This window comes from Elgaria multicarinata, chromosome 6 (genome assembly GCF_023053635.1).
Source record: "Elgaria multicarinata webbii isolate HBS135686 ecotype San Diego chromosome 6, rElgMul1.1.pri, whole genome shotgun sequence".
NCBI classification, from domain to species: Eukaryota; Metazoa; Chordata; class Lepidosauria; order Squamata; family Anguidae; genus Elgaria; species Elgaria multicarinata.
In genome coordinates, this window is record NC_086176.1 from 7500070 (window position 1) to 7572158 (window position 72089).

Below are 72089 nucleotides of genomic sequence, written 5' to 3' on the forward strand. Positions count from 1 at the left end.
TCTTCCAGAGGCGCAGAGCTGCTCCAAGGCCGCCTCGCGCCGGGTTTGCCCCTACCTAACGTGCAGCCCGGGCCTGGGCTTCAAGGCCTGGGCCTGCTCGGGGGCAGGGGGCGGAAGGGCGGTCTCTTGCGCCCCGCCCTCCTCGCGGCCCTCGCGTATTCGCGTACGTCCCCTGCACCGCACCTCGCGCTGGCCTTTGCCCACCCCCGCCCCCCGGGAGGGGTCTGGCTCCCCTGCTCGCCTGGAGGGACGGAGACCCAGCATCCGCAGAGGCTCGAGGCTTAGAAGCCCCCTCCCGGAGGTCTCCCCTCTCCGCGCCCCCTCCCCCCCCCGGCACCCCAGGGACCTCATCACTTGCACAGTTGCCGTTGGACACTCCGCTCCGCAGCCATCTCTCCTCCCCCCAGTTAAATGAAAACGAATCGCTGTTTTCTGAGATCAAAGCCGTGATGTCTCTCCGGGCATCTGGAGACCCAAGTGGGGCCGGGCTGAATGGGAGTTGCAACAGTCGCGGAACTTCAAAGCGGTTTCCACAATGACGGCCTCCCCGCCCCCGCCCCCAGCATCCTTCGCCGAGCATGGACTCGGTGGCTGCCCTCCGAGGGAAGGACCTGCCCCCCAGAGAAAGGAAGGGCCTGCGGGGGGCGGGCGGGGCAGGCTTGCCTTTCGGCTTTGCACCGGAGCTGCTCGACAGCGGTATGGAAGCAGGATCTAAGAGGCAGGAGCCGCACGGCCGCTCCGTCGCGGTGTTGCAGGGCACGGGCAGCTGGGCGGGGGGGGGGAGGGGCTGGGCGCAGACCAGAGCTTGCTTTCATGGGGCCATAGCCTGCTTGGTGTAGCTGTGCATGGGCCCCCACAGCCGTCAGTGCGCTTCAAGACCGCTCTCAAGCCGTCGTGTGGCTCCTGCCTCTTACAGCCTGCTTTCTTTCATACCGCTTCCGCAGGGCAGTATCCTGCTTGGTGTAGAGGGCGCTTTGAAGGAGGCGCTGGGGGCGGTGCTCGCGGCGGCGGCGGCGTGTGTTCCGGGCCCGCGCTCCCTTGCATGTCCTCGCGCTCCCTTGCATTTCCAACTCCCCGCCGGTTTTCAAAACGCGCCTGGCTGCTCTCCACCACTTTCTGCTCGACCAGGAACGGGGGTGGGGTGTGTGTGTGTGTGTGGGTGTGTGTGGGTGTGTGTGTGTTGGTGTCCGTTCCAAAAGGCGAGCGGATCCGGTGCGCCAAAGAGGTGTGCGCGCGAGGGAGGCCCGGCCCAGCCCGCAGGACGGCAGCGCCTGTCTTCTGCCGTGGCCGGGGCGAAGGGGGATCGATGGACCCGTCGCCTGGCCTTGGCCTTCCCTCCTGGCTGTGCCAACTGTGCCCGCTCTGCCAACTGCCTGAAGGGCCCTTATGTACAAATTCACCATCTGGAGCCAGGCAGAGCACTGCCAGAGCCGCCAGGAGGCGCCACGAGAGCCCTGGAGGACCTACAGAAGGGAGCTACTGGGGAGGGGGGGGCAGAGAGGGAGTCCCGGTGCAGCGCCAGCTCCTTTAGAGTTCTGGGTGGTTCTGGCTGAAACCAGGAGCAGATTCACAGCCCCACCGAAAACGGAGCCACCAGCCTCCAATGTTCAGTCCCAGCTCCTTTGAACTGGTACAAATGCATGTGAGGGGTGGGGGTGGGGGTGGAGGGGCTTCAGTCCTGGGCGCCCTCACCCACTTTGGATCGCCTGCCAAGGACTGGAAACGGGGGGGGGGGGGGCAAACCCTAAACCACCTGAGCAGCACTGCCCAATGGCTTTCTAGTGTACTCTGTGGACGCAAGCCCAACACACCCTGCAAATCTCCCCAAACTCGACTTAGTTGTCACTCTGATAATCCCAAGGAGTGGTTCAAAAGCAAATCTAACACCTCCACAGCTACTCACAGCATCAACATTGTTCTAGTAACCCAGGGGTGGGCAGGGCACAGACCCACTGCCCTGTTTCTGGTGGACCAGCTGCTGGCTTCTGATAGATGGTGAATGCGCCAAAGAGATGATCTTGCTTTGGAAGCACATGGATGGGCTTTGGGAGAGGACCCTCTAGGCATGCAGCAGGCCCCAGACTCAAGCCCTGGCATTACTAGTTAAACGTGGAGGGGAGGGGAGGGGAGCCGAGGGAGGGCTGGTGGACATCCAGAAGCATCTGGCTGGCCTCTTCTTTTGATTGGATCCAGCCAGGAGCTTGTTAGCCATAACTACATGGAACCTGCAAGTTCAGAAGTCATAGATTCCTGAGAATCAGATGCTGGCAACAGACAACAGAGGCAGGGCCAAGCCAGCCAGCATCACCTTAAATCTGACTTGTGGCTGCTGCTGGTGGTCTATATGTCTCCTTGGTTTGTTTCATCAAGACAAAGATCTCGCCCTGCCTGCTCCCTTTTGCAAAGGCTACAACAGGGGAAGGCCATTGCCTTCTTTACACTCTGCTTCTACACTTCCCAGAGGCATCTGGCTGGCCCTATTGACAACAGGATACTGGATGAGGTGGACATAGGGTTATATGCAGCAAAGGGATCTTGCAGTGTTCTAGTAAGAAAGACAGACGGACCACAAACAGAGCGGAGCCAGTCCACCAACCCTGGCAAGAATTCAGATACCGCCTTCACCCATTTATGGGGTCATTTCCCATCTGCTTGTTCATCACCTGAGGACAGCAACATTTAATGGTGACTTGCATATGTGAATGAGCCATTGTAGATGTAATCAGCCACATATCACACTGGGGAAATTTTACCAAAGATGGAAGGGTTATTATGCTATGGTAGGACATGGGAGAGGGCGTTCTCTGTTGTGGCACCCCGGCTGTGGAATGCCCTCCCACTGGAGGCCTGGCTGGTGCTGGCACTGGCTTTATTTTGGTGCCAGGTTAAGACATGGCCTTTTAACAAAGCCTTTGATGACTAAATCCACCACCCTGCACACTGTCTTGTTTTAATTGGATTTTACCAGTTTAAAATTTCATGTTGGTTTTAACGTATAATGGTTTAATTTGTTTTAGAATGATATGTTCTATTTTATATGTATGATTTTATCTGTACACCACCCTGATATCCTTGTGATATAGAGCGGGATATAAATGTTTTAATAAATAAATAAATAAATTATTATTATTATTATTATTATTATTATTATTATTATTATTATTATTATTATTATACCACTCCCATAGCCAAAGCTCTCTGGGTGGTTTGCAGTGTTCCCTTAAAAGTGCATTGTCATGTCCACCACAAGGCCATGATAACCCCCCAGTCATCATGCCACCACACACACACACCGGTTATCTGGAGCCAAATGATCTGCCTGAACCAGATCTGCAGCAGCTTTGCTTAAGGAGCATCTTTAGGGAGAGCTGCCTTCCCAACTTTTCACTATTCATATGCATTTGATTTATATACACTAAATCACAACCTGATAATCTCTACCCAAATGTAAGTCTGATTGAGTTCATGGGCGTGGGGGGGAGAGGGGGAGCTTACTTCCAGGTAAGTGTGCATAGGATTCCAGCCTCAGAGTTTCTTTGGCCTTGGGATTTGCCCGACTCCAGTCTTCATGTCTCCCATGTGCTTTGCTTGGCAGAATTTTAAAAAGAAAAGAAAAAAGAAACAGATTGTCAGTGCTTTTTTACTTATATACTGATGATGTTAACCAATGTATCAAAACCTCAAATACTGAACAGAGAAACTGCAATGTGGTGAACTTTGCAAAGTGGTGAACTTTGCAAAGTGCTTTATAGCAAACTTGCATTTAAGGGCTTCATTGTTTTGAAGAAATATCAGGTCTCAGTTAGCTAATTTCCCCAAAGGTTCCCTTTGTTTGGGTTCTAGTCTGAAACCGTTCTGGAATCATAGTCAGACAGGCTCTCTTTTGGCTTTCCACTGCCTATGCTTGACCAAGGATGCAGCCCAGGAAAACAGAGTGTCTCTCTTGCATTTGGCTTGACACAGTTCTGCACCAAGAAAATCCTGGAATCTGCAGTTTAGGCAGAGCTGCACAAATGTGCCAATTTAGTAAAATTCTGGTTCTGTTTGTTAGGAGACAGGACAGGGCCTGGCCTGGCTGTCTGCTCCTATCCTTCGGCCACTAGCAATATTCACCCAGCTTCTCAAATGGCCCCAGGCATAAACCCTTCACGTTTCTCCGCTCACTGGAGTCTGTTCATAGAATAGCAGAGTTGGAAGGGGCCTACAAGGCCATCGAGTCCAACCCCCTGCTCAATGCAGGAATCCACCCTAAAGCATCCCCAACAGATGCTTGTCCAGCTGCCTCTTGAAGGCCTCTAGTGTGGGAGAGCCCACAACCTCCCTAGGTAACTGATTCCATTGTCGCACTACTCTAACAGTCAGGAAGTTTTTCCTGATGTCCAGCTGGAATCTGGCTTCCTTTAACTTGAGCCCGTTATTCCGTGTCCTGCACTCTGGGAGGATCGAGAAGAGATCCTGGCCCTCCTCTGTGTGACAACCTTTTAAGTATTTGAAGAGTGCTATCATGTCTCCCCTCAATCTTCTCTTCTCCAGGCTAAACATGCCCAGTTCTCTTAGTCTCTCTTCATAGGGCTTTGTTTCCAGACCCCTGATCATCCTGGTTGCCCTTCTCTGAACACGCCCCAGCTTGTCTGCGTCCTTCTTGAATTGTGGAGCCCAGAACTGGATGCAATACTCTAGATGAGGCCTAACCAGGGCCAAATAGAGAGGAACCAGTACCTCACATGATTTGGAAGCTATACTTCTATTAATGCAGCCCAAAATAGCATTGGCCTTTCTTGCAGCCAAATCGCACTGTTGGCTCATATTCAGCTTGCAATCTACAACAATTCCAAGATCCTTCTCGTTCGTAGTATTGCTGAGCCAAGTATCCCCCATCTTGTAACTGTGCCTTTGGTTTCTATTCCCTAAATGTAGAACTTGGCATTTATCCCTATTAAATTTCATCCTGTGTTTTCAGCCCAGCACTCCAGCCTATCAAGATCACTTTGAAGTTTGTTTCTGTCTTCCAGGGTATTAGCTATCCCACCCAATTTTGTGTCATTTGCAAATTTGATCAGCGTTCCCTGCACCTCCTCGTCCAAATCATTAATAAAAATGTTGAAGAGCACTGGGCCCAGGACTGAGCCCTGCGGTACCCCACTCGTTGCCTCTCCCCAGTTTGAGAAGGTTCTATTGATAAGTACTCTTTGAGTCCGATTCTGTAGCCAACTGTGAATCCACCTAATAGTTGTTCCATCTAGCCCACTTTTAGCTAGTTTGTTAATCAGAATGTCATGTGGTACTTTGTCAAAAGCTTTGCTGAAGTCAAGATATATGACGTCCACAGCATTCCCACAGTCCACAAGGGAGGTTACCCTATCAAAAAATGATTTCAAATTTGTCTGACAGGACTTGTTCTTAACAAATCCATGTTGGCTTCTAGTGATCACCGCATTGATTTCAAGGTGTTTACAGATTGACTTCTTTCTAATCTGCTCCAGAATTTTCCCAGGGATGGATGTCAGACTGACTGGTCTGTAGTTCCCAGGTTCTTCCTTTTTGCCCTTTTTGAAGATAGGGACAACGCTAGCCCTCCTCCAGTCGTCCGGCACCTCACCCGTCTTCCATGATTTTGCAAAGATAATAGACAAAGGTTCTGAGAGTTCTTCCGCTAGCTCCTTCATTACTCTAGGATGCAGTTCATCGGGCCCTGGAGATTTGAACTCATTCAAGGAAATTAGGTGTTCTTTGACCATTTGTTTATCAATCTCAAACTATAATCCTGCCCCCTCAACTTCTGCTTCACTTTTTCCAGGGGGGTCATAGACCCGCTTTTGGGAGAAGACTGAGGCAAAGTAGGAATTGAGCACTTCAGCCTTTTCTTTGTCATCTGTTATCAATTTGCCATCCTCATTAAGCAGTTGAACCACCATTTCTTTCCTCTGTCTTTTACTACTCATATATCTGAAGAAAGCCTTTTTATTGCTTTTAGCATCCCTCGCTAATCTCAGCTCATTCTGAGCTTTAGCCTTCCTGACGCCATTTCGGCACTTCTGTGCCACTTGTCTGTACTCTTCTTTTGTAACCTGGCCTTCCTTCCACTTCCTATATGTATCCCTTTTTGTTTTCAGGTCATCTCTAAGCTTTTTGTGGAGCCACATTGGTTTCCTCTGTTGTCTTCTATCTTTTCTCCTTGTTGGAATTGTGCCTTTAAAATTTCCTTTTTAAAATACTCCCACCCATCCTGCACTCCTTTTCTCATTAGGCTCATTTGCCATGGGACCTTACTTATCATAGTTCTGAGTTTATTAAAATCAGCTTTCCTAAAATCCAGAGTACATGTATGGCTATGCTCGACTTTTGTCTCCTTCATAATCAAGAATTCAAGTATGACGTGGTCACTTTCCCCCAGAGTTCCCGTAACTGCCACTTTATGCACTAAGTCATCCCTATTGGTCAATATCAAGTCAAGGATTGCCGATCCTCTAGTTCCTTCCTCCACTTTCTGTAGGAGAAAGTTATCACCCACGCATGTCAGGAATTTCTTGGAAGGGCCGCTTTTGGCAGTATTGGTCTCCCAACAGATATCAGGGTAATTGATGTCCCCCATCACTACTACATCACACTTCCTTGAAACACTGGCAATTTGTTTCTCAAAAGTTTCATCCTCGTCTTCTCCTTGATTGGGTGGTCAATAGTAGACTCCGATTATCATGTTCTTTTTATTCCTTGCCCCATTTATTTTAATCCAGGTGCTCTCGATGGAGCTCCCAGTCTGATCTGCCTGTATTTCTGTGCAGGAATAGGTATTTTTAACATATAGTGCAACTCCATCTCCCTTTCTATTTCTTCTGTTCTTTTTGAACAAGTTATATCCTTCAATTGCTATATTCCAGTCATGGGAGTCATCCCACCAAGTTACCTATCAAGTCGTATTTGCCTTCATGTAATAAGAGTTCAAGTTCATTCTGTTTGTTTCCCATGCTCTGGGCATTAGTATATAGACATCGAAGACCATGTGTTTTATAGTCTGGCTTTGTTCCTACATTGTTGTGGACACTATTTTGGGGCACTATTGGAGCTGTTCTCTGTACTGTGGTGCCTTGGCCTTCATCCATTGTTACCTCGAGGTTTACGTCTCCCGCCCCTGTAAGATTCAGTTTAAAGCCCTCCTGATCAAGTTCTTCATGCTGTGGCCGAACACATTATTTCCAGCTCTTGTGAGGTGCAACCCATCCCTTGCCAGCAGTCCATGTTCCAAGTAGCGTAGCCCGTGGTCCCAGAATCCAAAATTCTCATGTCGGCACCACTTTTGTAGCCAGTCGTTCATCCGAGTATTTTTTTCCCCTTTCCAATCCTCTTCCAAGAACCGGGAGGATGGATGAGAAAACTACCTGGGCCCCAAAGTTCTTCAGTTTCCTTCCCAGAGCTTCATAGTCTGAAATGATTTCTTTGTAGCTCTGCTTGGCGACATCATTTGTTCCCACATGGATGAGAAGAAAGGGGTATGTGTCCGTGGACTTTATGTGTTTCGGTAACCCTTCAGTCACATCTCTAATCTGTGCTCCAGGGAGACAGCACACGTGGCGAGTCCATGGGTCTTCATGACATACTTGGGTTTCAATCCCACGCAGCAGGGAGTCTCCCACAACGACTACTCTACTCTTCTTCTTGGTTGATCTACCTTCTGCCTCTTGTTCATTGTTGCACAGTGTCTCCTGTACTTCTTCCTCTGCAAACTGTCCTTCAGACTCATCCTCCAGAAGCTGAAAGCGGTTGCTTAACTCTAATGGTTCCACTGGTGCAGAATGCCTTCTAGTTCTTCTGCTCCTAACTGTCACTCTTTTCCAGAGAGTTTCCTCTTCATTGGCTTTCCTCCCTTCAGCATACTCCACTTCTGCTTCAGCTGGCCGTTGCTCTTCAATCTCGTGTGCTTCTTGTTGCTGTTGCAGTTCCACCGTTCGGTCTAAGAACTCCTCGTCTTCTCTTATTGTTTGGAGGGTGGATACTCGCCGCTCAAGTCCTCTCACTTTTTCTTCCAAAAGTGCCACCAGCTTGCACTTGTTGCAGGTATATGCCATGTTGAGCTCAGGCAGAAACACGAACATTGCACACCCTTTGCAGTTCACCACCTCTAGGGGCTCCTTTCCATCCATATTGTCTATTTCTGCTTTGTTTTTTCCTTTCTGATTATAGTGGAATTGCCTTTACTTTGTCCTGTCCTCTCTGAAGGTACACAACTATATGAGTATGTCTTAAGGGAAAATAAGATTTTTTGGTTGGTTTTTGGGTGTGTGTGTGTGTGGGTGGGTTTCTTTCTGTTTTTCTTTGTTTCCCCCCCCCTCTTTTTTTTTCTTAGAGGCCTCCCCCTTGGCCTCCCCTGTCAAACTCCTGTTCGCTCTCTCTCTGGGAACTGGCTTACTTTTGTAGCTTCTACTTGAGCTGGGCCAGCTGCTCTTCCCTGCTTCTGCTCAGCTCCAAGTCAGGAAACAGAATGAGCAATGACTGCCACCTGACTGTTCACACAGTCAGGTGGCAGTCATCAAAGATACAGCAATCAGGAGTGGAGGACACAAGTGACCTATGTGAAACCGGGCTGCAAATATTCACACTTGCCTTTACAAGCATCCTATGGAAAACTGGGGGTGGGGGTTGCTCCCCTTCTTCAAACCTGTGTAAGTAGCACCGAAGGCAGGTGACCCTGCTCCCTAAAGCAGTACAGAATACCATTAGAGAGGCAGTGTGATGAGTCAAGTGTCAGGCTTGCAGGGAGACCTGGGTTCGAAACTCCACTTGGCCATGAAGACTTTGGCTCAGCCACCAGCTCTTAGCCTCGCCTACCACCCAGGGTTGCTCAGAGGGCAACTCATGGGCACAACGACCCTGGCCTTGCTGAACACAGGGCCAGCTCCAGTTTAATTCTTTGGGTTTGTTTTTTTTAGAGGGGTGACATATGAAGCATCCCCACTGCCACCACAGGGAATGGCAGCCTCCCCCCACCCCCACCCCATCAAGCAGCCATCTAAGGAAGAGTGCTGACAACAGCTCTTCCACGGGTTGCTGCATTTCTTCCCAGCCTGGGCAAGTGAGCCAGCGGCAAGGGCAATGGCAGGTGCTACCACGGCCTTCCTGGTGCACCTGCCCACCTGTCAGGACGGCTACTGCAGCTCCTACTGCCCGTTCGGCAAGCAGATGGAGGCAGTGCACTGCACACATACTGAGGGATGGATTGCATGGATCCTGACCACCGTGAAGGGTGGCGGTGGCAGCCGCATCACCACTAGAGAAAAGAGCAAGGCGCAGTGGCGGCTGCCTCACAAGGGATCGGAGGGCAGTGGCGGACTCTCCTAGGAGTGTAGCAGCTGGCCAGCCTCAGACCAATGATGTCGACCCAAGGCCACCCTAGTCAAGAGATTCACATCAGTTACCTGCATTAATCAAGCGGATGAGCTGGGTGGCATAAACCTGCTCCAAACCATGTTTTAAAAATCGTTAAGAAGGCCGCAGGCTGACTCTTGTCAAAAGCGACCAGCTACAGTCACAAACTCAGAGCCCACCTGCTTCCCTTAAGCCCGGAACGTCAAGTAGAAAGAGAAGTTGACTCCAACTGAGAAGTTGACACTCAGGCGCACACCCTCAGACTAAACCCCTCCCATACAAATTCCCTGAAACTGTCTGGGAATGCCCTGCGGCAATTTCAATGGCAGGGGAGACATTGGCGTTGGAGAACACCAAAGCATGTATCCTCAGAGAATCATCTCCCCACACAGGACACTTCCTGCCTGAAGCAGAGCTGTCTCCAGAGCCCACCCCGGCCCCATGGAGTCATCCTTACAATTTTGTATGTTTGAATTGTTCTATTTGATATAATTATATAAAATAGAAGACTGCAGCAGTGGCAGAGCCAGGTAAGCCCCCCCCCCCCACTTACCTGTGTCCATCGCGGTCCGTCGCAGGCTTCAACTGAGGCCTAGGCCTCAGTTGAAGCCTGTGACGGACCATGACGGACACAGGTAAGCCCCCCTCCCCCCTTATCTTGCTCCACCGCCGTACGGACTGCGGCGGCAGTGGCACCAGGTGAGCCCCCTCCCCCCTTACCTGCGTTCGGAGCTCCGGATGGAGGTGAACTGCTTCACCTCAATCCATGAGTCACACATTAGGGGCTCAGTCACACATTGCCATTTCAGTATGTACACCTTAAAGCGGAAAGTGTCAATGTGACAAGCAGGTGCTTTGAAAATATGCACATCATCCATACTTGAGAAAACCAGGAGTTGGTCGCAGCTCTCTGTTGATCATACACTCAGTGGCAACCCTGTGTTTGCGGTTATGTAATGTGGGAAGCAGTGCTGAGTTCTGAGCAATCGTGAGCAATTCTACAGCTAGTAGTGGTTCCTCTGCTGTGGGGGTGAGCTTCAGGGTTGCTGGACCTATTTGTTTGTTTTTTACTAGAACCCCCAAATCCACCAACCAGAGATCTACTAGTAGATCCTAACTGGCCTTCTGCCCATCCACTTTCCCGTTTTATCAGAAAGCTCTGCATTTCAGACTATACCGCCACCTGGTGGTCACTGCAAGCAAAAGTTCACCTCTCCTGCAGTGCAACCAATGCATTCTGACCAAACACATAAGGCTAACATTACAGAAGATCAGGGGCTGTAGCCTGAGGGAACAGTCCCTTAGTATAAGAGAAACTTCTAGAAGGTGGGGAAAAGAGGAAATTTCCCCTCATCTTTGTATCAACATGCAGCATGAGAGAGTTCCAAATGCAATGCTAGAAAGCTGGTGTGTGTAATTTGGGATATGTGTTTAGAGTTTCAGTATATGAAAAAGGTGGTATCCTATTATAATACAAGAGGCAGCTGAACAACCATCTGTCAGGGATGCTTTAGGGTGGATTCCTGCATTGAGCAGGGGGTTGGACTCGATGTCCTTATAGCCCCCTTCCAACTCTACTATGATTCTATGATAATGGTAGGCAGGTGAACACAGCTGCAGAGAGCATGCAGGGCTTCCACCAATACATCAGCACAACATATACAAAGACTAGCCACTGTTCATTACATGGACAAGGCCTTAAGTAGGGCAAATGGGTAGGCTGCAACTCCATAGAAGCACAGAATAAGGCAGTGGATTCAGAAGTCAGGGTCCTGAGAACCAGAGCAGTCATCAAAACAACAAAGACAAGAACTTCTTTGTGCTTATGGATGCAAGATATGCTTCTCAGTATGTGGGTATTGAGCCTGTTGAAATCTCAGAAGATGGTAGTTGAGCTCCACTGTTTTTGACCACATATGAATACCAGAACTAGTAGTATCCCAAAATTGCCAAAACAGGAGCATTATGCAAAAAGAAATTATGCACATTTATATAATGCAATTATAAGGAATGCCAACAGGCACACAACTGCATAACAAGTTTAACAGTTAAATCAGACAGTAGTAGTATAGAGTCAAAATAATGACTTCTATTTTATATAATTATATCAAATAGAACAATTCAAACATACAAAATTGTAAGGATGACAAGACATAGGCAAATAGTTGCTTTTTTATGATGCCTTGACAATAAAATTATAACAACACCCTGTTCAGTTATGTGTCCACCTGCTGGTGGAAATCATAAGTTTCACAGGAAGCTATACTGATTCCCAGCAGCCCCACTGCCGTGGACCATCACAGCAATGCCGTCCGTACATTTTATGCCATCGCCTTCCACAGTTATGTTGCTTTGAAAGTCTGCAATAAATATTTCCTTCCATCACACACGTATCAATCCATTATTTATTCAATTTTCACCCTACCCTCTTCCAAAGTATAGAACAGGATACAACATCTGCTCTTCTCAATTCCAAGCAATGCAAATCTACACTAGTATACCCTGCACTATTCCCCCATTCAGCCACAGTTTGGCTTGCCCAACTAGTGCTTCAAATAGTCAGGCACAACCTTCAATGCTCCTATGTCAAGGTGACAACCCTATTTGGGTGGAGGGTGGTTGGGGAATCCTTTGACAGCTGCACATTGGTGGTTGGGGAATCCTTTGACAGCTGCACAGGTAGGCAAGGGCAGGATGGGGGTGGCACACATATTCCCTCTCTATATACATACACACACAGATCTTGCAGAGTAATTTTTCTCATAAGTCACCACTGTGCCCCTCCTTTACCCACTAGGATGTTGCCACAGTTTGCTGAGCAGTCTGCACTGCAGCTGGCCCATCCCTTTGGGCAGGACCTCTTTGCACTTCAACTACGGACACTCAACAGTCTGCTCTCCCTCCAGGACAAGGCTGCTCTCTTGGCAGAAACATGCAGCAGTGGAATGATTGAAGACATAGGCTGTTGACTGCCTAAAGCAAGGTTAAACTAAGAGGGATGCATGTCAGTAGAAGGGGATGAGATGCAGCACGCTCAGCCAGTATCTGTGCCACAGGTGTGGAAGAAGAGTTCTCTATTGGGGGAAAGGAGGCTACAGGATGTTCTGCACTTTGCATCACCATTGCAGAATGGAGAAGCACAGCCTTTGGCATACGCTCCACAGCACTGCTAGGAGTTATAGAGGTATCTAAGCAGAATACTCGTGCCCCAATGGTAACCACCTACTGTTGAACTCCAATATTTGACACCATCTCTGCACAATTAGCAATGGTGAGGTTTGCCTGCAGAATACTCGCCTCCCAAGTACTCTGTCATTGAGTATTTACATATTATATCTTCAGCTGGTCTTACGATACCAGTTATGTTTTAAAATGATTACTTTCAAACTTATTTCCCTGCTCCAATTTTGCTCCTCTGCTTCTTTAGATTCTTGCCAAATGTCAATTGAATGTTTCCAAACTAATACCTTCCTTCCACTTGTTATTTGTAGCTAATTTGTTCTTACGGAGTTGTATCTCTTCACTCCAAATCTCGGATTGTCTATCAATCAGTTATCACAAAATTATTAGAGAATATGCAAATACACATTCTTATTATGGAAATAATGGGCTACATCACATTACAGCAGAATGTAAGATACATAATTTAAACTCCTACTTCTGTAATTAAATTTGGAGGCAACGAGCACTTACCTTTTTGCCATATGGCAATAAAGGATTTGAACTCATACCTCTTGCTTTCAATCATCACACAAAATTTAAACAATTTTATTAGTTTCTATCGTTTCATCAGTTCAGTGATTGGTTCTGCTGATTGAGCAGCAGAAGGTTGCCACGGTTTCATGATTATTTCCGTTTTCACAGCATCCCTAGAAAGAGGAATCAGGTACACTGGCTCTCCCTCCACTGTGCTCTATAGCTGTCAATCTCTAGCATGACATTTATATGAAAACGCAACAGGTGCAAAGGCAGCGTGTGAAGACCACGCAGTACAGGCAAAGCTCTGATTTGTTTCTAACACATTGCCAACGGACCCTTAGCCTTTCTGCAAGAGCACATCTCATCTGGCTTTCGAGATTTGAGACTGTTGAAGTGAATCTATGGAAGTTGATCATGAGAGGGATCCTCTTTCTACAGAGGATCCCTGACCACAACTGTAGCTCTTGTGTTCAAGTTGGCCAGCCAGCCAGCCAGAAGTATCATTCTATTCTTTGCAGGAAGCTGTGAAAGTTCATCCTCCTCTCACAGAACAAGAGTTCAAACCCCCTGCCCTCCAACACACACTTTAGTGAGCCTGAATAAAGACGCTGCTTATCTTTGGGATGGAGGCAGCCCTATGTGAGTAGGAGTTGCCAGAAGAACCAATGGAGAGCAGATGGGAGGAACTGCAGCTACTTCATTTCCCATTTCATCTGGGATTGTGAAGGTTCACATACATTCCTCAGGTTATGACCTAGCATTGCTAAATGTGAGGATCTGAGTGCAAAGGGTCCCAGGGTTGGTGGGGAAGCGTGCGCACGTGAAGGCTCAGCATTCCTTTGTGAAACATCCAGAGGCATGGAGCTGATCCTTTCCCTGCTGGCACTTCTGTGTATTTCACAGGGAGGAGTTATGGGGCACATCCATGCATTTCCTACATGCCTGTGCTCTCTAGAACACCGAGATGGGATGCATTTTGTTCCCAAGAAACTGCACTTGAGTACAAAATGTAGCGTGAGAAGCTACCTTACACTGCCAGTGGGGGAAGCCAACACCGGTGGTAGGGGATGGCACCTGGACTTCAGACAGCCTGATCAACCGCTCGGGTTCACACAGGAGCTGCTGAGAAGTCTACGCGGCCTTTGACTGGACATGAACTGGTGACTGGTATTTGTATACATTCATTTTAGAGAAAAAAACAGATCCCCAAAGCAGCATATTGGATTAAGCAGAAGTCCTGTTTTTGAGCCAGCTGAGTGGATGGAGAGCACATAGGGTTGGTTCCTTCACTTGGAGTTTCTGCCTTGTTTGGCTCTCTGGAATTTCCCAGCCGTCTCCATCAATTTAATGTATGTGAGTGAATGATTTGGCTACAAACTAGAAGCAAGATAGCAGTCTCAAGCAAACCAAAACGGGACTCAAATAATGAAAGGCGCCAGCTGCTTTTCCTTAGGGCTAAAGCAATCCCACCAGTCTTTTGACTTCCCAGTACACAGGGGCTGCAAGTTCTTTGGCTTTTTCTGCTCCAGTCCACAGAACCTTCTCCAGGTAAGATCTGTCTGCTCTGAGTCTCTTGAATTCATTCCTGATCGGTGCCAGTTTTTCAATTACTGCCTCTGCTACCACTAGCTTGTACCGAGCAGTATCAAGGCCAATACTCTGGTGTACCACTTCCTCTTTGCTGAGCCCCGTTATGGCAGAGTGAATGGCCACAAGGTTGGAGACGCCAGGCCGGTGATCTGGGTCATAGGTCACCTCCGAGGTGAAGTCTGTGACAGCCTTACGAAATTTCAGCTTTATTTCATCAGGGGTATCTGTTATGCCCACTGTGGCTAAGTTCTGAGGATCTGACTTTGACATCTTGGATGTAGGATCTCTGAGGGACCTCACCTTCTTTGTTGCAGCTAAAATCAAGAGAGAAGGGAAATACACCAGTGAGCGGAGCAATGTAGTGGCTAAGAGACAAGCTGATGTAGCAGGAATCCCATGCGCCAAATCTCACCTCTACCATGAATTCACCAGGTGGCCCTTATTCAAGCCACACTCTCGCAACTCCATCCCCACCCTCACGTTGCCATATGGAGATAATATTCCTTCTACTGAACTCCTTTCCACGTGCGTTGTAAGGATCACATGATAATGTGTGAAGCGCTTTGCACACTTGAAAGCACTACACCAATGTTACATATTATGATTATTAATATATTATGGTTCATTAAGCACCTCTCACTTTAATTCACCTTTGCATTCCTGAATATCCAGCTCCTACAGCCTTCAGTCTCTTTTATGAAGGCACCATAGCCATTTCTCCTCCCATGTACAATTACCTACACAGATCGCAAGCCTCACCTTTCCTTTTCTCACTTGACCACAGAGGAGACGTAGTGAGAGACAGGGCTGAGTTTTCTCTAGAACAAAGTATCGGCCAGACCAGCTCCTGCTTGGCAGAACACAGTCTTATCAGGCAGGCCAGGTTTTAAATATAAAAAGCCAGTTTCTTAAGAGTGACTGGAACAGGTGAGCTGATATCTATCTTTAGGGCAGACTCCAATAACTCCCAAATGTTTCCACCACATTTGCTTACTTATATCTGTGCTGCATCTACCAGCTTTGCTTTCTTCAGCAAGAGTTTTAGAACTTATTTTCATATAATTTTTAAATATAAATTACACATAATAAGAGTGATACAATATTATTTACAACTAACAATAATTTACGACTTCTCTGCTTTTCTAGAATACAGTATAAGCATTTTACCAATAAAAAAAGTCTTCCCCTCGTATACATACAATTTATAATAACTAATTCAGGTTACTGAAAAACAAAGTCGAGTATTTTGATATATTGTTTTACTTCAGCAAACACTAACAAAACAGGCTGGGGTTTCTGCAAACGAGTCCCCTCTTTGTTCTTTTTCTGCTGTTCTGTGTTAATTTTGCAATAATAGCAAAATCCCATATTTTATCCAACCATTCGTCCCTTGAAGGTATTAACTTTCTGTACATTTTTTGCATAAAATGTTCTTGCTGCAGCCAACATATAAGATGTTAATGCCTTATGTTGTTGACTAACAAATCCATCCATACAATTAAGATGATGAAGCAAGGGAACTAATAGCATTTTGTAATAGTTTTGTTAATCATTCTCCAATACTTTTTTTTTGCCAAAGGACATTCCCACCATAAATAAGAAAATCTCCTATTTGTTTCTGGCATTATCAATAATTAGATAATTCTTTTTTATTTATTTTAACTGGTCTTATATACTACCTTGCCATTCACCTTGTACAGATTTTCTCTGATTGTCACGTTTAATGAAAAACGGTGACTCCATGTGTTCTCCCATAGCCCAGGTGGGGAACTCATTGTCATCAGCTCTTGAAGAGACCTCCAATGGGCCCGAGAGAAATGTATTCTGATGGGTTTGGGGGGGGGGGGGGTAGTAACATTTTGCCTGTTTCTGTATTTAAAAATTGTAAACTGCCTTGGTAGAAAGGCAACATAGAAATGTATTAAACAAATAAATATTTCCATTGGGAAATATTTTATGCCCACTTAACCATGCAATCTTTAACCTGTTCTGATTCTGTTCCATATTTTAAAAGTTAAATTATAGAGCTCAGATAATAAATGTTCTTTCTGTCTTATTATTAGTCTTTCAAACTGTTATTTACCCTATTTCTTCGATTCTAAGACGCACTTTTTCCCCCATATAAACATCTCTAAAAATGGGGTGCGTCTTAGAATCGCGGGTGTGTCTTAGGGTTTTTTTTGTGTTGGTGGTACTGAAATTAGTGTGCGTCTTACAATCGATGGCGTCTTAAAATCGAAGAAATATGGTAGCAAGATTTTATTTTATCCACAAACACTTATTCCTTAATAAATTTGTTCATCCTTTAGGTGCCACAAGTTTATTAACTATTTTTGAAGATTCTCTCAAAAATGTTAAGTCAGATATCTAAGGCAACATATTCTGCAAGGACATATGTTCTGAGCATAGTTTTGGATCTTAAGGAAATAGACGGTAGAATTGTGTTTCCATCAGCAAAATATATGTTTTCTTTATATAGCTTTCATGTACCATACAAAATTTTCACAACTGGCTCAGTGAAAAACACAGTATTCTTGAAGAGCTGTGAATGCTGATGAAAAGTCTCAAAGAGAGTAGAAGAAGCAGGGGCTATGTCTAATACTAGAAGAGAAAAATATGACGTATCTTTCTAAAATCTCAATTTCATAGAATCATAGAATAGTAGAGTTGGAAGGGGCCCAAAAGGCCATCAAGTCCAACCCCCTGCTCAATGCAGGGATCCCATCCCCCTCCTCCTCATTTACTTGATACTTGGTTAATCCCCTCTGCTCTTCCTTTATCTGCTTTCCAAGCAAGTTCAGTTTATCCAAGTTCCAGCCATTTGTGATGGGTTTTCTTACTCACTCAAAATGGCTTTGGGCACAGGAAAGAATTCCCCATATTTCTTGTTGAAGCGCCGGGCGGCATCCTGGGTCAGCTCCAAGTGAAGGACTTGATCTTCTCCAACAGGAACGTGTGTTGACCTTCCAGTAAAGAACAGAGATAGGTGCGTAGTCACATCTTCCCCACTCAAACTATTTCCAAAGTGAGCGACTGGATTCGATGGTAGTTTACACAATACAAGCTACACTAGCTATGACCATAGCTACGTCGTGCAAGCAGAACCTCAGCAATCCATCCCCTTTTACAAATGAATGAAAAGTGCATCCTTACTTGTAAAGAAGAATATCCGCAGCTTGCAGAACAGGATAGGTGAACAGGCCAACTGATCCTTCATTCATTTGGTTTGCATTCTTTATCTATTTGCAGAGGGAAAAGAAACCATATATACTTGGCTAATTCTTTTCTTTTCTTTTTAATTCTGGACAAAATAATTACAATCAGGCTAAACTATTCTTTTATAAACTCTGATAAGTTGCATGTGGAGTTAAAAAAAAGTCACCCAAGCAAACAGTTCAAACGGCAACATATACAGCATACAAGAAAGGCTCGATACCCCATTCCCAGGCAATATGATTATTAAACAAATGCAGGATGGTTTGTAAATACAGGATAGTGTCATATTGTGTCCATACACCAGTGGGACCCATTACTAGAACAACAGGGAGCAACAAAATGAGAGGGAGTCTGGCAGCTGTATTGGACACTAACCTGATCATTTTACTAGGGATGTGCTCCGCTCCGATTAGAATCGGAGAATCAGAAGCGAATTGGCCTGCTCCGCCTTGTCCAGAGGCGGAGTAGAAGCGGACCGCGGACCCTTAGAAGCACGGTGAAGAGAAGCGGCCATAGGCGGAGCGCTTCTTTTGCAGAGCGCTCCGATTGCCATTTTGGAAAATTTCGCCCATAGGATTGCATTGCGGAAAAGAATAGGGGATAACTGTGTTGTTTTTTAAGCTATCTTTCTGAAACTTCTTGTGCTTAGAGAGTCGCGGCTGGGGGTCATTTTGAGCCTACTCTCAGCTCTCTGCGTGGTGCGGTTCGCTTGCTATAATTTTTGGAAAAATATATGTAAAAAAACCGGGAAAGGGTAAAGCGGCGTTTTTTTGGTTTGTTTTTAGCGATGACAGGCACATTCAGCTCCCAATCCTGATGAGAATTGATCACCTCATGAAGCATCCTCCAATCCCAGCGTTGGAGGGGGGACTAAGGCAGAGCCACCCTGAGACGTTTCTCCTTTCAGCCTCTTTGTGGGTTGTCTTTCGTGGGGAGAGGAGTTAGTTAGTTATAGGTGCTGCTGCTGTGTTTGTTGGAGGAGATAGATTAGGATTTAGCTTGGGCTGTGTGTGTGTTTGTTTGCTTCTTTCTGACTTTTTGCTTAGTTTGCTCTGTGTTTTTCCCTTACTTTGATTTAATATAAACTTTATTTTTAAATTTTGGAGTGTTTGGTTGGTTGGTTGGTTCCCCCCCCTTCCAAAGCCTGACTGTGTTTCATCTTCCTTCTTTCTTCTATATAAAAAATAATTTAAAAAATACACAAAAAAAATTATTCTCTATTTCTTCTCTCTCTGTGTGTGTGTTACTTGGACTATGTGTGTGACTGTGTTATTGTGTGAGTGTGCTGTGTGCACTGCTTGTGAAGTGCAACAGCCACAGATTGAGCATTTCAAATCCTGTTTGGGCAAAGCATACACACTTCTTGTCCCATTTCCCTAAATACATATTATTAGTAGTATTAGTATTATATTATTATACATATTAGTATTAGTATTATATTATTATACATATTAGTATTAGTATATTATTATACACATATTATTAGTAGTATTAGCATTATTTAGTATTATATTATTATCATCATGAGAAGAGGGAGCAGGCGCACATCTGTGGCTGGCGTGCTGAAAACAGTGGTGGTCAAGGGAAGGCTCAGGCTGGCACCAGTAAGCAGGCCGCCTCTCCTGCTGTGAAAATCAAACGGGCAACTCCTTGGCTGGCTGCTCCTCAACTGAAGCAGGACAAGCAGCATGCAGAGGCACTCTCTTCTCCAACTTGCGCCCGGTGTTCTCTTTTTGAGGGTAGGAATGGGAAAAGTGCCCCTTTGCAAGAGGCAGGCGGCAGCAGTGCCATTAGAGGAGAAGGAGGAGTATGCCCACCTCCTTCATTATTGTTTGAAGCCACAAGCCCGCTGATGGACCTGTCTCCAGACCTCATAAACAAGGTCCTCAGCACAGTGGAGGGGCAGAGGCGGTGGTCCTCCAGGATGTGGGTGCTGAGGAGGAGCAGCAGTAGGCCGAGGCTCTCTCCCCAGTCTCATCCCACACCTCTTCCGCTGTAACCCATTTCTGTGGCGACACCAGAGAGCTCAGGCGGGCAATTGGTGTCGCCACGGAAGCGAAAGACCAGCAAAGTGTGGGACCACTATGACGTGGGAGTGGATCCCCGCTTTGCTGTCTGTCGCCACTGCAAAGTCACTCTAAGCAGGGGTTCAGCTACAGGGCATTATGGAACCAGCAGCCTGAAGATGCATCTTTAGAGGCAGCACCAGTCGATCTTGCTGGGGAAAGAGGCGGGCACTTCCAAGGCGACTGGTTCCAGGGGAAAGCCGAAGGCTGCTGCTGCTGCTGCTGGTGGCACTGCCACTCTAAGCTCTCCATCTCCCATCCCCACGAGGGTTAGGCAGGCATCCCTGCAGGACATGGGTAGGGGGAAGTATGGACCCACAAGATGGCGTTTTCCAACGCCCACCCAGATCACCACCTGCATCGGTGAGATGGTGGCGTTGGACGACCAGCCATTCAGCCTCGTCGACAACGCAGGCTTCAAGAGACTGATGGCGCTTGTGGTGCCATACTATAAGCTGCCGTGTCGCACCACCCTGAGCAGGCGGGTGGTGCCTTCCCTGTACCGTTCCTGCAGGGAGTTAGTGCTGGGTCGTCTGTGCCAGGCAGAGGCACGGATGGTGCACTTCACCTCAGACATTTGGTCCAGCGAGGGCAGAGTGCACGCTTACCTGTCCCTGACGGCTCACTGGTGGGCAGGAAGCATCATCCAGCACTAGAGGGACTGGTAAGGAGGGCTACTGCTGGGCCCTCCTCCACGCGCAAGTGATGGACCAGTCCCACACGGCAGGGGAGATTACGGAGGCCATGAACCGCATGGTGGATGGGTGGCTAGCTGGGCAGAAGCTCACCCGCGGTTACATGGTCATGGACGGGGGAGCCAACATGGTGAAGGCGGTGCGCGACGGCGGATTCTAGGGCGTCCGCTGCATCACGCACGTCTTGAACCTGGTGGTGAGGGATGGCCTTGGGACGGGCAGCAAGGCCAACCTCGGTCTCCTGGCCGGTATCTGTAACCTCCTGGAGAGCTGCAGAAAGGTGGCAGGGCATTTCCACCACAACGTCAAGGGCAGTCGCTTGCTGCGGGAGAAGCAGGAGGAGTTGAATCTCCCGCAGCACAGGCTAGTGCAAGACGTGGTGACACGCTGGAACTCCACCTCCCTCATGCTGGAGCGTATGGTGGAGCAACAGCGTGCCATCCACGACTTGTTCAGGATCAGGGACATGGGCGTCCACCCAGCCCTGGGCAAGCAGCAGTGGGACGCCATGTCCCAGCTGGTGGCGGTCCTCAAGCCATTCCTTGAGGCCACCGAGACCCTGAGCACTAGCTCTGCCCTCCTCAGCCAGGTGATCCCTGTATGCAGGCATCTCCAGAAACAGATGGGCGAGTTTCTGGAGTACAAGGATCCCGTCACCGGCAGGCGCTTCGAGCCCGAGGTACGCGAAGCGGTGACTAGGCTGAGGGATGGCCTGACGCGGAGGCTGGAGCCCATCCAAACAGAGAGGGTCTACATGTTGGCAGCCATGTGTGACCCTCGTGTGAAGGATGGGCTTTGTGGGCCAAATACCAGGCAGCAGTGGGTGGAAATGCTGGTGGGTGGAGTGCGGGCAGCACGGGCCAAGAGGGTGGGGCACAGTAAGGCAGAGGAGCAGGCCACCACTCCCTGCAGCAGCAGCACCAGCAGCAGCCTCACCTGCATCCCTCCCAGCAGGAGCACAGGCCAGGGGTTTTGGGCACAGGCTCTGCACGCCGTGGTTGGGCAGAGACCCTCCCCAGCCACCGGCCAGGATGATGCTGCAACCGCCATGCAGCATTACCTGGCAGAGCCCATGGAGGACTGCTCCATGGACCCCCTGGCCTACTGGTTATCCCGCCGCCAGATTTGGCCGGACCTGGCACGGGTGGCCATGGATCGACTCAGCTGCCCACCCACCAGTGTTCCAAGCGAGAGGGTCTTCTCTATGGCGGGCGACATAGTGACCCCTCACCGCTCTCGCTTGGAGCCGGACTTGGTGGAGCAGCTGGTCTTTCTGAAGAGCTATCTGCCCCTGCTGGGATACCCCACCCTCAAGCCCTCGTGGGAGTGACAGGCAGGCTCCCCTCCCTTTAATTCCACCCCTCCTTCGGTTGGCAGGCAGACTACAGTTCAGGCAGGCAGGCTTTTTCTTTTTAAAAGCTGTTGTAATTATTATTATTATTATTAGCATTTCATTATTTAGTGGCTGCGTTTCAGTTCACAAAATCAACTCTGAATCATTCGATTCATCTCTCTCAGTAAAGTCATGCCTTCTTCGTCTTACATACAGGCAGGCAGGCTGTAGTACTTCTACAATTCAGTTCACTAAGTCAAATTCAGGCTATCTTCCTTACTACCACAGTAGACGTAGCAGGCACTGCCAGGCTGAATCTTCCCCTAAAGGAGAATACTTCATGCCTGGTGGGCATCATGAGCCTCTGCAAAAGCTGTAGGCAGAGTTCGTCACTGTGTGTGTGTGTGACTGTGGCTGCCTCTCTCGCTGTGAAAATGAAACGGGCTAGTCCTCGCCTCACTCACCACAATGAGTTAAGTGTTGGCTTTGAGAAGCTACCTCACACTGCAACTCATGGAAGTCATTGACTTCAGCACAGCCACTACTTTGGAGGCGGTGGTCCTCCAGGATGTGGGTGATGAGGAGCAGCAGCAGCTAGCCAAGGCTCTCTCTGCAGTTTCATCCAACCCCTCTTCCTCGGTAACATTCATGGCTTTGAGAAGCAAGCTGACACTTTAATTCATTGACTTCACCTATGTGCGGGAGGTAAACTCCAGCAGTCCACGGGTCGCCCTTTGGAGTGCTCTCTTGAGAGTAGATGAAGTGCACAGGATCCAGAACGATGGTTTTGAGAAGCAACCTTCCCCTATGTGCAGGAGGTAAACTCCAGCAGTCCACGGGTCGCCCTTTGGAGCGCTCTCTTCAGAGTAGATGAAGTGCACGTGATCCAGTAAGATGGTTTTGAGAAGCAACCTGTCACTTCAACTCATTGACTTCCCCTGTGAGAAGAAGCTAAGCTCCAGCAGTGCACTGGTCGCCCTTGGGACAGCTCTCTTAGGAGAAGCTGCAGTGCATACAAACCAGCGCCATGGCTTTGAGAAGCAACCTGACAGTTTAATTCATTGACTTCGCCTATGTGCGGGAGGTAAACTCCAGCAGTGCCCCGGTCGCCCTTGGGACAGCTCTCTTAAGAGAAGCTGCAGTGCATATGAACCAGTGCTATGGCTTTGAGAAGCAACCTGACACTTCAATTCATGCAACCCATTGCCTTCACCTGTGCTTTGGCAGTGGGCTGCATCACCTGTATCCCTCCCAGCAGGAGCACAGGCCAGGGGTATTTTGGGCACAGGCTCTGTCTGTCTGCACGCCATAGTTGGGCAGAGACCCGTCCCAGCCACCGGGAACAGGAGGAAAACTCTAGCAGTCCACTGGTTCCCCTTTGGAAGGTTCTGGCTGAGGATTGGTTTTTCCATGTCATCCGACACTTCCACTTTGCATCCAGCAGCAACGTTAATGCTCCAAGCCTGCATCATCTTCCACACTCAAAGTAACTGCTTCAATAAGTACTAGCTCCTTTGTGCCCACCGGCACATGCCTGCCCGCCTGCCCATGCCCGCCTGCCTGGGAGCCGTCCTTGTGAGGTAGCTGGATCTGCTGGGACTGACTCCCCCAGAGATCTATGGCTTACTTGTGCAAGGTACCAGCTCCTTTGTGCCCACCGGCCCATGCCTGCCTGCCTGCCTGCCTGCCCATGCCCGCCTGCCTGGGAGCCGTCCTTGTGAGGTAGCTGGATCTGCTGGGACTCACTCCCCCAGAGATCTATGGCTTACTTGTGCAAGGTACCAGCTCCTTTGTGCCCACCGGCCCATGCCTACCCGCCTGCCCACCTGCCTGCCCATGCCCACCTGCCTGGGAGCCATCCTTGTGAGGTAGCTGGATCTGCTGGGACTGACTCCCCCAGAGATCTATGGCTTACTTGTGCAAGGTACCAGCTCCTCTGGGCCCGCCAACCCATGCCTGCCTGCCTGCCTTCCCCCACCCATGGTGCTACTGTGGTGGGGCATCTGCCAAGACTGACTCCTCCCCAATACTAGATCTATGACATGTCTCTGCCTGCCTCTCTGCTAACCAGTCCTCCTCCTCGGTGGCCGACTCGCTGGGATGGTTTGCGTTTTGCAATGCGTGACTAACTGCTGGCTTAGAAACCAGCCATCCTTGCCTCACTTCCTTGTGCCCCCAGAAATGCCTGCTGCCTGCCTGCCCTCCCTCCCTCCTCCCCCTGGGAGCTGTACTAGATGATGGGCTTTGTGGTTCAGGCCCAGCAGCCTCGAGCATGCTGGCTGCCAGTCATCCTCCTCTGTGCCCGCCCGGCCCGCCTCAATGTGTTACTGGCTGCTGGCTTAGAAAGAAACAAGCCATTCTTTGCTCACTCCTTGCACCCGCCTCGCAATGCGTTACTGCTGGATTAGAAAGAAACAACCAGCCATCCTTGCCGCACTTCCTTGTGCCCCCAGAAATGTCTGCTGCCTGCCTGCCTTCCCTCCCTCCTCCCCTGCCCGCCTCGCAGGGATGGTTTGTGTGTGTCTTGCTTTGACTCAGGGGATAAGTCCTTCCTGCGCTCACTTAGACTTTTGGAAGTTCCAAATAAATTTTTCAAGTGTGGAAGAAGATTCATATTTAGGTTTATCTACTCCCCAATTCATGGCATGTTGGAATTTCCTTTGAAATGGCCCCATTGAGCTGTCTGCAGCTTTAAATCCCTGAGATACTGGGGTGTCCAATTTTCATAAATTCCCCCAAAATCAGGGGATGATGGGATTGGCTTGAGTCTTGGCATGCATGTGTATACATACATGAGATGTCATGGTGCCTAATTTGAGGTTTCTTACGTGAAAATTGACGTAGTTCTAGCATGGGACTTGATTTGGGGTGAGTTAAAAGGTTAAAGCCCCGCCAAAAATCAGGGGATGATGGGATTTGCTTGAAACTCGGCATGAATGTGGATCTAGATGGCATCTGTGAGGGTGCCCGCTTCAATTTTTTTTATCTGTAAAAATGTCAGAGCAATTACCATGTTTGAAAATGGGGTGTCCGATTTTCATAAATTCCCCAAAAATCAGGGGATGATGGGATTGGCTTGAGTCTTGACATGCATGTGTATCCATGGATAAGCTATCATGGTGCTGAGTTTGAGGTTTCTTACGTGAAAATTGATGGAGATATCGAAAGGGGTGTAAATTGGGGTTATGGGTGGTGCGTTAGAGGTTAAAGCCCCGCCAAAAATTAGGGGATGATGGGATTTGCTTGAAACTTGGCATGATTGTGAATCTAGATGGCATCTGTGAGGGTGCCCACTTCAAATTTTTTTATCTGTCAAAATGTTGGAGAGCAGTTCATGTCTGAAAATGGGGTGTCCGATTTTCAAAAATTCCCCAAAAATCAGGGGAAGCTTGGATTGGCTTTAGGCTTGGCAAGCATGTATGGATAAGCTATTATGGTGCCTAACTTGAGGTTTCTAACATGAAAATTGACGGAGATATAGAAAAGGGGTGTTTGAACTGGGGTTAGGGTTGCTGCGTTGGAGGTTAAAGGCACCCCCCCCAAATCAGGGGATGATGGAATCTGCTTGAAACTTGCCATGAATGTGGATGTGCCTGCTTCCAAGTTTTTATCTGTCAAAATGTCAGAGTAAATCCCATGTCTGAAAATGGGGTGTCCGATTTTCATAAATTCCCCAAAAATCAGGGGATGATAGGATTGGCTTGAGTCTTGGCATGCATGTGTATACATACATGAGGTGTCATGGTGCCTAATTTGAGGTTTCTTATGTGAAAATTGACGTAGTTCTAGCATGGGACTTGATTTGGGGTGAGTTAAAAGGTTAAAGCCCCGCCAAAAATCAGGGGATGATGTGATTTGCTTGAAACTCGGCATGAATGTGGATCTAGATGGCATCTGTGAGGGTGCCCGCTTCAATTTTTTTTATCTGTCAAAATGTCAGAGCAATTCCCATGTTTGAAAATGGGGTGTCCAATTTTCATAAATTCCCCAAAAATCAGGGGATGATGGGATTGGCTCGAGTCTTGGGATGGGATTGGCTTGATCCATGTGTATCCATGGATAAGCTATCATGGTGCTGAGTTTGAGGTTTCTAACGTGAAAATTGACGGAGATATCGAAAGGGGTGTGAATTGGGGTTATGGGTGGTGCGTTAGAGGTTAAAGCCCCGCCAAAAATCAGGGGATGATGGGATTTGCTTGAAACTTGGCATGATTGTGGATCTAGATGGCATCTGTGAGGGTGACCACTTCAATTTTTTTATCTGTCAAAATGTCGGAGAACAGTCCATGTCTGAAAATGGGGTGTCCGATTTTCAAAAATTCCCCCAAAATCAGGGGACGCTTGGATTGGCTTGAGGCTTGGCATGTGTGTGTATACGTCCATGAGGTGTCATGGTGCCAAACTTGAGGTTTCTAACTTTAACAGAAAAAAAGTTGTATACTTTTTTGGATTTCAATGCAAGCCTATGGGGGGAAAAGCAGAGCTCCGATCCGGATCCGGATCTTCGCAGCGAAGCGGAGCAGACCATAGGCGGAGCGGGGTGGAGCGGACCCGATCCGCAATTTGCGGATCTGGAAGAGAAGCGGATCGGGGGGTCCGTGCACACCCCTACATTTTACTCTAGCAGTATTGTATATTATATAACGTTTAGGCTTCGACCCACCCTTGAGCCTAAGCAGATAGGCAGGGGCCCAATTTTTAAAAAATAAAATAAATTCTGACTACAATTGCAGCATGCAAATACTGGCATATGCTTCTGTGTCCTGATTAGAAAGCTCTACATTGGTACTACATCAAGAACTAGGAGCGGGATATGACAGTCAGCTTATGGGAGCCAAGTCCTGCAATGAGGGAGGAAGGGCGAGTAAAGCAAGGCTGCCCTTTAGCTCCCCCAGCTTTTAAGGGCCACCATTTCAGTTCTCTGCGCCGTGGGGAGATTTCCGTGGGTGCCGTGGCCATGTTACCACAGAAGCAGCCAACTCAATCCAGCACCAGAAGGGATGTGCACGTGCAGCCCTCTGAACATTTCACAGAAAGATGCCAAGATTATATTTGGAACTTTGTTTTGGCAAACGATGAGATACTATCTAGTCCTGCACAAGGAACATTTTATGGTTCCATGGAGCCCTGCTCATCCACCCACTCCCCCCATCTTTGCTCACGTATGTGTACAAGCAGCACAGTGGGCCACTGGGGGCAAGGGGAGATCTGGGGACAAGGGGAGCACTCTGGGAGGATCTCTTCTCAATCCTCCCAGAATGCAGGACACGGAATAATGGGCTCAAGTTAAAGGAAGCCCGATTCCGGTTAGACATCAGGAAAAACTTCCTGACTGTTAGAGCAGTCCGACAATGGAATCAGTTACCTAGGGAGGTTGTGGGCTCTCCCACACTAGAGGCCTTCAAGAGGCAGCTGGACAACCATCTGTCAGAGATGCTTTGAGGTGGAGTCGTGCATTGAGCAGGGGGTTGGACTCGATGGTCTTGTAGGTTCCTTCCAACTCTGCTATGCTATGATTCTATGTGTGTCTCCTAACTCTTATCTAGCTCTCTATTTATTGCATTTATATACCGCCCCATAGCCAAAGCTCTCTGGGTGGCTACTCATGCTCTAATCATGAATAAGGAGGGCAAGGCTAGGATGTGAGAAAGACCTCCCTGGACAGTCTAGCTGTGACCTGCTCACTAGAACGTTACCTTCCACTGTGGAAAGTGCTGCAGACGGGGCAAGCTTGTAAAACAACCCAGAATCCAGCTGAGCTCTGTATGTTCAGGCACCTGAAAGAAATAATATATGAAATTATGTGCAGTGTGTTTTCACACAAACACAACACTAGTAGAGAGCCCCAATTCCAAACAAGGCCAAAAAAAAAAAGTGTACGAACATATGAAGTTACCTTATAGGCCTAATTTGGCTATCAGGAACATGCTATGTCTCCACTTCCTGCTTTGTGGTAATCATAGTTTGCTTGATTCAGACATCCCAGCTACTGCAAACCAGAAAGTGAAGGAGGGAATCAGCATGCACAAGGAGGCACGCAAGTCCACAACATGATCCTCACAACCAAACCAGGATTCATCCATGACATCGAAATCAAGCCACCGCTCCATCTAGCCCAGAAGTCTACTCAGACTAAAAGCAGCTCCCCAAGGTCTTTTCTGATCATACTACCCATGAGGCTGTTTAAGTGGAAGTGCCAGGGATTAAATCTTACTGCACTCAAAGCATGAGCTGCACCATTGACCTACGGACCTGTCCCAAGAGTAGTATATGCCATTTGGAACAGGGAAGTCATTTGAAGTTCCAAACTACAGCTTGTCTTATTTTTTCCCAAACTACGCACAGTCCTGCTATTCTGGCTCAAGGTGACAATGATACTTAACCTTCCAGACAACACTTTGAAGCACCCATATGGAGCATCAATTGTTGAAGCACCCGCATGGTGCCAACAAAGCAAGTTTCAGACATGGCAGAAGTCAGGATAGGCATAGGGAGATAAAAAAGCCAGGGCAATTTTACAGCTTAGAAGCCAGACAAGGAACTTAACCAGGGCAAAGGTAACATGTTCAAAAAGAAGGGTCAAGACAAGAGCAGGGATCACACACACCTCTTTCCTGCCGGTGTTCTGAATAGACCCAGGGACTCATGAAGTGAACCATGCATGACTAGTCAGTTAGGTGTCTTGGCCTTTCAATTCACATGTTATATTATTTTGAAACCCGCCCAGTACACCAAATCTTTAAAGCCAAGAAACCCTCCAAACAGTGGAAAGTGAGACACAAGACCATGACATACGCACTCCTGTACTGTAAAGTCAGTTCTTCATTCCCTTTTCCCCAGTCATGGTCTGTCTCATTATTGTAAAAGTCCCTCCTTGCCTTTATCTTAAGAGAAAGGTAAAGGATATGTTTTATGTTTCAAAAGCCACTGTAAAATTGCATTCTAGTCTACCAAACTAACTAGGATGTTGATCTCAAATGCATAAGATTCAAATCTAGTTGGAACAATTGCATCATTTTCTCTCTTAGAACACACACCTCCTAAGAGTTGGTCATGCTGCCCAGAACCACTACTCAATAGATAATCTCCACCAAAAAGAATGCTTCTAGCATCATGCTTCATACAAGCACTGAACACCACTTCCTGACAGCTGGTCCACGTGAAAGATACAACTCAAACTACAGCAGTTTATCACTTAGGCCCACAAAACATGAAGTCATTGGTAGAGGCCAATTGAAGAGATGCTTCACCTTCATTAAGGAGCAGCATTAGTGCCGGAGACTGGTTTTTCCAGACAGTGGGAGGCAGTGGAGTGAGCGCGCATCAGCCTCAGGGGCGCACACTGATCCTACGTGTGTATCAGTTCAGACTTTTTCAGTTTTTTTGTAGAGTGTCAAATACTTGTAAAACCTGTTTGAACGCAGCAGCAATGGGACAGTTTTGCCAAGCAAGACACCCGCTTACTTTCAGAAGGATGGGCACTTTGGCTAGGGAATTATGATGCTTGCAAACCAGTTTCTTTTTAAATATATATACAGCGAAGCCCGGTGGCACTGGAAGAATGGCCATCTCACAGTCCCATCCTCGCCCTCCTCCAAAGCATGGCAATTGGACTCCCTGGTAAAATGTACTCAACGAGTAGAAGGTGGACCTGTCAGTCTCTCAACTTCCCTCCCTACTCCCACACACCATTTTAGAGAAGCAAAACTTAAATACACTGTATGATAAGCAGAAATTTTAAAAATCTCTGCAGCTCTCATGCCATTGCCCCATAAGCCACTAACAACGCCTCGTTCTGGACTGGCTTCCGTTCCACTAGCTTTGGAAGAAGCCCACTTTGCCTCAAAACGCAACAGAACCAGACTGAAGTACCCCGATTCTGCTTAGGTTTTGGGCTTCCTCGGAAACTGACACAAGGCCCTACTGATCAGTCTTTTCAACAGAATGGAAACAAATACGAATACCACATAGCATGGCAACAGTAATAAAAGAGAAGAATTACATTTACAAGTTCACAGCTGGACCTCACTATCATTCTGGTGTGAGAATATCAGGTTTCATACTAGTGGCTCTAATGTTAACCACCAACCAAGTAAACACGGCAGCATTATAGATAACAGACTGGACTTCCTCACTTGATAAAACATAAGACTTAATAAGAATTTCAATGCCTAGTGGTTTTGGTGTTTTCTGGGGAATACAAGTCGGAGGGTGCTATTGCACTCATGTCCTACAGGCATCTGACAGGACACTGTGTGAATAGAGCGCTGGGCGCATATTGGCCTTTGGCTCGATCCAGATGGCTCCTCTTATGTTCTTCAAAACCATGGACATTCATTTTATTTTTTCATCTCATGTAAATGGCTCCATCCAGCCTAACTACTAGCTCTTGTTTCATGACAGTCCCAGGCTTTTGGTTTCTGTTTTTGCGATTATAGTCACATGTGCAAAGAACAGGCCGCTTAGGACGGTTTTCTGTGCGCATGTGGTGGTGGAGCTGGGCCAAGCAAGGCAGAGGATTAGTTAAGACAGAATTGGATATTTTTTTTAAAAAAAAGAAATTCTAAATTTCACTTAAATAATAATTAGTTTAACATTAAATAATCTGAATATAAGCATATTCGTTGTATAGTTATTTTCTGAACTAAATCAATACCTGAACCACATGCACTGAGTTAAAGGAGGCTTTTCTATCCGAATGAAGAAACAATTTGACTATTTTCAAATATGAATATTTATACTCTACCTGAACTTAAGCATTTCACTTTCACCTGAAGAAAATAAACTGAACTAGTCTGCCCAGTAATTATCGAATTTTGCTTCAACCTATCATCATAGCCATTTCATTTTTGTTGTTTCCTACTTATTTATTTATTAATTACATTTCTATACCGCCCAATAGCCGGAGCTCTCTGGGCGGTTCACAAAAATTAAAAACATTCAAAGTATGAAACAACAGTATAAAACCATAATATAAAATAGGGTGGGCCAAGACAGAGTGAAGCAAAAAAGAGCAACACTGTAAAGAAAAAGGAGGCAAAAATGTCCTGTGTGCATCTTCCTGTATTCCCATTCTGAGGCTGCAATCCTATAACTACCTGAAGGTGAATAAACCCCGTTGAACTCAATGGAACATATTTCTGAGTGGACGTGTACAAGATTGCACTGTTAACCTCAAATTCTCATGGGTCCTTGTCATAAGAATATGTGTTAAAAACATTTCCTCCATAGGTTAAAAAAAACAAAGCATGCAAAATATATACAGTGAGACAAAGAGATGCAAAGCCTCTTTGTAGGAATGAAACAATGAAAATAATACTCTAGTTAGTTGTAAATTAACATGGTTTAGTAGCTAGATTCTGCAGGAAATATGGAAACATTTCAAGGGAAGGCCCAATTTAAATCAGCCTTTTTTCTTGCTGATTTAAATTGCTTTGACTTAAATCAATCCGTCCAGCTTCGGAAGACGCCCCACTAAACTCAATGGGATTTACTTCTGAGTAGATGTATAGGGTTGCACTGTAAAAGATGCTGATGGTAGCATACTAACTAAAACAAATTCTTCATTAGAAACCTGGACCAGGGCAGTGATCTAATATGTAACATCTCAAATTCTTTTGTGTCTCCTGATGGAAGAACCTGTTTTCTGCATAGATATTATCTTCCTCTGAAAATGTTTCCTGGAGCATAGCTAAAAATACTTGGAAGAACATCAGCATTACAAATCCACTATTTATTGTTTCCCATAGGAAGCTAGTTATGTCCATTAGCTGATCACATTTCCCCAAAGATGTGATCATCCAGTATGTTGCATCAACCTACTGGTCTCCAGAGCTCTTACTGGGCATCAATTCAATGTCTGCTGTTCAGATTCCAGGGTTGGGTTTTGTTTCTCCTATTCAGAACATCTCTTTCCTACATCCATTCAGCTATTCCAAAAATTCTCAATTTCAACTTTTGAAAATATTAAAACTATTAATATTTTTAATAGTTTCAACTATTAAAAATATTTAATAGTTAATAAAATAGTAAACCTCCTGTCCAATCTCTGTGTTTCTCTTCTCAGCTATCTATGAAATCAGCATCACAGTGGACGGGTTTTGCACAATCAATTTAAGCCACCTTGGCTTGTGGCACGTGCCAGGCGGCCATTCCATTACCCAACCCCAACCCCACTTGTAAGTTTTTTGTGTCATCTGTACTGGGCAAGAATGCATTGTTGGCATGGTTAACAAACCACCCCAAAACCTGAAAGAGTCCATGAGTTCTGTACGGTGTGTTAACTACGCCAACACCCCAGCCGCCCCACTCATCCAAGTTGTATGTGTCTAAACAAGGAAGCAACAAGGGGGACCCCAAACACAGCTAACTGAGCTGCAAGTAGATTAAATGATACATTAAAAAAAAGCTTCCCATCCTTTTTTGCCCTTGACAAAAAAATAATTATTTAATTATTAATAATAATAATATTGATATCATTTTACAATAATTTAATTTTTTTAACTCTTACAGTGCAATCCCCCACATGTCTACTCAGAAAAGGCCACTGAGGTCAATGGGACTTACTCCCAGGTAAATGTGTACAGAATGCAACCTTACTGTATGGTAGCATTTGTGAAGTCAGGCACCAAATGGCTGCAAAAACGCCCACTGAATTCAACATACTTACTCCCATAGGACTGCAGCCTAAAACTACCAACAAGAAATTAAAGTGAAACGGGACAAAAGCAATGATATACTTCCATATCCCCCCCCCCCCTTCCACCCCAGCCTCACCCACTGCTGTTTTGTCTCTGTTGGTTGCAGTCACACTTTTCTTTTTTTGGACGGACCACTGAGCAAGGTGATTTTTATGCTGTTTTCAAGAAGGCGACGTTGCCCTCCCAGTCCACTTGTCTAGCCTGAGAGTCAGCTTAGCTTGTTGGTTTCATAAGGGAAGGGGATATAGCTCAGTACAGGCAGACGTACATGTGTGCTTTGCATTGTGATTCCGAGGTTCAATCCCTGGCATCTCCAGCTAGGAGAGGAAAGAACCCTGCTTGAAACCCCGGAGGGCTGTTGCCAGTTTGTGTCAACAATACTGGGCTAGCTGGTCTGACTCAGTATAAGGCAGCTTCCTGTGTACCTTGTGTTCCTATGATCTCAAATGAGTACTTCTGAAAGAACTATATTGGTTTTGCCCATTGTTGTCTTCATTGGATAGATCAATTTGTGACTACAAGTTTGTGCAATCTTATGAGGAGGGCGACCAGGATGATCAGGGGTCTGGAAACAAAGCCGTATGAAGAGAGACTGAAAGAACTGGAAATGTTTAGCCTGGAGAAGAGGAGATGGAGGGGAGACATGAGAGCACTCTTCAAATACTTAAAAGGTGGTCACACAGAAGAGGGCCAGGATCTCTTCTCGATCCTCCCAGAGTGCAGGACACGGAATAACGGGATCAAGTTAAAGGAAGCCAGATTCTGGCTGGACATCAGGAAAAACTTCCTGACTGTTAGAGCAGTACGATAATGGAATCAGTTACCTAGGGAGGTTGTGGGCTCTCCCACACTAGAGGCCTTCAAGAGGCAACTGGACCACCATCTGTCAGGGATGCTTTAGGGTGGATTCCTGCATTGAGCAGTGGGTTAGACTCGATGGCCTTATAGGCCCCTTCTAACTCTGCTATTCTATGATTCTATGAGTAATTTGCAACGTGATTCCAATGCGTTTCACTGAATGCATGTTTACAATCTGGCATATTTGTGGACATCCGTCCCTCTCTGTTGCTCCTGCTGGGACAACTGATCACTGTGCCAGCTGTCTCTCCTTAGAGGTAAGGTAAAGGGACGTTCCAGTGGGCAGGGAGGGGACTGAGGGGGCCGCCCTATGAGGGATCTTCTGACCTTCCCAGCCTCCTTCCCCCCCCTCCCCAATGCCTCCAATAGATGGGTGAAAAAGCCCATCCAGCTGAAACGCAGTATGGAAGAAGCAAGTTCGGAGGCTTATGGAACTGTGCCCTTAACCCTAAGGGATAAAAGCTTCCCAGGCATTCAATAAATAAAAACAAACAAACAGAAACTTTTATAAGTTTCCCAATGTGTTTTTGTGTATGCGTTCAATTTTTTCTTCCCTCTTAATTTTCTTTCACACATCTTCATTCATATACCGTATTTCCTCAATTGTAAGACGCCATCGATTGTAAGACGCACACTAATTTCAGTACCACCAACAGAAAAAAAGCTTTGATTCTAAGAATAATAATCGCACCCGCGATTCTAAGACGCACCCCGTTTTTAGAGATGTTTATATGGGGGGAAAAGTGTGTCTTAGAATCGAAGAAATACGGTACTATTCATACAGACACATATACACAGTCTAACTATTTATGAACATTATAATAGCGCTACCTCCTTACTTATCTGATTCACACCTTTCCATTAACATTACCCATTGGCACTGCGTGTTAACTTAAAAAACAGAGGCAATTCTGAGCAGTCAGAATGCCCATACACATTTCAAAACACATCAGCTGAGTGAATGGAATAATTTCATAGAACTCCTCATAAAATTTCATAATACTGAAGCCAGTGCTCTTTCAGCCAATAAAAGGGGGCAATTTTCAAAACTGCAGCCAACATTTACTTCAGGATTTTCGCTTTTGCAGAAGTTACGTGTGTGTGTGTGTGTGTGTGTGTGTGTGTGTGTTGACGCGGAAATAAATTGGCAAATACTGTATTTTAGTTTCTCACCTCATTCATCTACGAGAGGGATGGGTGTCAACAAACATGCCAGGGCTTCATAGCCAGCCACTGTTTTCTTTTACAGAAAAAGACCATTTTTTTTACAGATTTTTACTGTTTTATTGTACTGTTTCTTTTGTTATGAGGCTTTTCCATCTTGAAGGCAGCCTAATGTTAAAAAAATAAATAAAATGCAACCACAATACTACCATAACAATGAGTTAATTTCTAGAGTAATTGGACTTTACACACAGAACTGGAAAGCAATGTTTAAAACTTAATTTTACTTGTGGTGGGGGAACTGTAGACAACTGGAGTTTGGATTCAGCAAGTAGGATTTAGTTCCAGTGATGTGGGTTTTCTGTGAAATTTTGAACTGAAAAAATAACTCCCTATGCAAGTTTTCAATTTGTATCAGAAAAAAAATCAGGTTGGATTGGATAATCATTAAAGAGTGGTCTAATTCAGCATGTTTACTGAATACAAATCAAATAAACACAGTTACAAAAGTACCCCACTTCATCTGATTTAAATGTTGCATTATGTAGAGATTTTTACCTGAATGCTTGTGAACATTTAAAGGTAATGGCATGTTGTTTAAATGTAAGAAAGAAATGAAGGTACTGAAAACTGTTGGTGCGCTAATCCAGCTTTTTCCAATCTGGTGTCCTCCAGATATATTGGACTACAACTCTCAGGATCCTTCAATCAGAATGAAGACACCCAGCTCTGTCTCTCCATTCCATCTGAATCAGGAGAGCCAATACAAGTTCTGGATCAGTAGTACCTCGAGGCAGTGGTGGACTGGATGAAATCTGAAACTGAATCCTGATAAGAAGGGGGCTCTGTGAGTAGGCAGTTCCTGGGCCCAAAATTTAGGGGAAAGGTCCATTCTGACTGAGGAACAGGTATGTAGTTTGGGAGTACTCTTTGTTTCAATGCTGTTGCTTGAGGCCCATTTAGCCTGTGACAAGGAGTGCTTATGCCAGGTACAGCCTTTCATGGACCCGGATAATCTGGTGACAGTAGTGGTCCACACGCTGAGGACATCCTGACTGGATTATTGCAGTGCTCTCTACACATGGCTCCCCCTAGAAACAACCTGGAAACTGCAGCTGGTGCAAAATGATGCTCCGTGTGTGCTGACAGGGGCAGTGAGATGTGAGCATATCACAACAGCGTTGAAATCTCTATACTGGCTGCTGGTGAGCTACTGGGCCCACGTCAGGGTGTTAGCATTAATGTACAAAATCCTAAATGGCTCAGGACCACCTTCCCCACTATCAACAAGTAACCAGCTTCAGCATTTTATTAAAAGCTGACTTGACTTCTAAAGTAAATATATAGGTAACAGCAGAAAAAAAATGGCCTTCTCTGGAGCTATATTTTGCCCGGTGAAAGACGTGGGCATCTCAAAAGGGCTTAGTAAATCAGACACATACTGACCTGAGATTGCTGGAAAAGGAAGCACCGCTGTGGATTAATGCCGCAGGCGAGGAGAGCTGCAGTGATGTCTAGGATGCTTGCGCGTAAAACAGCTGGCTCTCTTGGTACTGTCAGGGAGTGGAGGTCTACAATGCTGTATAACACAGAGCTGCATTCTTCCTGTAACTTCACCCAACTTGTGATAGCACCAAGGTAATTTCCCAGATGAGGGATCCCAGTTGGTTGAATACCTGAGAAAATCCTTTTCAGGCCTTTATTCTGTAACCAAACCATAATTTAATATCATTTGTGTATTAATTAAGTGCTGGTAATGTACACACCTTTGCCCTTCTGTGAACAAATATAGGTCGTAGAGACACCTGGGCACATAACAAAGAATACTGTTGACAATGAAACATAATTCCACAATAAAGGCATTTACTCTTTAATGCATCACAGTACTTTTAGTGCTCATGAGCAACTGTTCATTTCAATCTGACAATGTCCTAAGGGCTTGCGTCTTCATAGCTACCCTTCTACAAGTTGATCAACTTCTGATATATTTTTCTAGGGTTTAGTTAAAGTCTTAGGGCAGTTCCACACTTTTACATGACTACTGAACACAGTATGGACTGGCACAGAACGCCAAACAGCCACACATAACTGTATGGTAGGGAATATTAATTAATTAATTAATTAATTATTATTATTATTGGAGGGAATGCCAGTAGTAATGAAACCTCCACATAAACCACATTCTGGTACCTATTCCAGGCAATAAATGGTATCCAAGGAAACTGGCCCAGTACACGAAGTGACGAGTGAGAAAAGCCAAGAAAATTTACCAGGCGTAGCTGACTGGATGGGAGTGATGCAATCAGCCACAAAACATTCACAGAAATCATGTTCAGATATCTGTTCTGTACTATAAATAGTATTCCAGGAAAAATGGTCTGCAACACCAACCAACCAAATTTATACACTGGGCTAGACTGAAAATTATCTATAATTTTAAATAAAGTTGTTCTGGGAAATAGGCAGTGTAGGAGGTCAGAACACCTTTTCCTATGGCTCCTTATCATGACAATCAACATGCTATATTAAATCAAATGGGAATAAGCAGCCTGAAATGTTCAGGTTTAAAGCCTCTGAAACAATTGAGCATGCCACTATCCTTCACAGAAACATCAGGACAACTTGCTGCAATTGTTTTTAGTGATAGAGAAATATTACTTCAGTTGGTTTAATAGACAAATTTAAACTGATGATACCAAAAGTTACTTGATAGGGCTAAGAGTTAAAGCCACAATTCTGCAATTTTTTAAAGACAGTTTTGATTCTGTTTTATTATTATAATAGACATTAAAATAGCTTTACATTTTAACAATGAGTGATTGTGTTTGTTGGTGGCTTATTGCATCACCCCCATCTAGTCATGTCGATGTGGCTGGTTGGCTCACTTGGAAGTTGGCGCTCCAGGCCGTTTCCCAAAATACAGACTATTGCCTGGAACAGGTACTGGAATGTGGGTTTTGTGGATGTTTTGTGGCTGATTGCATCACTCTCAACTAGTCATGTGTGTACAGTTGTTCCGGATACATTTTGGGCTTTATGAGGTTGAATGAATGAAATCTTTACTGCTAAAAGCAATAAGCCATCACAATTTGACATAATAAAAACAAATAAAAAGATAAGCTAAAATAAGTAAGTTAAGTAACTTAAAAATGGATAATATAGAAAAATCACATTAACATACATTTAAGAACTCGTGAGTGTGGAACTAGATCAGTACATATACCAGAACGAAATCTCCGGCACTCTATTATAAAACTTGTTGGTTAAATAATAACATCATATTGCAAGGGTTTCAGCCGTAAAAAAAATTGTTCGGAAGTGTCTCTAACACTTTGTTTTTCGCATGGCGTTTTTAAATAAAGCAGTTGTTCTGTCCTGTTCTGTTCCCGCATTTAATACCGTCCCAGTTCTGCAGGAGGCCCAGCTAGATGATCTCTAGGCACCATAAAGTTCACACTTTGGGGTGGGCAGGCTCAGTTTTGCTGCAAAACTGTACCTGCTGCATGAAATGTAGAGCCGCTCTAGTTACTCCGACAGATGAGAATATGCCCATCAGAGGCAGGTTTTTTATTAGATGGAGAGCAGTGCTCCCCCCACCCCACCCCACCCCACCCCACCCCAGAACCTGCAGCTATATCCCACCACACACACACTCTCCCATCCCCCAAGCACCTGCCCTGGCTTCTTCATCTGCTGAGGGCAGCTGTGCTGCACACAAATCTCCTCAAAGGCTACATCACCAACCTGGGAAAACACACCTCCCTTAAATATCTATCTATCTATCCAGGGAGGGTGCCCCTGCCAGATCCTCCTGTTTATCCCATTCCGCTGGGGTTGCCAGAAAAAAAGGAAACACGTAGCCTTTCAGTGTGCAGTGGGGCACTGATGACCAAGGCCCTCAGCCAATTGTGTTTCCTCCTGGGCATCTGCACTCTTAGAGAAATTGTAAGTTGAACAGTAGCAAGGTCAGTCAGACTAGCAGCTGGCCAGCAATGGGAGGGACTCAGGATTGGAGGCCGAGAGAAAGGTCTGCTGCAGGGGACATGACCTGGTAAAGAGAAAGCGTTAAACTACACACTGCAATAAGCGTGCTGTGTGTAGGTGATCATAACGTTATTTTACTTTTGTGTAAGCACACAGAGCCCCAATCTAGAGGCAGAACTTGCAACTAAGCCACTTTTTTCCCCCTTTAAAATCCCCACCACCACCACTGCAGGGGCTTAAGTATGAAAAATCCCAATAGCGTTTTCTTTCTTTTTTGCATTTTTAATGCTTTCTTCTTCTTTTTAAAATTAAATTTTAAAATTTATACTGTTAGTTTTACTCTCCCCTGTGCCTGTTTGGTGCATTCTCTTCCCCTTCTTATTGTTTTATTATGATTCTATTAGAATGTAAGCCTATGCGGCAGGGTTTTGCTATTTTATTGTTTTACTCTGTACAGCACCATGTACACTGATGGTGCTAAATAAATAAATAATAATAAAATAATAATATTCTGTCAGCTGAGAAGTGCTGAAAAGGGACAGAGAGAAAAAAAGGTGGAGTCAGAGAACAAAAACTGGGTGGAGCAAGGTAAGACATTCTGAATGGGGTGCGGGGGTACCCTTCTCTTTCTTCCAGCTGGCTGCAACAAATGCAAGTCTGATTCAGGCTTTGCTAATGCTTTTTTAAAAATAATAATAATAAAGACCCATTGTGGGCTTTATATTTATTTATTTATTACATTTCTGTACCGCCCAATAGCCGGAGCTCTCTGGGCGGTTCACAAAAATTAAAACCATTCAAAGTATAAAACAACAGTATAAAACCATAATATAAAATACAAGATAAAAGCTCATCTTTTATATTCCCTTTTGTTGTAAGGGAATATCTTCCCTTATAACAAAAAATGCCAGAGTTTGTTTGCAGAGTGGGAGGAAACTCACATGATTGCATTTGGGTGAAATGCTTTCCAGTGGACTTCTTTCCATACAGGATTCTTTATTTGGGGGGGGGGGGGGCTATTTCTTCCACCCAGCAGAACCCCTTTACTCACCAGTCAGAGAATTCTCCAATCCCTCTTTGAATGTCTGCTCAGAAGCAAGCCCCATTGAATTCAATAGGACTTACTGCCAAGGATTGCGGCCTTACTCATTTCCTGGTTACCAGTGGGGGGTTTTTTGCTCTGAGAAACTTTTTTTACTGCCCCAGGTCTTAGTGATCCCATCTCCCAAACAGATAAAGCCCAAGTTAGTGAATGTGATGTGTGTGTGGTGATGGGGAGATATTCAGAGCAATTCTGTGTAGCTTTGTTTAAAGTAAGTTCCATTAAATATGCATAGGGCTGCAGCTGAAGGAAAGAAATAAAAAGGAAAAAATGGATTAGAACTGGATTGTTAATCAGAAAATCCTGATGGCATCACATGCCAGGAGGGGGAAAAGCTGATAGAGGAAGCCAGCCCACAGGAAGCATTGTCCTACCAAAGTGAAGCTTGCTCAATACATTTTTAAAACCTTTGTTTGCTTTGTGCATTTCTCCATCCTTTCAGCCTTGCACCATTCTGCAAAATGTTGATGTACCTAATTATTCTCAGGGGCATTTCGAGTTTAAAGAGACACTACGTGCTGGCAACTTTCTCTTTTGACCAGCTCCACTCTGCCCCCAACTGAAAGGGCTTGCTTAACAGGCTTGCTAAAAGGGCACATCTGGCAGAGCAGCATTTTGAATTTAACGTATAACGCACCACTGGATGGGGGGTGGGGCTTGTGCTTTTTCAGGAGTGGATTGCACATAAGTACAAGATTACATTTCAGACATTTACCTCTTCACATCCATTACATGATCTCTCTCTCTCTCTCTCTCTCTCTCTCTCTCTCTCTCTCTCTCTCTCTCTCTCTCTCTCAAAACCACAGTTCAAACCCCATTTCTTCCTGAAACTAAATAAACAAGGACAATTCATAATCAACGCCAACATTTCTACAACAAAAGCTTTGGCTCAACCATACATACTCTCATCTTCAACTGAAACAAAGCCTAAATGCAGCTGCATTTGCTAATTTCCATCGTTTGTTTATCTAAATTCCTCTAAATTTAGACTGTAAGGTCTTTGGGGCAGCAACCTGTCGTTTTGTTTAAATTATACTATAAAAGACCATCACGGTGCTATTTAAAGTAATATGGACATTGTATTTTAGAACATTATTTATTTATTTATTTAACTAATTTATACCCCACCAAGGAACCCAAGGTGGCGTACATAATCCTCCTTCTCTCCATTTTATCCTCACAACAACAACAACCCTGTGAGGAAGGTTGGGCTAAGAGTGTGTGACTGGCCCAAAGTCACCCATTGGTTTCCATGGCTGAGTGGGGACTAGAACTCGGATCTCCCAACTCCCAGTCCAACACCTTATCCACTACACCACACTGGCTCACATTAGATTTTTTTTAAAAATCTCTTAAGTGAGCAATCCTATGCATGTTTACACTGGGAGATGCGGGCCTTTTTCTGTTTAAACATGCATACAATTATCCCCTAGTCATCTTTATATGGTAACAATTTGTGATTTTTTAAAAAAAACACCACCAGATTTGAGCAAAAAATAAGTAGGTGGGAACAGGAACATAATTCCTAGGCTCTTAATACAAAAATATGCAGCACTCACATTTCTGAATGGTACATTTTGAAAGCATGGTAAAATACAAAATACGTGTTGCTGTTCAAAGACTGCAAATGTAAACATGGTTACTTGTGTGTCAACCCTGATGATGATAATGGAACTTTCTTCTGAGCAAACTTGCACAGTATCAAACAGTTCAGCCTCCAAAATAGCTGAGGAGGTTATCTGTCTAAAACCATCAGAGAAAATAGGGTTAAAATTCAAGAGAGAATGTTGTAAGGTCTTTAACAAACTATAAATACTGGTAGCATCATCATTTCCACCTCTGGTTATTCAATTTCTTTTTACTAAACTTTTCACTCTCTGGTTGCTAGAATGTTTTTCAGACATTATCCACCTCCCTTACTCCCAGGAGAAACAAGTATTCTTGTTGATACAAGAAGGAAACACTAAAGTATGATTGTCCAAACAGAGTTAGGGTATTTGGTAAGGCTTAAAAAAGAAACCTCGGATATTATCCAGTATTAGGCATTTTAGAGAATCAGCTTAAATCATCAATCATAAGTAAGCTTTGACAGTTTCATCTCTAAAGAAGCAAGCGACTTTCTGGGTGGCCCCTTTAACTCTACGCTCCACATTAAATTCTTAACCAAAGCTCACATTCAAATTAAACATTTCTTCTGCTAAAATCGTGTTGCTGAAAAAACATCCACAAAATCCAGGGAGATCCATTTCTCACTGTAACTATAGAAACTATGGACAAAACTACACATTGTCAAAAAGCATTGGGCAGCTGCCCAAACCTGCATCCCAGGGTCATGTTTACCCACTCCATAACACAGTTAAAAAGTACCTCATGCTCTTCCAACACCATCAGCATGTGGTACCCTACCCACAACCATCTGCCTATGATGCAGAACGGGGGACAGGTAGCAATTGCACACACAATGACCTCAGGACAGGAGGAAATTTTTTCTAGATGTTATGGAGAGGGGAGGATTCAACTCAGGATTGTCCTTTGTGGCAGTAGCCCTGGGTTTCTCCAAACATGTAGGCTCAGCCCTGAAGGTGTGTCGTAGGGCTTTCACAGAATTGGTTCCTACTTTTTTTCTTCTTTGAGCCACACATGCCGTGCAAGATCGCAAACTGCTTTGAAACTCCACTCCGCAGTGGGCTGTTGTTGGAAGGGCCACAGCTCAGTGATAAAGCACATGCTTCGCATGCAGAAATTCAGACCCAGGAATTTCTACTTAAAAGGTTTGCAGGTGTAAGGGCTGGGAAAAGCCACTTTCTGCCTGATAACCCTTGCTAGGCAAAGGAAACAGCAATGATCTAGAGATCAATGGACTGACTTAGCTAACACATGAAGGTGCCTTATACTAATATACACGCTCTTTCTCACTAGAAAAAAATATTGTTCATCATATTTATTCATAAACTGCATTTCCACAATACATTTTGCTCAAAGTGCCTCATAAAACAAACACATTTATGGTACATTACAATACAACATTAACTCTTTTTACAGTTCATTTAAAACATACCAAAATTTAAATAAGTGCAAGTGTTTTAACAGAAACCTGAGCTTTTGAATTAAAAAAAACGGTTTCATTAAATTGTACAACAGTTGCACTGGAGCAATTTGTTACCGGTGCAATATGACATAAAGCTTAACTAAAAAGGAAAAAAAGATCAAAGAGCGATCACATTAAGTACACAATCAAAAACTACACCTAAAATACTGTGACTCATTATGGGTACCTCAACAACAAAAATACCTTGACAGTCTGGAGAGAGTTCAGAGAGAAACAACTTAAATGATTAAATGCTTGGGAACAACTAGCTTATGGGGGAGAAAGATTTTTAAAAATTGCATGTGTATAGCTTAGCGAAATTACAACATCTTGGAAAGTTTGCTTTCTTCCCTCCCAGTCTCTCAGCAACTTAGGCTGTCAGGGTTTGATCTATTACACTTCAAACATTTCCATAGAGCCTGAAATCAACTGGAAATATTTTTATTTTAAATATTTTCCACGTGCCAATGTTTGAGGCTGCGAAGAGCGGGTGTTACTATTAGGTCTTCTAATCAGAATTTATTTTTTTTCTAGTAATCTCATCCATATTATCATTACTATCTCAGCCCCATTCGGACCTCTGCATCTGAGAAACAATTTGTCCGCCCACTAAAGATTGTGGCCGGGAAGCTTCATAAATGCAAGTGGTTTCAGTGTAAGCTGAATTACAAACAAACTTTTCCATACATCTGCAGCAAAGGTGTCCCTTCTCCCCACCCCAATATTCTTTATAAAAATTGTGAGCTCAAACTGGATACTGATGAAAGAAACTTCATATTTCTCAACACAACACCATTGCAAGCCCCATTTCCTGACCATTAAATGATAAGAGAACTATGAAGAAGAAATTACTTTTGCTTTAAACACAACTCATTAACTGTGTCAGTTTATAATGTGAATAATGAAAAGCTCCAAGAAAAATAAATGAAAATGACAACATTTTTTTAGGAACTAGCCATCAAGTTGGAGGCAACAGATTGAATGACACACTGACTAACTCATCAACAGGGCAACCCTACACATGTCTACACAGGGCATATAGGATTACATCCTAAAATGTCCAACTAGAATGGAGTTCAATAAAAGTACTAGAATTAAAACCTATTTACCAATATAAAACTATCAACATTAAAAATATGTGTGCCTTTTAATATATGTAAGTACTTAAAACTGACACATACATTATAGTTCAGAGAAGATGGAATGAAGCATACTTCCAAGTACTAAGAAAGGAACAGTATTCTCCGATTAAACAATTGGGTTGATATCATAATACAATGGGTAAGTATATGTTTTAAATTATTAATACTTTTGGTAAACTGCTGAGATGACTGATAATGATGTTTGTGATTGGACTGATTGCTTTTAACTATTTTCAGAGTGTCTCTTCATTACTGTTGTATAGTATTTTTCTGCTTTTGATGCTGCGTTCATAAAAAAAGCAGGAATAATTTCGTTTGACAAATTCTTTCATTAAAAATGGAAATTCTGGAATTATAGTACTAAAAACCACACATAGAAGTCCTACAAGCATTGCTCACTGTTTATTCATCCTGCAAGAGTCAGAAGGCAGCATAGCAGGGAGTTCAGCCTGGTGTCATGAAATCATGGGGCTGGAATGTGCTTCAGTGAAAGTTTTGAGGTCAGGACATCAGAGCTGAATGCTCAAAAGATCTGGAGTTAGTAAAGGATTAAAAGAGAGAGAGTGAAGAACTCCCAGTGGGGAGAAACATAAGTCACAAGAGATGCAAACTGAGACTAGAGCCACTCAAGACTTCGCAGTTTTTGTCCAGTGAAAATGTCTTATGAATTCTAGAATTCTATACAATGTTCTTTTAAGAGTAATTCCTCTATCTTTGCTGCAAATAATTTGATAAAAATATACACTATGGGCTTAGTAGAAAATAGCAACAAATTCCACAAGCTATTTCTGCAGTGTGAGAACAAGCGCAATATTGTCATCCTCACATTAAACCAGGGGCATGTCTACACGAACAGTCTGCCCCCCAGGGTGGCTTCGCGGTAGCGGTACATCATCTACATGACACAGCCACCACTGCAAAGCCATCCGGGGGGCAAACCCTGGAAACTCCGCTCCCAAAAACTCAGGCACTTACCCAGACTTTTTTAGCAGCCCGATTGGTCGCCATGGGTGGCCCTGCACCTCTGGAAAAGTAAAAAAAAAAAAAAAAAAAAAACTGGGGGGGGAGGAGGAAAGGGCCGTTCCTCCCCCACCTTTTTTAATTTTATTATCTATATCTGCGGAGCTCCACAGATACAAAGAAAAAGAAATGGGGGCAGGTGGGGAGGAACGTGGTTCTCCCAGTCCCTCTCGCGTCCTCCTCTGGCTGCCTCGTTCCTTCCCTCGCCCCCCGGTTTATTTTTATTATCTGCATCTGTGGAGCTCCGCAGTTACAGATTATAAAATTAGAAAAAACAAAAAGGGGGGGAGGACCGCAGGGCCAGAAAATTCGCACTTGCCTTCCTTCCAGTGCAGATGCCAGGAAGGAACGCTAGTGGGGGTGCAAGGCGCCTCGTGGCGCCATAAAGACGGGGCCTGCTGTGAGACAGAAGAAGCTAGCACCTTTCCAAAGACACCCAGTAAGCTTCAGGACTGAGTAAATGCAACGTCCATTGAGTCAAACTTTTCAGATGTATTTGATGTGGTTTTACTGGACAGCTTCCTAATCCTTGGATAGGGCTTCCAACTCAACCGCTCCTGCTCCTCTGCCTTCAACTATCCAATGCAGAGATAGCTTTGACAGTTGAAGCTTTCCTCGACTTTCTAATCTCTATGCCATGAAAGCTTTGGCTGTTATATTTCTATGTCAGGATACAGATAAGACGAAGGAGCAGGAATAGTAAAACAAAAACAAAACAATACAGGTGACAATTCCATTCAAGTTTTTACATGGTGCTTATTTATTCATCCCATCTAGGAAACAAACAAAAGCTATCAATGATGGAGAATGTAACTGGAAATGCTAGGGAGAAAACTTGCAAATTTAAAGAACCTTAGTATTACTAATCAGCTTTAGCAACATACAACATATCGGCATTTCTACAAACAAATTTGGAACACTGTCAAAACTGCATGTGTGGTGCATGCAAATTAAATAAGCTGTTCCAGTCTAATTTTGTTAACATAATGTTATAAGTACAGTGATGGTACTCTGTTAATTGTCAAGATAATCTGAAGTCAGCATTATGTGGTTGGATTGTGCAGGCTTCCCTTTGCAGAGGCATGTTCATCAAAATTCTGTACACCATTGAACTGCCGTGTGTTTTGGAATAGCAGGCTCCAGTTTACAAATATTTCTCTGGAACAAAGCAGGTGAGGAAACGGCAAGGTCAGAAAAACTAATTATAAATACAGGTGGTGTGTGCATGTGCATGCGCATGTATGTGTACGAGCGAGCGAGAAAAGAGAGCGAACACAGGAAGAGAGGAGCGGATCACTGTTGACATGTGTGACAAGAAAGATTGATGGTTTCCCTCTCTAGTTTTCCCTACTGTGAAGGCACACAGGGGGTGGGGAAAGGGACGAAGAAGCTGCTGTGCCAGCGACAAAGCAAGCTGCTGCCTTTATGCCATTCGAGCACTGATTAATGAGGCGGCAGCAACTCAGGAAATGGAGAAGAATCATGCTTAGACTTCCCCCTTATTTTTACTTAATTATAATTTGATCCATAGAATTCCACATAGCTTCAGTTATTTGCTACTTAGGTTTTTTTAAAAGCTGGTACAACAAAGAGAAACAGCGAAGACAGAAACAGAAGAACAGAAAGAGAACTGCCTACAAGATCTTACTTTGAACTGAAGAATGAATAGTCTAAACCTGTTAGCAAACACATTTCGAATAAATCAGGCATACAAGCACCGCACACTTAGGGTTCACTGCTTTTTACATGCACTCCTCTAACAGAGCTTGGAAAGAACCTAAGCATGACATTAAGCAGTCCATTCTGCTAGAATCTGAGAGGGGAGAAATCCCTCCACATGAAAAATGTATTGGCTTCAAAAAATAATAATCCCAATTGTCATCTTAGGGCCTAGACTTAAGCACATTTTCCAAATCTTAAATTCTAGATAGATACCGTATTTCTTCGATTCTAAGACACACTTCCCCCTCCCCCATATAAAAATCTCTAAAAACAGGGTGCGTCTTAGAATCGCGGGTGCGATTATTATTCTTAGAATCAAAGCTTTTTTTCTGTTGGTGGTACTGAAATTAGTGTGTGTCTTACAATCGCTGGTGTCTTACAGTCGAATTAATAATGCCACCATCAGTATGATGAATGCCTCTTCACATAAGACCATTTCAACTGAAATCCAGTTAAGGCAGAAACCTAATAGTATAAGATTTACACCCACTTACTTGGGAGAAAGTAAGTCCTATAAATTATTTCCCCCTGCTCCAGAATCTGATGAGGAAGGGGTATAAAAATGTTGTAAAATAAATAAATAATTCAATCAGACTTACTTTTGAATAGGCACATGTAGGATTGTACTTAAACCTGTAGTTAAACTGCATCAAGTTATGCATTAAAACTATATATTCTAGAAATATAATAATGTTATTTATAAAATATTTATATGACGTATCACTATTGTCAGGGCTGGTGTCAAAGGCAGACAGTGTGGGGGCCCTGCTGAGGGCCCCCAGGGCCCCCCTGACAAGAGTCCCCTGGATTTGCGCCTTCTCCTCGCAGCCTGCTTGCTCACCTGCCTCTCACTCCAGCCCAAACAATGGCGGTGCAGGGGATGCCACTGCCTGCTTGCTCACTGCCTCTCGACCAATGAAGAGGTGGCCATGGTGAGACACAGAGGATGAGAAACAATAGCAGCTGCTGTTGACAATGGTGGAGAGGAGGCAGACTTCATAGGGGCGGGGGGGGGTGCACTGAGGGTGGAGTTTTACGTAAGGGCATTCAAAAACCTGGAGCCAATACTGACTACTCTGTACTTTTAAAAAGCCATTTCAGTTAGTACAGATTGCATTGACTGAGAGCAAAGAGTGAGTAAAGTGACACTAGAGTAATCACCTCCAACATTTTCAAGTATGATGTTCATCTTTAGCCCTAACCTAAAACATGGCTTTATTTTTTTTTAAAATACCATATGTCCACCTTTCTTTCTTTCTTTCTCTCCAAGTCCTTCCCCACCCCACTTTCCTACTCATTCCTCCTATTGTTCTTCTCTTTCTCCCTTTGTCTTAAAACCACTATAAATAAGGGAAGAAACTAGTGATGGTGCTGCTGGTGAGACCCACCTTTGGTAGGAATGTTTCAACCCGCCAGCTGAAGACCAACACACTAAAAAGGAATTCATTAGAGAAGATCCCTAATAATACCAGAACAGAATATCCTATCCATTAAAAGTTACAAGACCTTCAAAAATACAAAAATCTTAAGTAGAGAGTTTAAAGCTCTAGTCACTTGCAAATACATTCAAAGTGTGTGTTTCCGTGTTAAAAGATGCTACAAACTCTGAAAAAATCAGCTTCAGACTAATGGTTAATTTTGGTAGACATGGTCAACATTTCTACACAAATGCTAACTTTTTTCCTTAGCACAATTAAGATTTGTGTGCATTCACAACAAGCCATAAAAGTGTGTTAAAGATTAAACTTATGAAAATGCATATGGAAATATTTCTGTGTAAGGTTAAATTGCCACAAACATAAAAACTGAAAACAAGCAAAACTCCGGAAATTGTAGGATTGGTTCACACAATACTATTTTTGTATGAGTCTCAGTCATGTATATATTGCAGTTGGGAAATGCAATGCGTGAACTAGATATCACCAACAGACCCTGCTGCCCCAGCAGCTGAACAGTCCAGTGCAATCACGGAAATTGCCACCAGCTGTAGCCACGCTCCACATGGGTGCATGACTGAGGATGGTCATGACAGCTCCTGTGTAGGAAAGATACAGTGTGAACCAGACCTTAGAATGATGGACATCTGGAGGATCGAACTTTTACTCCTCACCTTGAGCAACAGTGAGACTGTCTTCTATGATGGCATTTGCCGGATTTGTATGATGGCATTTGTTGGTTTAAATATTTGAGCTCTGAAATCTTGTTGGTTTAAATATTTGAACTCTGAAATCTTGTTGGTTTAAATATTTGAACTCTGAAATCTTGTTGCATTAACAATGACATGTACTGGGGCATTTTAGGCATACTAATAAACTTGCTAAATCAGGCCTGGTTAGCAAGCATATTTTCTAATAAGTAGAAATAAGTCGACATAGAAGTCAATAAATAAGTAGTTTAAATACACCAGAATATCATAACTCATGAAACAATTTTGCTTGCTACATGAAGTATAGACACAGTATTTCAAATTTCTGGAGCATTTGTAGCCCTACTGATGTTGGAGCAAATCTGAATCATGACTGACAGCACACAAGTAAAGAGACAAATAAGAATTTGCTACATTCTAAATTTTTTTTATACATTATGATCAATTGCCTCCGAATATTTGAGGATCGCAATACCATGGTACAATCTGGAGTCTTCTGTTGAAAGCGTTCAGCCCCTAGCCACCTTTGTCCAAGCCTGTTAAACAGATTGCAAAGCCAGCAAGGCCGACTGACCTGATCTCAGTGAGAGTAAATTTATATGGACAGAGGTAATGTATCTCAGTCACAGGCCATGCAAAGCTATAAAACTAGCACCCTGAATTGGGCCCAGGAGGACACAGATAACCACTGTAACTGATCACAGCCCTGATTGAATGCATGTACGCTCCCACTACCTACTACCCTGTGGGAAGGAACAGGAGAGTGAGGGAGGCAGTCAAAGCAGATATATACTCCCTTCTACTCCATCTAGACTGTCCCCACATCCCCTCTCAGGACTATGTATCACTAGCTCTCCAGTGGAAACAAATAGGAGAAAAAGTTAAAACAAAATACATCAACCCCTATTCATGCTGCCCATGCGTGTTTGTAAGGCAACGTTTTGAAAAGGGGAGCGCACTTACTCTGTACTGGCAGACCCCCCTGGTGATGGCAGAACCCTGATCATGCAGAATTCTATATCACAAGGGCAGCCTATGTGCCATAGAGCAAGTTCCCCTCTTCAGATGTTCCCACATACACATGGAAGGTGAGACCAGTGGAGACACGCTTGCCCTGATCTCCCCCTCTCACAATTATATTGTAGTATTGTATTTTACTTGTAAACCAACATGGGAAGATTTGTATCCTAAAATATGGGGATTAAAAACATAGAAAACTATTATAATAAATAAATCTTAGCTTACACTTTCAGTTTGGGGTATTTAACTCCCTTGTTTTTGTCAATATGTGAGTACCTTCTACATTGCATAGTCTAGTCTAATAAGCTTCAGCAGCATCTCCATTTAACTGACTGCCAAAGGGAAAACTCTCAGAATCAACATTGATTTATATATAGATAACTGTGTAGCACTGAACTTCACTTTTTAAAAATCCTAGTGGCACTCAGTCTTTAGTTTATGAGTAGACTGAGAGAGAAAGCGAGATAAAAGTGGACTACTGTCTTCCAGTCACAGGGAAGGGGTGCTGAACAGATGAAAAGAAAAACAAGAGAAAGGATGCTCTGGCATTCAGAGGCACCAAAGCTAGCTTTGTCAACCCCTTAATAACTTATATCATTGAATGTTCTTCCATAAAATAAGCTAAAATATCCCTGCATGTAGAAAACTAGTATGGCAGGGAGAAGGCTAGACTACAACTCTTTATTTTTCTTTGTGTCTTCCACATACCAAAACCACTTTCCTTTTATTCGTTTCCAGAAAGGTAGCTACGCGTGTCTGCTGCACCAGAAACAACAAATACGCTTGTCGCACCTTAAAGACTAATGAATGCATTATGGCAAAAGTTTGCTAGTCTTTAATATGCCATAAGAGTCTGCTTTCTTTATTAGCGACATTTTTATCCCAACCTTATACCAAGGACCTCAAAACAAGTGTTAATTATACCTCCTTTTTATCCTGATAACATTGTTCTGGGATGGGTTAGGGCGGTTGTAAGATAGTGGACGAGTTCGGGCGACACGCTAATCAACGGTTGTTTCCCATTCTGTTCCATTTACCCCTCTCCTCCCCCGTTGATTAGCGTGTCGTCCGAACTCAGCCAGTGAGTAGCCCAAGTTCTCCAGCTAGCCACAACACTTACTGGGTATTTCAACCCACTCAGTTTAGCCTCTTCTCAGCCAGGAAATCAAGCCGTTAAGGGCAGGAGAATAAAATAACGGAACTGGCGCCATAGGACAAGTCACAGGAACAGGGCCGGCAAGGAGGCGCCCGCAGCAGCCCCACGACCAGGTGAGCTGCCGTCTAGCTGAAGGCGCCCGACGCCCTCGCTTGTGCTCGCGCCGCATCAGGCCAGGGGGCGGAAACTGCGGGGCAAGGCGCCATCTCTCCCCTCCCCTCCCCGCGAGGGCCTCGCCGCCGCCGCCGCCCCCCCCCCTGCCCTCCCACCCGAAGCTCCCGGGACCGGGCTACCTGCGCCAGGTGGAGCGTCCGAATGGAAGAGCTGGGCGCCGCCATTTTGGGAGGAGCCGGGGCCGCGCCTGCGCACGAGAACGGCTTTCTCACGGGAAGCGGTTCCTCTGTGCGCTAAAGCGGAGGGGCTGGAAAAGCCCGGGGAGGAAATGGCGTCTCCTTTGCGCGGCGCTTTCCGCAGCCGTCCTTCCAACGCTTTTGTTTAGCCTTACTTGTACGGCGCCGGGTGGAATTCGTATACACAATGCTTAATCATAGCGGATGGGGCCTGCGATGCAAAGCAACAGTGTGGAGTGTGCCTGTTTAAAGTGCCAGCTAGCCAGCCAGCCAGCCAGGGCCCTTTTCAGGCTACTCCATTCTCTCCCCTCCCCCTTCTCAAAGGCCAGTCGGCATTAATTCAGTGACCACCGAGCAGGCACTGTCGGCCTCAGGCTCTTTGGGGTGTCCCCACCCCGGGGATTTCCCCCTAAAGATGTTCTTTTAATTTGGCAAAAGTTGGAGTTTCCCTGAATTTACTGATATCTCCCGTGTGTGTGTGTGTCTGTTGCAGCTTTGGCTACTTAAGGACCCACTCTCCAGAGCAGAGCTTTCCAAACTTTTCATGTTAGTGACACACTTTTTAGACATCCATCATTTCGCGACACAGTAATTCAGTTTTATTAGCAAACCGGAGGTTAAACTAATCCCTTATAAGAGATACGGACACATACATAAATTGTAATAATGAAATTTATGGGGACACAACATATCTCATGAAAACCTTTCATTTATATTTTTAAAAATATATGATTTGCAAGATAATAACATACATTTCCAAGACTTTTCACATTGAACCAATTTTGTCGAGCTGCGATCGAGCGGCAGTTGAGACGGTGTTCTATCAAAAAACTGGACCCATGGAATTTCTGGAATGTGTCACTTCAGGTGCAGCCGCGTGATGCGGAATCAGCTGTTTCCAACCAATTATGCATACTGCGCATGTGCAGTACCTGTATGATCCCTCGACCGTGGTGTGCATACACAGATACAACGGAAGGGGAATATACTAGTGCACCATACTAATCATACAGGTGACACACAGGGGATCCAGTGCTCAGGCAGGGGCGAACCCTGGATGATCCCAGGATAAACCTTAGGTCTAGCTGTGGCCAGAGTGGAGCAAGGGTGCACCTGTTTTTCCTATCTATGCAGGGACAGCCTGTCTGAATTTGGTCAACATAGGCCACATTGAGTTCCATTTTCCTAATTGAAAGGAGGACTACAAATCAGATAAATTTCAATGTGTATGGGTTTCAATATATGGAGAATTGGCTTTGTGATAGAAGCCTACACATGTTAACAGGAGAAGCTTATATTGGCTTCCAATTTACTACAGAATCCAATATAAGCTTCTCCTGTTGATTTTCAAAGTTTGTCATGGTCTAGTTCCTTCCTATCTTTCTTCTCTTATCTAACATTATTGCCCCCTTTGCTCTCTTCGCTCATCGAATGTTGCCCAAGGGTTTCTACTTCTCTTGCTCGGCTTTGTCCATTTTCTCTTGCTGCCCACCCTATGCCTAGAATTCTCTTCCAGAGCATTTGCGGACCACGAGTTCAATTACTTTTAAAGCTCAGCTGGAAAAAAAAATCCCAAAGCTTTTAGAACTTTAGTTTGATCTTACTGTTTTATAATACTGTTTTTAGAAAGTTGCTTTCAGAAGAGAAAAGTTGGTGATATAAATAAAGGTATTTATCCTTAAGTCAACAACATGCCCACATGAGGATGGTATGTCCAAAGTCAGCCATGTATTTATATATATATATATAGGACCATCAATGCATATGGTGCTGTACATAGTAAAATAATAAAACAGCAACACCCTGCCACATAGGCTTACATTCTGATGAAATCACAATAAAACAACAAGAAAGGGAAGGGAATGCACCACACAGGTATAGAGGACAATAAAACTAACAACGTTACAAAGCAGTAAGATCAAACTAAAGTAATATCAGTAATATCTAACAAACAGATTAAAAAGAATGTAAACAAACACAAAGCTGCTGCAAAGAGGACAATAAAATCAGTGTGTGGGCAAACACCAGCCATTCACACGCCCCCTGTCACATGCACAGCCAGTCCAGCTTTGTGTTTGCTGCTGCAGCAGCAGCAGAGAAACAAGAGCTACTCCTTCAGGATCTGCAGCTTCTCTCAGCAAAGGTAGCTTGAAGCTGACAGGAAAGCTTAGTGTGGCATGGAGCCACCAGATGTTCTAGCCACCAGGCATCTCCACTTCAAGGTGCCTAGAACATCTGGAAGGAGCAGGTCTCAAGGACACTCTGCATGCACCCAGCTCTGCTGCTTCAAGGTGTCCAGGCAGCAAAGAGGGAGCTGCTGCTGGTGGGGTGTGTGTGTGTGTGTTAATTGTATATGTTTTGATCTTGTAAACCGCCTTGAATTTTCCAGTATTGGGGAAAAGGTGGGAAACAGCAACATCACTGAGCCATGGCCCCTCCCCAAGAGCTGCTGCCCTTGAAACAGCTGCAATGGGTTCCTATTAGTTCCTGGGCAGAATTCAAAGTGCCTAGTGCTGGTGATGACTTTAAAGGCCTTGAATGGTTTGCGATTGTGACACTTGAAGGACCGCCTTCTCCTTTATGAGCCTGCCCAGTCATTTGAGATAATCTTCAGAGGACGTGTCTGTGTCCCAGCATCCCAAGAAACGCACGTAGTTGGGACTAAGGAGAGGGCCTTTTCAGGGGCTGTGCTGAAGTGGAAACTCCCTTCCAATGGAAGCCTTCCTGGTCTTCTGTCTAATGACCTTCTAAAAGAAAACTTCCTTTTTAAGAAGGCATTTGGGCTTGAACTGCTGTTGTACTGAATTTGTTTTTTTAACTGTTTGTTTAAATAATTTTACTACTGTATTCTGTTCAGCCTTTTATTGTAAGGATCATTTTACGTTGTTAAATTATGTTTTTATCGTTGTTTGCTGCCTTGAGCTCTTCATAGCAAAGGCACGGTATAAATGTTTTATACAAGCTGCATAATAGCAGTATAACGTTTATAATCAGTGATAAAATGCTAAATAAAAAGTCAATCAACTGCTTATTTTTACCTTTCCTTTCCTATGGAGTTCTTCCCCACCACAGTCACCAATATGTTTTTCAGGTTAGTTTGAATTACACAGTCTGAATTTCCATTTTTAAATAACCTATCTTGAAACAAAGGCTCTTTTGATTGCACACATATGGAGGCTTTCATACAGCAACATCTTCAAACCACATTCGGGTAGCAGACGCCAGCTTCAAATTACAGGCAACCTACCGTGATGGGTCCTTTCCTTCATTTTTAGGCTCTACCTCAAGTTTTCTTTAAATGCTCTAGAAAAAGCTGTCGCCCCCTCCCCAGCCATCTTAAGCCTTTAGTCAGGGGCACCAAGTCCTCTTCCCCCAAAGCACCTGAAAACATCCACCTTAAGGATGAAGCACATTTGCGTCTGAAACACATTTCCCCTGCTCCCTTAGATATTATTTATTTTATTTTAATATCCAGCCTCAAGAAATCTTCCGTATAATTTGAAAGCTTGCATACTAAATTGTAAACTGTAATTGTTCCTAATAAATATATTGGTTTAATGACCCTGAAATCTCAGAAGCTGTTCTGTAGAAACGTCATCCAGACAATAGTCAATATGTGTCACTACAATAAGTACCTTACCCAGAAAATCTAGTTGAGGTACAAGATGTGGGAGGATTAGAGTAGTTCACCATTCCAGTTGGCTGCCGTACAGAAGTTTATAGATGTGGGTGCAGTGCTGTTGTCCTTGAATGTGCTATCTATAATAATTCAAGGAAATCCTGTCCAGATTTTATTATTCAGTGATCCTGCTGCTCGCTTTTCTCCTGCTCATGTCGTCTCTCCCTCATATACCTACCTTCAGGTGCCACTTCATGGTTTGCATATCCTGTGTTCCCAATTTGATTCTGCATTAACAGAGGCTGGCCAGCATATGGCTGGAGCTCAGCAGATGTTCAACCACTCAAAACCTTCTGCCTGAAATTCAAGGAAGGCGAGAGCAAAAGAAGGCCACATGTTAACCATCTACTTGAAGCATTTTCAAATCTGCTGTTCCATCACTTTCCTCCTTTTTACTCTGCCTATCTTTTGTCTTCTTTCTTGACCGTTATTTGTAGAATGCAAGTGACACAACAAAGGATGGAGACAGATAATAGGTTTTAAGAGAGTTGAAAGTAGGATGAAGGAAGCAAGGTTGCTGGTGATGTACATCCATTTCTTTTGTCCTCTAGTCACAAATATTGTAGGTTTTTGAAACACAACGAAAATCTGAAAAACATGTTTACCAGAGGCAATACTGGGATGATGTATGCATCATAGACAGTAGTATTCAGAACTGAGTATCCCCTTATTTCTGTTTTGTGTAACCCCTTCCCCCCTTCATATGTTTTAATGTGATTTTAGACTGTAAGCCTCTAGCCAGGGTATTGCTGTTTTATTTGTATATTCTGTACAGCACCAAGTACATTGTTGTTGCAATAATAATAATAATAATAAGAAGAAGAAGAAGAAGAAGAAGAAGAAGAAGAAGAAGAAGTAGTATCAGATGATGACCTTAGAGAATGGGCAAGATCATATGAGAGTCAGTGTCCCTTTGGATGCCCTGGGTACACAACCGTTTAGAGCTTTATAAGTGTTAAAATGAGCACTTCCAATTTAGCCAGGAAACAACCTAGAAGCCAGTGAAACTTCTTAATCATTGATGGTAAAATATGTTCATTTAAACAAGTCCAAGTTAGCAACCTGACTGCCATATTCTGAATAAATCAAAGTTTCTGAACATTCTTCAAAGGCACATATGTATAACACATAGCAATAATCTAACCTGACTATGACCGGGGTATGATGGGCTCAAGTTACAGGAAACCAGATTCTGGCTAGACAGCAGTAAAAACTTCCTGACTGTTAGAGCAGTACGACAATGGAACCAATGACCTAGGGAGGTTGTGGGCTCTCCCACACTAGAGGCATTCAAGAGACAGGTGGACAACCAACTTTCAGGTATGCTTTAAGGTGGATTCCTGCATTGAGCAGGGGGTTGGACTCGATCGCCTTATAGGCCCCTTCCAACTCTTCATACTATTCTATGATTCTATGAATAAATATGGCAATGCTATCTCTATCAAGGGAGGGTTGCAATTGGTGTGCCTACAGAACTTGTTAAATGGTGCTTTGTCCTATAGTGGCCGCCTGGGCATCCAAAGTAAGGGCTGAATTTAATAGCACTCCAAACCAATGATCTTTCAAATGCAAGGCAGATCATTGCCCTCACACAGCATTACATCCTGGGTGTTGTTGTTTTTGAATGTATCAACCTGGTATTAAGCAACAGCACCTGGATTATCCTAGCTTGGAGAAGAATAGGAAGAAGAGATAGTCCTCACTTATTTCGCCTCTTTTCACTAATCACCCTGTCCAGCCCCACCTCTATTTCTCCCCTTTCTCTAGAGGAATCCCCAAGACATATGATAAAAATATATTTTTTTAAATAGACCCATAGAATTGTTATCTAAATGGCTATTGTTATGAATGGGTCTTTGTATCGCAAAGAGACAAATCCCTTTAATTAAAAGTGTGACCTTTTGATGTGCTGTTACCATACTGTTTATTGTAACTATAAAGAAGTGTGAAAAAGTAGCTGCAAGAAAACATCTTAAAATACACAGATATATGTATGTATGTATGTATGTATGTACAGGAAGTGGCAATAGCAACAATAAGAGTTATCTAAACGCTGTTGCCATTTGTGATGAAATACCTCTGATGCAGTATGGTGTATCTTGATATTTGAAGGTATGTAGACTCATAGGATTGTCAGACATTCTTTCTGATCAGATATGATCTTAATATAATAAGAAATTAATTTAAAGCAGTTGGCTTTATAATTAAATTATAGATGTACCACAGTATTTATACAGGATATGTGGTGTTCTTCATGCCCTGGATATAATAATACACACTGTTCTTCATGGTGATAGAAAGTGTTTCACAAAGGCAAATGATAACAATTCTAGCATTTAATTGGTTAACTAATGGTTTATTTTCACAACATAACAATTGGATATTCCTGGAATCCAGGACAAGCTGTTGCTGCTTCTTCTTCTGGTTCTTCTTCTCACATTTAATGTAAGCACTGGCTTTTGAATAGACCAAAATAATGTAGGTATTATTTTGCTAATATTAACTATCACAAAATATCTAGGTAGTCATAAGTTTCTCAAACTGCCATTGATTGGGGCCAGGTCTACACCTCATGTCATATCAATATGATCCCATCATGGTAAGAACATAAGTGTCAAAATGGATCAGACCAAGGGTCCATCTAGTCCAGCACTCTGTTCACACAGTGCACAACCAGCCATCGGCCAGGGATGAACAAACAGGACATGGTGCAACAGCACCCTCCCACCCATGTTCCCCAGCAACTTTGTGCACACAGGCTTACTGCCTTGAATACTGGAGATAGCACATAACCATCAGGGCTAGTAGCCATTGATAGCCTTCTCCTCCAGGAATTTATCCAACCCCCTTTTAAAGCCATCCAAATTGGTGGCCATCACTACATCTTGTGGTAGTGAGTTCCATAATTTAACTATGCGCTATGTGAAGAAGTACTTCCTTTTATTTGTCCTGGATCTCCCACCAGTCAGCTTCATGGGATGACCCCAGGTTCTAGTATTTTGAGAGAGGGAGAAAAATGTCTCCCTATCCACATTCTCCATACCATGCATAATTTTGTACACCTCTAGCATGTCTCCCCTTAGCCTCCTTTTTCCAAGCTAAACAATCCCCGTTGATGTAACCTTCCTTCATAGGGGAGATGCTCCAGCCCCCTAATCATTTTAGTTGCCCTTTTCTACACTTTTTCAAGCACTATAATATCCTTTTTTAGATGTGGTGACCAGAACTGTACACAGTATTCTAAGTGTGGTCGCACCATAGATTTGTATAAGGGCAGTATGATACTGGCAGTTTTATTCCCAATTCCTTTTCTTATCATGCCTAACATGGAGTTTGCCTTCTTTACAGTGGCTGCACACTGGGTGGACATTTTCATCAAGCTGTGCACCACAATCCCAAGATCTCTTTCTTGTTCGGTCACCACCAGCTCAGATCCCATTAGGTTATACTTGAAGCTGGGTTTTTTTTTTTTTTTTTTGCCCCAACTTGCATCACCTTACACTTGCTTACATTGAGATGCATCTGCCATTTGGATGCCCACTCTCCGAGCTTGGAGAGATCCCTTTGGAGCTCCTCACAATCCCTTCTTGTTTTAACCACCTTAAATAATTTGGCGTCATCAGCAAACTTGGCTACTTCACTGCTCACTCCTAATTCCAGATCATTGATGAAGAAGTTGAAAAGAATTGGTCCCAGTACCGATCCCTGTGGGACGCCGCTATTTACTTCCCTCCATCGGGAGAATTGACCATTTATTCCTACTCATGGTAACACTATCCCCCTTGCACATTAATAACTTGTAGCACACACAATGACACCTGTTGCAGAACTTTGGATAATAGGAAGTAAATCACGGGAAATAATGCTAGAAAAGTGGTATACGGAATACAGTGCACTTCAATACCAATTAAAAGCACTAGTGCAGATTTAGCCTGGGTAACTCTGGCTGAAGTTTCGCTTCCATTAATTTCCACTGGCGAAGCTAATCTGTTCCTAAGAGGCTCTGGCTAAACATTGGCTGTATTGTTCTGGCCCTAGAGAGAGCACATAGAGGGTCTTAGGAAAAGGTGGGTAGAAGAAACGGGGGCCTCGGAAAAAGGCATTGATTCTGAGGAATGAGGCCAGGAGGAGGAGTTATAGGGTCAAACTACATAAGGCATTAGAGAACTGTGATCAGATCTCCTGATGCCCTTTTCCTAAAAGTAGCTCTCTATCTGTGGCATTTTTTATTGGGACTACAGTATGGGGCAAGGTATGCGTGTTTTTCCAACCCTTTCCCCCACGTTGATTCCCCAGTGCAAATCTACCTGTCCTGGGAAGACTATTGCATTGGGGAACTTGCACAGGGTAAAGAGTTAAAAAAAACACCCACCTTTCTCCACGCTGTGATCCCAATCCAATTTTTTTACCCTTCCTCACAGTTACTTTTAGGAAAAGAATAAGGCCAGATCTACACTATTGCTTTATAACAGTTTTATAGCGCTTTAAAGCAGTTAAAGCGCTTTATAACTGTTATAAAGCGCTTTAAAGCAGTAGTGTAGATCCGGCCTAAGACACTGATCACAGATCTCGCATCACTTATTGGTCTTACACCCCACCCGCACCCCTCTTTGGATGGCCCTGTCTATTACTTCAGTTGAAAAGCATAAATAACATTTCTCTTCTCCCACCCCCAACACCATTCATGCTATACAACTGTCTCTATATTTCTAATTATGAAAGTGTAAAACAAAAATCAAACTAGAAAACTCTGATGAAAATGAAATAATCTGACCATGTGCAGTTTTTGCATTTTAAATTCACTTAAATCATAAAGCCACCACAGCACCAGGAATAAACTGGCATTTGTTTCTGGCTGCTGCCCCTAGCCTAAAAATGTGTACTTTGAAATAAGCACTATCTTGTTGTAGAAAAGGATAAGATATTTCTAATGTAAGGTAATAAAAATACAAATCTGGGTAACTACAGATCAAGGATTCTAACAACAAACCCTAAAAATGCAGTGAGAGAGCTGCCCAAATGCCTGATCAAGGACAACAAAGAACCCAATTAATGCCAAAGTTTTACAGATGAGGAACACTGAGCCTGATACCAAGGCCTAATCTACACCTGGAGGCCTTCTGGGAGTGGAAAGGAATGATCACGCAGTTTTGTGCTTTCAGGACCGTCCCTCAGGAGCCACACCGCCTGTGGACCTTGGGATTTTCCCAAGACCAGGGAAAAAAATGGGACAAAAGCAGTCCCAGGTATAACAGGAGAACTGAGTGGTCATCCACGGTTCACCACAGGATCAGCTATACATCATTTGTACCCACAGGGATGACCTCTAGTCCACCCTGGGTGGCAGGTGTAGATTAGGCGCAAATAGTGTAGTTTGGTATCACCAAACCACACAATTACCAGCACATTTATCTTAGTGGGAAGGTGCAACTGTAACTTGAATTAACCAGCTGCAAGCACGAATGGAAAAAAGGGATGAAGAGATAGGTGGGGAGATGAGATGCTATCTCTGAGCATCCTCAGACGAGTGTTTTATCGCACGCGTGCTACTGCCCACTTACGGATGTTCACATGTCCTTTAGACAACGACGTCTGCCTCCCGTGTGCCTCCCACTCCGTCTGCTCATTTTTCCGGTGCAAAATAGACCCCCTTTAAAAATAAATAAATAGAATGTGCCTCCATTTCCTGCTGTGTGCAGGAAAAGCCGTGCAATAAAAACGGCCCCTGAATGGGCCATGTGGTTGTTGCTGCTTTCTCTTTCTCTCCCCATGTAAGGAGATCATTGCTATTGTGGGACAGCAGCAGGAGGCCATAGAGACCGACAGGGAACGCAAAAATCCACCCATCTGATGACCCTCTCTTATCATCAAGGGAAAGGGGAGTTCTGCACATTTGCCTGTATTCAGTGGGATTTACTTCTGAGTAAACATGCAGAGGCTGGAGCTGCAGCATTTCAGTAGGACAATAGAAGAAAAAGTGCCTAGGAAACAGAGGAACGATAATATTAATAACCTTAAGGAAGGGAATAGGGTGGGATGCTGCTGAAACTGATGCGTTTACAGTGGATGACTGAGAAAGATGACTCTGTGGGGCTATATTCCAACAAGCAGATGGGGCAGCCTATTTGGGTAGCGGATGGATTAAGGGCTGCTCCTCTCTCATTTAGCCCTCTCTCAACAAACACACCTTGGGGAAGGGAAGGAAATGGGGCCTGCCCATTCTGTTATTTCCTTTGCAGAACTGTTGGCAACAACATAGCTCCACCCCACAATGCTCAAACCCTTTTCTGCCTCCTGCCTTCTAGGAGAAGAGCTCCTAGTTTCCCTGATGTGGAAGGGAGCTCAGTCAAGCAAAGACTGTATTTTTGCTGCTGCTGCTAGATCTGTGTTGGCAATGCAATTGAAACTACATGGGCTCAGTTTTACAGGAGCACAAAGCAAAAGCAGCAGAGGTGAAACTTCTGTCCTCAGCTGGGCCTCATCTTCACAAGCACAAAGCACATATTGTTGATATTCTCCACAGTATGCTGAAATCGGCTCCATTCTGTCATTGTTACACAGCGGAGCCAGCCGTCCCTAAAACCCGGCTTTTCAGTGCTGGAAAAGTCATACTTCCAGGGGAAGGGGGATAGAACCCACATCCTCCAAAGAGAGGCTTGTTCCCTGACCCTCTCCAATTTCCCCCTGCCACTACAGTTTAATAAACGGGAACGGAGAGTAGCTAACCCACAATACTGGCTCCCCATGAAAGCATCCTACCAGCACAAATAAACCCAAAAAGTATCACATCTGCCTCTACATCAGAGAACCCAACTCTGAAGCTGCACGGCTCTGGAGCTAACACCACATCACAGAAGCGAATTAACAGTCCCTTTGCAACTCGAGCTGCACAGCTCCGGAGCTAACAACGCATTAAAAAAGTAAATTAACAAAGTTCCAGAGTTAATTAATGCAAAAAGCATAGATATCTCTCCATGATAACTCTAAAGGAGTGAATGGGGATTTAATGTGGAGGCACATTGCAGATCAAACACCTGAGAGCCATTTTAACTAGAAAGAACAGAGTAAAGGGACTCTTGGATACTGTAGCTTTTCCAGGCAGCAGCAGCTGGTTGGGAGCACGCTGGCCGTGACATCATGTACCACAAAGGAAAAACCCCGTGCAGACAGCCCCCAGCTCTCACAGCTGCTGGTTGGGGGGTTTCTTAATTGATGCTCCTGTTGCACAGTGTTTGGGGGCCATCCTGCTGGCCTGAAAGTCATTTGCCATTAGGTCTGGTGGGAATGGCCAATGTACACAGGCTTGGGTTTGGTTTAAGCCTGAAGGCCCAAAAATCTCCTGATGGGAGGGAGCAGTCCTTGAGTTTCATTTTCCCCCTAAAGAAGTTAAGTTTCATTTCCCCAGTTTTAGGTTACCTAATTGTTTGGTTTCAGTTCTGGGGGTGGGTGGGTTATAAAAAGGGGTGGAGTTAACTATACAAGAGAGAGAGGAAGAACTACAGAGAGAGACTCTGAGGAAGAACAGCCAGGAGAAGGTTGGAAGGGACTCTAGGCCAAAGCCTACAGGTGAAAGAGTAGCTAGGCTAGAGGAAATTGCCTTTTTATTTATTTTATGCCTTTTAAAGTCTTACAGCTCTGGTTGAGTAATTGCCTTAAGTTTATGTGCCTTATATAATCTAGTAAATATTTCTTGTTAAAACCTGGTGTTCAGGAGCATCATTTACACTACGCCTGAAGCCTAAACCCCATGTTACTAAGAGGGGAAGGTAAAAACTTGATGTCAGATGAGAAGGGCTCTTAAAGAGGCAAAATACCTTTAAGGAGCAGATCAAGGGGTCCAGGTGAAGAAGGAACCTTGACAGCCTCACTGGATGGGCAGAAGGTAGAATGGGATCTACTATTAGATCTGCGGGTTATTTGTTGTAGATCATCACAGGTTTCTGACTCCTAGTTGCTGAACAGCAGCAATAACAAAGATTTCCCCGTCCTTTTCTAAATTAAACTGCTGAGTTGTTAGGAAATGGGCAGGGCAGGGAACCATGAAGGGATTCTTGTGTGACTGGACTGTGGGCTCAGTTCCGGTGCTGAAAATAAATGCCTTGACTGAGCATGTGCTCAGAGTCACCCTTGCTCCTAAATTTACCCTTGCACACATGCCTGGCTTGGCTCTGGCTGGTTGACCTCAAGGTTCTGTAATAAAAAACACAAAGAAATTCCTGCAAGCTTGAAGTCTACCCTCCCTTGCTATGGGGATTAGCTTTGGGGCTTGCTGCCAGTCCAACGCTGAGCGTTTTATTGCTATATAATGGCTCTGGAGTGGGAAAGGCAAAATATGTCCTTTTCCATTTGCCTCTTCCTGCAATTTCACCACATAGCACAGGGAGGAGAGTTTTGAAGTTTGTGGCATGCTTTTCCCCAGCACGACCCACCCTCCCCTTATATATGTTCTTCTATTAGCTGTTAGGAGCTTGAGTGAGCCAATTTCTCCTCTCCCTCACCATCCATTTTCCTTTCTCTTCCTCAATTGAAACATATACCATGCCCCAAATGCTCTCAGCTATAGACTCACATGATCTATGAAACTTCTGAGTCTTTTTATTTTTCACTCCCAAGCTGGAAGTGATAGCTGCCCATACAAAACAAACAAGTAATACCGGACTTCAGCATAACTATGATTGAGCTTCTGCCCCTCCTATAAACCTATGAAAAATTGTAGTGAAGACGGGAGCCCCTCTCTTTGATGTTCCATGTGAACCTAGACATTTTCTCTCCAGGCAGTGAGATGTGTTCCTCTATAAATGTCCTACCTCTATGCCCTCAAGATTCCATAAATCCTGGAAGTAGACAGGTCCTTGTTTGGGATTTATAAAAGTATCTCTTTTATTTTATAAACTGACATACCTCTGCATACCTAGGGAATCCCCCAAGTACATAGAAAGTAGTCACTTATATTTGGTTTGCACATTTCACTTCTGATAGGCACTTGATCACTCGAGTTAGAGGAAATTAAGATAATATAGATGATCATCACATTTACATAGACCAGGGGTGGGCAATTAGAGGCCCTCCAGTAGTTGCTGGACTGCAACTCCCATCAGCCCTAGCCAGCATAGCCAGTGATGCTGGATGATGGGAACTTCAGTCCAACCACATGTGGAAAGCCACAAGTTGCCACCCGTGACACCAGTAATGATTCCGAAGGAGCTCACAGATCGACCTTAAATGCTTCAAAGATTCTAGAGAATTAAATGCATCAGTTCTTGAAAAACATTTCATACAATTACACAACAGTGCGCAACAGTTTGTTGTTGCTGGCAAAGAAACCAAGCCATACTGGGCCGATGAACCCAACCAGTTGGCTGTTACTGTTATCTCTGTATTTTCCATCTGGTTTTTTTTTGGGGGGGGGGTTTGTGGTGGAGGGAGTGAAGTAAGGAAAGACATCTTTCCTACATGCTGTTGTTTTATCATCCATTATGCTTTCTCTGTTCTTTCTATTCATTTCAAATCTGTGTTTCCTGTCATATGTAGATTGGAAACAGAGCATTGCTGGGTAAAAGTTCTCTATTGCAAACATCTGTGCCTGAATAAGGATTGTATTTCCATGTCCTGGAACATCAAGGGAATTTTTCCCCCCAGATGCACACCTTCAGTCTAAGGGAACTGAGAATTTAGAAAGAAAAAATAAGTAGTGGGAACAAAATGGATAACAATGTATGTTAGACATATTTGTATTCATCAACAATAGTGTGGTGGTGGTTCCATAACAATAATACCAAGCTTTCATTTTCTCTGCGTCAGATGCTATAAAGCTGGTGATGTATCTGCATGGGAGGTAGAGTGTTCTGGACCTCGGTTTTCTCAGATGGTTAGATTAGATTACCTATGCCTATATATAGAATACACTCACACATCTTCCAAATGCATTCATGGCTACAAATCTAAGAACAATGAGTGTAGGCCATTCTTACATCCTAATCGTATCCTTAAGGGCAGTGGCACAGGAAAGACCTTAGAGGTGAATGATGGACAGATAATAATTTCTGTGTATGATACTCTTATGGAAGGTGGCAAATAATCTATTGTTAGGCCAATGGCTTGCAAGTGCAGGATGATCACCTTAGTGTTTTTTTTATCAACTAGCTGTACCCGACGTAACATACACCGTTGTAGCATATCTTAAAGGTTATTAATTAAATATCATTGCATTTTATTTCTTTATTCATTCATATATTTCATTGTAAACAAAATTAACAATCTTGTTCTTCTCAGATACAACACTTAATGAGCTCAATGATCAAACTCTTGAGAGAGCAACAGAGGAATCTTAGCAACGCTGGAATCTTCACGGAAACATACCTGCATACCCAAGCGTTTTATAGATAGATAGGAATAGAGAAATGTGTTAGTTCCAGTTTCTTCCACATTCAAATTTTTAAAATCTCAAGTTCTTTCTGTCCTAAATATAAAACATTGGTAAATTTTGGTAAATTCTTACCAAAATTGAACTGAAATTCTCACCCAACTACCCTGACCAAATTCAATATACAGCAATTCCCAGGATAAAGAGGAGCATGTTGTGCCTGTCTTGCAATTGTTAATGAGGAGGCAGGCAGAGAAAAGAAGTCGTGTTCCCAATTCAGCACCACAAGCCTGGTTGAATAAACAAGGGTTCATAATCAGACTTTCAAGAACTAAGCGCTCAAAGCCCTGGCCTGCGTGGATGAATCTATCAGTTTTCTTTTCTTTCACATTTTGAGATCAGGTTCTTTCTATCTGAAGATGAGGAAATATTCATAAACAACCCTCACATAACCGTAAAACAACCCTTGCATTACCCGTGCTCACCAGGTTCACACAACACGCTAACCCCTCACACTGGGCTGTCATGTCATGTGAACAGTCCCTGTGAGAAGGTGATACTTTCAACCTACAATAAGGAGGCATATAAATAGTTTTAAACAATTTACAGTTTGAATTTGAAGAGAAAGAGAGAGCTGGGGTTTGGCTGGCAGTGAAACCCCTTAGAGGACGAGAGGCTACTGCCAGAATCTGATGAAGGGGTAACAGCTATGTTGTCTACTTACAGGAGTGATTTTGCATCTAATGTGTTCTGCATGCATTTCCCATCAGCCAGCTTTATAGGATTCCCCATCAATCAGCTTCATGGAATGACCCCCCAACTTCTAGTATTACAAGAGAGGAAGAAAATGTCTCCTTGCCCACTATCTCCACTCAATTTTCTCCACATAATTTTGTAGACCTCTGTCATGTGTCCTGTTATTTGCCTTTTTTCTAAACTTAAAAAGTCCTTTCCTCACAGGAGAGATGCTGCATCTCCATTTCTGCACTTTTTCCAACTCTACAATATCCTCCCCCCACTTTTTCTTTTTTAGGTATAGTGATCAGAACTTACACACTGTTTCAAGTGTGGTTGCACAATAGATTTGTAGAAGGGCAGAATGGTATTGACAGTTTTATTTTCAATTCCTGGCATAATTATGCGTAACATGGATTTTGCCTTTTTCACAGCAGCTGCGCACTGGGTTGAGATTTTCATCAAACTAATTATGCGTAACATGGATTTTGCCTTTTTCACAGCAGCTGCGCACTGGGTTGAGATTTTCATCAAACTATCCACCACAACCCCAAGACCTCCTTCCTGCTCTGTTACTGCTAATTCAGATCCCATCAGCATATATGTGAAGTTGGGATTTTTTTGTCCCAATATGCATTATTTGCTTGTATAGGATCTCATTTGCCATTTTGATGCCAGTTTGGAGAGATCCATTTGGCGCTCTGTGCCATCCATTTTTGTTTTAACTACCATAAATATTTCGGTGTCATCAGCAAACCTGGCACCGCTGTGGTCTCTCCTAACTCCAGATCGTTTAAGAACAATTTTAAAAGCACCTTTTCCAATCCAGATGCATGTGGGGCTTCACTGCTTACCCCTCTCCATTACACATTTTCCATTTATTCCTACTATCGGCTTTTTGTCCCTTAACTGATTGCTGATCATACATCATGACTGCTAAGTTTGTTTTTGGTGAGGGGCTTCATCAAAAGACTTTCAGAAGTCATTCTGGCCCCCGTCTTTAGGGTGGTACTTTGCTGCCGCGAGGCATCTTGCTCCCGCACTTGCATTCCTTCTTGGCATCCGCATGGGAAGGAACACAAGTGCGAACTTTCACTGTCTTTAAAAGTAAAAAAAAAAAAAAGCAGGGGAGGAAGGAGAGGAACGGGGCCATCCCTCCCCTTTTTAATTTTATTGTCTGTATCTGCGCAGCTGCGTGGATACAGATAATAAAAATAACAAATGTGGGAGAGGAATGAGGCAGCCAGAGGAGGATGCAAGGGTGCAGGGACTCGGGGCGAACCACCTTTCCTCCCTCTGGCTGCCCGTTCACACACACACACACACACACACACACACACTTAAATTTGTTTTATTACCAGCATCTGCACAGGAAGGAACGCAAACTTTCCTGGTCTTTAAAAGTAAAAAATAAAAATGGGGGGGGGGAGGAGAGGAATGGGGCAGTTCCTCCCTTTTTTTATTTTATTGTGTCTCTGCGCAGCTACGCAGACACTCTCCCCCCCCCCCGTTTTTATTTTTTTTACTTTTCTAGAGGCACGGGGCCACCCATGGCGACCAATCAGGGGGCGTCATGGGCTCCATTGCCAAAAAAGTCTGGGTAAGTGCCTGACTTTTGGGGAGCGGCATTTCCAGGGTTTGCCCCCGGATGGCTGCATCATGTAGATGACGTGCCGCTATTGCAAAGCCACCCCAGGACAAACCTTCATGTAGACGTGCCCCAGATCATCCCTGTTCACATGTTTATTGACACTCTGAAAGAACTGTAAAAGTTTACTGAGCAGACTTACCTTTGCAGAAGCCATGTTCATTATTTTTCAGCAGAGCGTGTCTTTCTGTATACTTACTAATGACATTGGCCATTCTCCAGTCTTCTGGTACAGAGGTTAATATTAAAGAGGGACATATTGCATATTTTTATTAGAAGATTGACAATTTCACAATTGAGTTTTTTAAGAACTCTAGGATGGATACCATTTGAACTCAGTGATTGATTAGCTTTCAGTTTGCCAATAAGGTCAAGAACTTCACCTTTTGTCACCACTTTTTGCCTCAGTTCCTCAGAATCTCATCCTGAAAACAGCAGCTCAGGCACAGATATATGTCCTATCTCTTCTGCACTGAAGACAGATGAAAATAATTCATTTATAATCTGCTTTTAAAAATATTGTTGCTGCTGCTGCTGCTTTAACTGCGTTTGTGTTTAAGTTATGTTGCTGTTTTATGGTGTGTTCCTATTATATATGCCACCCTGAGAGCTTTGGCTATAGGGCAACTCAAACCTTGAAGGCAGGAAGGCAGGGCAGTACTACCGTATTTCTTCGACTCTAAGATGCACTTTTCCCCCCATATAAACATCTCTAAAAACGGGGTGCATCTTAAAATTGTGGGTGCATTTATTATTTCTTAGAATCAAAGCTTTTTCTTCTGTTGGTGGTACTGAAATTAGTGTGCGTCTTACAATCGATGGCGCCTTGGAATCGAAGAAATATGGTAATAGGCAGAGCTGGGGGCGCAGGCAGGCGGGTGGGCAGGCAGGCGGGCATTCTCTCTCTCTCTCTCTCTCTCTCTCTCTCTCTCTCTCTCCCATCCAGGCATACTGAGAAAATACTGTTCGAAGCTGGAGGCTGGCACTTGGCTCTACAGGGTGCCTTGTTTGTCAAGTTATAAAAAAAAATGAACAAAATAAAAACATCTTCAAAAAGTTCAAAAAAGAACAAAACAAATAGCAAGAGGTCACTCACTCACTGGCTCCTTGTCTGCTTCCCCTCCTGTCCTCTGGAATCACGGAGCAAAAGCTCCAACTCTCTCCTGCATTGCTGGCAGGCTGGGAGTCAGCCTCTCTCACTCACCACTCACTGCAGCAATATTATTGGCTGGGGCACTTTCATGAACACCCATTAAGTTAATTAACAAAGAATTGCTGTCTCATAATTGGCTTGAGGAAACCAACCAGGACAAAACCAGGCCACTGTGGAGTGCTCTGCCTGCCTTAAAGTCTATGGAAGATGTCTAGAAGTCACTCTAATGTACAATCCTGAGCATGTGCTCTACACAGTGGGGAACGTGCTGGCACGACTGCAGGCACAACAGCCAGCAGCTGACAACAGAGAGGCTGATTATTTGACTGAGTGACTTCTTGGGGAGGGGATCTGGGGACAGGAGAGCGAATGTGAGGGGCTCTGGGGGATGCTACCTCTCATTAGGAGATGTGAGAGTATTTAATCCATGACTATTTCTGTCTGTTTTCCCTCCAACTAGGTGGAGACTGGTTGCTGAAGAGCATTAATTAATGACACATCAATTCACAATAAGATTTCCATCATCCATGGTTTGACCATGAATGAGAAAGCCGACTGGTGTGCATTACTGAGACTTGGGTGGAGTTAGTTAATCTCAGCTGTGCCCACTCGGGTATTTGGTGCAGCACCAGCGTAGCCTTGGGGGTTGTTGAGGTTGTCGTTGTTATTGCTGTTTTGCCATATTCTATAAAAGTTCCATCTCCTTCTCTAGAATTTCTGTCCAGGTGAGCCTCAGTCTGGAATTCCTGTAGCTGGTGTTGGGTTCTTGGGACAGATCAGAGCTTCTGTTCGTGTACCAGCCACCCCACTGCCCAATAGTCTCCCTGCCTGAGATGATGGATGTGGTCTCAGACATGGTGTTGAGGACACCCAGGCTGTTGGTCCTGGGAGACTTCAAATTCCATGCTGAGGCTGTGATTTCCAGGGATGACTCAGGACTTCAAGGCTGCCATGACAACCATCAGGCTGTCCCAAGATATCATCATCCCAACACATGTGACAGGACAATATACTCTTGATTTGCTCTTCAATACTGGGCAGGAGGATGGTGATCTGGAAGTGGGGGACCCTTCATTTCCCAATGGGATTCAGAGGTTGACCCAAGAGCTCCTGACCACATTCTTCCCTTTCTCCCAGCCTGTTCAGTACCATAGTATACCATGGAGCTGAGGGCTATAAAGTGAAGGAAACACAGCTTGATGGAGGAAGACTTGTGCTGAACCTGACCAAACAGAAGTTAGAGCCCATTATGAAGCCTACTATGTGACAGTAATAGTGACAAAGAAGGATTTCTTTTTCACTATCATTGCATCCTCTCAGTGTTGCCCTGCAAAGGTTTTTTGGGTGGTTTGTAACCTTTTACAGGTGATCAGAAGAAAGTTCTAACTGAACCCTTGACTGTTTGTTATGATCCATTTTCAGTACATTTTCAGAATAAAAGTGTTCAGATCTCCTAGGGATGGGAGAAGCAAGGATATTCAAGCTCAGTAAAATTCTCCAAACTTCACTTCAAAGCTCAGTTCAGCTCACTCCCGTGCCTGTTTGCAACCTGTTCTTTCAGTTCATTTGAATGGGAGAAGTGCACATTTTTCAAAAGCACACAATCCCCTTCCATTGACTAAAGTATGAATTGAAATGTATGAGGAATGCGAAAGAAGTTGACCTTTCCATTATTAACAGCCTTTTCTGGATGTAACCCCACAACTTCGGTATTGATTTGTTTAAGGGATGTGTCCTCCCATATTACTGAAAGGGTCTCTAAGTTTCTTATGACCTCAATGCAAATTAGAAAAATAACATTGCAATCCTCCTGAGAGAAGGAACTTCGTCATGCTGTATTCTGTTTTATGTCACTTTTAATCTATCCTTTGCATGTTTTATATTGATTTTGCAGGTCTGCGACCATAATAAATAACAATTGATTGAACTGAATTGAAATGTGAATTTTAAAAGTGTGCATTTCTTCATGTGTCATTTTTAAAAGTGTGATTCCCTCCCCCCCCCCAAAGTGCACATTTTATAAATGCTAACACAAGTTCAGGAATTTGCTAATATTTTGGGAGAAAATGAACTATTTGTGGTCATGTTTGGGGTTGCAAAATTCTTGTACATCTCTAAGGACCTCCATGACTTGGACTCCATACGTCATGGAAACCAGATGTGTGGAGGTATCCAGTGCACTGTCTTGTCGAGTTGTATTAGATGGGCTTCAGTTGTTAAGGCCTGATGATGTGGATAGAGTGTTTGGATCTATCTGTCTGACCAGCATCTGTGCTCTTGATCCCTGCCCTTCTTGGCTGATTATGGATAGTAGACCTGGCCAGAGGACTTAGATCCAGGAAGTAATCAAAGTTTCCTTGAGAGATGGCGAACTACTGACCACTTTAAAAGAGATGGTGGTTTGGCTTCTCTAGAAGCAGCCAGGGTTGGATCCAGAAGCCCTTAATAATTTTAGATCAATAGCTAATCTTCCATTTTTGTGCAAGGTGATTGAGTGAATGGTTGCTGTCCAACTTCAAGCATTTCTGGATGATACTGATTATCTGGACCCATTTCAGATGGGTTTTAGGCCTGGTTTTGGGGTGGAGACTGCTTTGGTCACTCTGTAGGATGACCTTTGCTGGGAAAAATACAGGTCCCTGTTGGTTTTCCTAGACCTCTCAGGAGATTTCAATACCACCGACCCTTTGAGGAGTCTATCTGAATTGGGCATCGTAGCCACTGTTTTACAATGGTTCTGTTCCTACTTGGTGGCTAGTTCCAGAAGGTGGTGCTGGTAGGCTGTAGTTCTACCTCATGGAGACTCTGCAAGGAGACTCCATTGTGGCATCTCTCTGGCTCTATTTTGTTCCCGTGCTTCTTAACTTCTATATGAAGCCACTGGAAGAGAGTGTCTGGAAGGATGGAGTGAAGCATCATCAATATGCAGATGGAACCTAACTCTACCTTTTCTTTTCATCAAATGCAGGTGAGGAAGTGTCTATTCTAAACTGGTGCTTCATCTCAGCCAGTAAATCGAGACTCAGGCCAAACACGATTAGGTTCTGTTAGTAGATAGTGTTCATCTGTCCAGGTAAGTGGCACTCAACCTGTCCTAAAT

At 44.2% G+C, this 72089-nt stretch overlaps 1 protein-coding gene across 1 annotated transcript; it reads right to left on the reverse strand.

Annotated features, from left to right (window-relative positions):
- Nucleotides 1-11574: 11574 nt before the first annotated feature.
- WARS2 (tryptophanyl tRNA synthetase 2, mitochondrial) lies at nucleotides 11575-51399 on the reverse strand. Its single transcript, XM_063128937.1, has 6 exons — nucleotides 51355-51399; nucleotides 36128-36385; nucleotides 27656-27736; nucleotides 17803-17888; nucleotides 17494-17612; nucleotides 11575-14963 (listed from the first exon to the last, which is right to left on the reverse strand). The coding sequence occupies exons 1-6, from the start codon at nucleotides 51397-51399 to the stop codon at nucleotides 14515-14517; spliced, it is 1038 nt and encodes a 345-aa protein (XP_062985007.1). The 3' UTR covers nucleotides 11575-14514.
- Between the last annotated feature and the right edge of the window lie 20690 nt (nucleotides 51400-72089).

Excerpts from the sequence above, each read along its gene's own strand:
- WARS2 (XM_063128937.1), bottom strand. The coding sequence starts at position 51,399 with ATGGCGGCGCCCAGCTCTTCCATTCGGACGCTCCACCTGGCGCAG. Across the intron at positions 36,386-51,354 it reads GGACGCTCCACCTGGCGCAG|AATAAAGGCCTGAAAAGGAT; the intron begins GTAGCCCGGTCC and ends GTTTGGTTACAG. Across the intron at positions 27,737-36,127 it reads TCCTTTTCCAGCAATCTCAG|GTGCCTGAACATACAGAGCT; the intron begins GTCAGTATGTGT and ends TATTTCTTTCAG.